Source organism: Muntiacus reevesi, unplaced genomic scaffold (assembly GCF_963930625.1).
Source record: "Muntiacus reevesi unplaced genomic scaffold, mMunRee1.1 SCAFFOLD_33, whole genome shotgun sequence".
NCBI lineage: Eukaryota > Metazoa > Chordata > Mammalia > Artiodactyla > Cervidae > Muntiacus > Muntiacus reevesi.
The window spans coordinates 408,934-481,022 of NW_027078014.1; positions in this window are offsets into that span (position 1 = coordinate 408,934).

Below are 72,089 nucleotides of genomic sequence, written 5' to 3' on the forward strand. Positions count from 1 at the left end.
TCATGTGGGAATCACGTGTCAATCCGGTGGGAATCACGTGCGAATCAAGTGTCAATCACGAGGAATCACGTGGGAATCCCGTGGGAATCACGTGTCAATCACGTGGGAATCACCTGGGAATGTGTCAATCACGTGGGAATCACGTGTCAATCACATGGGAATTAGGTGGGAATACTTGTCAATCACGTGGGAATCACGTGGGAATCACGTGTCAATCACGTGGGAATCCCGTGGGAATCACGTGTCAATCTCGTGGGAATCACGTGGGAATGTGTCAATCACGTGGGAATCACGTGGGAATCACGTGTCAATCACGTGGGAATCACGTGGGAATGTGTCAATCACGTGGGAATCACGTGGCAATCACGTGTCAATCACGAGGGAATCACGAGGAAGTCACGTGGGTATCCGGTGGGAATCACGTGTCAATCACGTGGGAATCACGTGGGTATGTGTCAATTACGTGGGTATCACGTGGGAATCACGTGTCAATCACGTGGGGATAAGGTGGGAATCACTTGTCAATCACGTGGGAATCACGAGGGAGTCACGTGGGAATCCCGTGGGAATCACGTGTCAATTACGGGGGAATCACGTGGGAATGTGTCAATCACGTGGGAATCCCGTGGGAATCACGTGTCAATCACGTGGTAATCACGTGGGAATGTGTCAATCACGTGGGAATCACGTGGCAATCACGTGTCAATCACGTGGGAATCACGAGGGAGTCACGTGGGAATCCCGTGGGAATCACATGTCAATCACGTGGTAATCACGGGGGAATGTGTCAATCACGTGGGAATCACGTGGGAATCACGTGACAATCACGTGGGAATTAGGTGGAAATCACGTGTCAATCACGTGGGAATCACGTGAGAATCACGTGGGAATCACGAGCGAATCACGTGTCAATCACGTGGGAATTAGGTTGGAATCACGTGTCAATCACGTGGCAATCACGAGGGAGTCACATGTCAGTCACGTGGGAATTAGGTTGGAATCAAGTGTCAATCACGTGGGAATCACGAGGATGTCACGTGGGAATCCCGTGGGAATCACGTGTAAATCACGTGGGAATCATGTGTCAGTCACATGGGACTCACGTGGGAATCACGTGTCAATCACGTGGGAATTAGGTTGGAATCACGTGTTAATCACGTGGGAATCACGAGGGAGTCACGTGGGAATCCCGTGGGAATCACGTGTCAATCACGTGCGAATCACGTGGGAATGTGTCAATCACGTGGGAATCATGTGGGAATCACTTGTCATTTACGTGGGAATCACGTGGGTATGAGATGGGAATCACGTGTCAATCACGTGGGAATTAGGTTGGAATCACGTGACAATAACGTGGGAATCACGAGGGAGTCACGTGGGAATCCCATGGAAATCACCTGTCAATCACGTGGGAATCACGTGTCAATCACATGGGAGTCACGTGAGAATCACGTGGGAATCACGTGTAAATCACGTGGGAATCATGTGTCAATCACATGGGACTCACGTGGGAATCACGTGTCAATCACGTGGGAATCACGTGGGAATCACGTGTCAATCACGTGGCAATCACATGGGAATCACATGGGAATCACGTGGGAATCACGTGGGAATCACGTGGGAATCACGTGTCAATCAAGTGGGAATCACGTGTCAATCACGTGGGTATCACGTGGGAATCACGTGTCAATCACATGGCAATCACATGGAAATCACATGGGAATCACGTGGGAATCACGTGGGAATCACTTGGGAATCACGTGTCAATCAAGTGGGAATCACGTGTCAATCACGTGGGTATCACGTGGGAATGTGTCAATCACGTGGGAATCATGTGGGAATCACTTGTCATTTACGTGGGAATCACGTGGGTATGAGATGGGAATCACGTGTCAATCACGGGGGATTAGGTTGGAATCACGTGTCAATCACGTGGGAATCACGAGGGAGTCACGTGGGAATCCCGTGGGATTCACGTGTCAATCATGTGGGAATCACGTGGGAATAACGTGTCAATCACGTGGGAATTAGGTGGGAATCACGTGTCAATCACGTGGGAATCACGAGGGAGTCTCGTTGAAATCCCGTGGGAATCACGTGTCAATCACGTGGGAATCACGTGGGAAGGTGTCAATCACGTGGGAATCACGTGGGAATCACGTGTTAATCACGTGGGAATCACGAGGGAGTCACGTGGGAATCCCGTGGGAATCACGTGTCAATCACGTGGGAATCACGTGGGAATGTGTCAATCACGTGGGAATCACGTGGGAATCACGTGGCAATCACGTGGGAATCACGGGTTAATCACATGGCAATCACGTGAGAATCACATGGGAATCACGTGGGAATCACTTGTAAATCACGTGGGAATCATGTGTCAATCACATGGGACTCACGTGGGAATCACGTTGGAATCATGTGTCAATCACATGGGACTCACGTGGGAATCATGTGTCAATCACGTGGCAATCACGAGGGAATCACGTGTCAATCACGTGGGAATCACGTGGGAATCACGTGTCAATCACGTGGAAATTAGGTGGGAACCACGTGTCAATCACGTGGGAATCACGAGGGAGTCATGTGGGAATCCCTTGGGAATCACGTGTCAATCAAGGGGGAATCACGTGGGAATGTGTCAATCACGTGGGAATCACGTGGGAATCACGTGTCAATCACGTGGGAATTAGGTGGGAATCACGTGTCAATCACGTGGGACTCACGAGGGAGTCACATGGGAATCCCGTGGGAATCACCTGTCAATCACGTGGGAATCACGTGTCAATCACATTGGAATCACGTGAGAATCACGTGGGAATCACGTGGGAATCACGTGTAAATCACGTGGGAATCATGTGTCCATCACATGGGTCTCACGTGGGATCACGTGTCAATCACGTGGGAATCACGTGGGAATGTATCAGTCACGTGGGAATCATGTGGGAATCACTTGTCATTTACGTGGGAATCACGTGGGAATGACGTGGGAATCACGTGTGAATCACGTGGAAATCACGAGGGAGTCACGTGGGAATCCCATGTGAATCACGTGTCAATCACGTGGGAATCACGTGGGAATGTGTCAATCACGTGGGAATCATGTGGGAATCACTTGTCATTTACGTGGGTATCACGTGGGAATGACGTGGGAATCACGTGTCAATCACGTGGAAATCACGTGTCAATCACGTGGGAATCACGAGGGAATCACGTGTCAATCACGTGGGAATCACGAGGGAATCACGTGTAAATCACGTGGGAATCACGTGGGAATCACATGTCAATCACGTGGGAATTAGTTGGAAATCACGTGTTAATCACGTTGGAATCACGTGTCAATCACATGGGACTCACGTGGGAATGTGTCAATTATGTGGGAATCACGTGGGAATCACCTGTCAATCACGTGGGAATCACGTGTCAATCACATGGGAATCACGTGAGAATCACGTGGGAATCACGTGGGAATCCCGTGGGAATCACGTGTCAATCACGTGGGAATCACGTGGGAATGTGTCAATTATGTGGGAATCACGTGGGAATCACGTGTCAATCACGTGGGAATCACGTAGGAATCACGTGTCAATCACGTGGGTATCACGAGGGAGCCACGTGGGAATCCCGTGGGAATCACGTGTCAATCACGTGGTAATCACGTGGGAATGTGTCAATCACATGGGACTCACGTGGGAATCACGTGTCAAACACGTGGGAATTAGGTGGGAATCACGTGTCAATCACGTGGGAATCACGTGGGAATCACGTGTCGATATCGTGAGAATCACGTGGGAATCACATGGGAATCACGTGTCAATCACGTGGTAATCACGAGGGAATCACGTGTCAATTACGTGGGAATGACATGGGAATCACGTGTCAATCACGTGGGAATCACGAGGGAATCACGTGTCAATCACGTGGGAATCACGGGAGTGTCAAGTTCGAATCACGTGGTAATTACGTTGGAATCATGTGGGAATCACGTGTCAATCCGGTGGGAATCACGTGCGAATCAAGTGTCAATCACGAGGAATCACGTGGGAATCCCGTGGGAATCACGTGTCAATCACGTGGGAATCACCTGGGAATGTGTCAATCACGTGGGAATCACGTGTCAATCACATGGGAATTAGGTGGGAATACTTGTCAATCACGTGGGAATCACGTGTCAATCACATGGGAATCACGTGAGAATCACGTGGGAATCACGTGGGAATCACGTGGGAATCACGTGGGAATCATGTGTCAATCACACGGGACTCACGTGGGAGTCACGTGAGAATCATGTGTCAATCACATGGGACTCACGTGGGAATCATGTGTCAATCACGTGGCAATCACGAGGGAATCACGTGTCAATCACGTGGGAATCACGTGGGAATCACGTGTCAATCACGTGGGAATCACGTGGGAATCACGTGTCAATCACGTGGGAATTAGGTGGGAATCACGTGTCAATCACGTGGGAGTCACGAGGGAGTCACGTGGGAATCCCTTGGGAATCACGTGTCAATCAAGGGGGAAAAACGTGGGAATGTGTCAATCACGTGGGAATCACGTGGGAATCACGTGTCAATCATGTGGGAATTAGGTGGGAATCACGTGTCAATCACGTGGGAATCACGAGGGAGTCACGTGGGAATCCCGTGGGAATCACCTGTCAATCATGTGGGAATCACGTGTCCATCACATGGGAATCACGTGAGAATCACGTGGGAATCACGTGGGAATCACGTGTAAATCACGTGGGAATCATGTGTCAATCACATGGGACTCACATGGGAATCACGTGTCAATCACGTGGGAATCATGTGGGAATGTGTCAATCACGTGGGAATCATGTGGGAATCACTTGTCATTTACGGGGGAATCACGTGGGAATGACGTGGGAATCACGTGTCAATCACGTGGAAATCATGAGGGAGTCACGTGGGAATCCCGTGTGAATCACGTGTCAATCACGTGGGAATCACGTGGGAATGTGTCAATCACGTGGGAATCATGTGGGAATCACCTGAGAATCATGTGTCAACCACATGGGACTCACGTGGGAATCATGTGTCAATCACGTGGCAATCACGAGGGAATCACGTGTCAATCACGTGGGAATCACGTGGGAATCACGTGTCAATCCCGTGGGAATCACGTGCGAATGAAGTGTCAATCACGAGGAACCATGTGGGAATCACGTGGGAATCACGTGTCAATCACGTGGGAATCAAGTGTCAAACACGTGGGAATTAGGTGGGATCACGTGTCAATCACGTGGGAATCACGAGGGAATCACGAGGGAGTCACGTGGGAATCCCGTGGGAATCACGTGTCAATCTCGTGGGAATCACGTGGGAATGTGTCAATCACGTGGGAATCACGTGGGAATCACGTGTCAATCACGTGGGAATCACGTGGGAATGTGTCAATCACGTGGGAAACACGTGGCAATCACGTGTCAATCACGAGGGAATCACGAGGAAGTCACGTGGGTATCCGGTGGGAATCACGTGTCAATATCGTGGGAATCACGTGGGAATGTGTCAATTACGTGGGAATCACGTGGGAATCACGTGTCAATCACGTGGGAATTATGTGGAAATCACTTGTCAATCACGTGGGAATCACGAGGGAGTCACGTGGGAATCCCGTGGATATCACGTGTCAATCACGGGGGAATCACGTGGGAATGTGTCAATCACGTGGGAATCCCGTGGGAATCACGTGTCAATCACGTGGTAATCACGTGGGAATGTGTCAATCACGTGGGAATCACGTGGCAATCACGTGTCAATCACGTGGGAATCACGAGGGAGTTACGTGGGAATCCCGTGGGAATCACATGTCAATCACGTGGTAATCACGGGGGAATGTGTCAATCACGTGGGAATCACGTGGGAATAACGTGTCAATCACGTGGGAATTAGGTGGAAATCACGTGTCAATCACGTGGGAATCACGTGAGAATCACGTGGGAATCACGAGGGAATCACGTGTCAATCACGTGGGAATTAGGTTGGAATCACGTGTCAATCACGTGGCAATCACGAGGGAGTCACATGTCAATCACGTGGGAATTAGGTTGGAATCAAGTGTCAATCACGTGGGAATCACGAGGATGTCACGTGGGAATCCCGTGGGAATCACGTGTAAATCACGTGGGAATCATGTGTCAGTCACATGGGACTCACGTGGGAATCACATGTCAATCACGTGGGAATTAGGTTGGAATCACGTGTTAATCACGTGGGAATCACGAGGGAGTCACGTGGGAATCCCGTGGGAATCACGTGTCAATCACGTGGGAATCACGTAGGAATCACGTGTCAATCACTTGGGTATCACGAGGGAGTCACGTGGGAATCCCGTGGGAATCACGTGGTAATCACGTGGGAATGTGTCAATCACATGGGACTCACGTGGGAATCACGTGTCAAACACGTGGGAATTAGGTGGGAATCACGTGTCAATCACGTGGGAATCACGTGGGAATCACGTGTCGATATCGTGAGAATCACGTGGGAATCACATGGGAATCACGTGTCAATCACGTGGGAATCACGAGGGAATCACGTGTCAATCACGTGGGAATCACGGGAGAGTCAAGTTCGAATCACGTGGTAATTACGTTGGAATCATGTGGGAATCACGTGTCAATCACGTGGGAATTAGGTTGGAATCACGTGTTAATCACGTGGGAATCACGAGGGAGTCACGTGGGAATCCCGTGGGAATCACGTGTCAATCACGTGGGAATCACGTGGGAATCACGTGCGAATCAAGTGTCAATCACGAGGAATCACGTGGGAATCCCGTGGGAATCACGTGTCAATCACGTGGGAATCACGTGGGAATGTGTCAATCACATGGGAATCACGTGTCAATCACATGGGAATTAGGTGGGAATACTTGTCAATCACGTGGGAATCACGTGTCAATCACATGGGAATCACGTGAGAATCACGTGGGAATCACGTGGGAATCACGTGGGAATCACGTGGGTATCATGTGTCAATCACACGGGACTCACGTGGGAGTCACGTGAGAATCATGTGTCAATCACATGGGACTCACGTGGGAATCATGTGTCAATCACGTGGCAATCACGAGGGAATCACGTGTCAATCACGTGGGAATCACGTGGGAATCACGTGTCAATCACGTGGGAATCACGTGGGAATCACGTGTCAATCACGTGGTAATTAGGTCGGAATCACGTGTCAATCACGTGGGAGTCACGAGGGAGTCACGTGGGAATCCCTTGGGAATCACGTGTCAATCAAGGGGGGAAAACGTGGGAATGTGTCAATCACGTGGGAATCACGTGGGAATCACGTGTCAATCACGTGGGAATTAGGTGGGAATCACGTGTCAATCACGTGGGAATCACGAGGGAGTCACGTGTGAATCCCGTGGGAATCACCTGTCAATCACGTGGGAATCACGTGTCCATCACATGGGAATCACGTGAGAATCACGTGGGAATCACGTGGGAATCACGTGTAAATCACGTGGGAATCATGTGTCAATCACATGGGACTCACATGGGAATCACGTGTCAATCACATGGGAATCACGTGGGAATGTGTCAATCACGTGGGAATCATGTGGGAATCACTTGTCATTTACGGGGGAATCACGTGGGAATGACGTTGGAATCACGTGTCAATCACGTGGAAATCATGAGGGAGTCACGTGCGAATCCCGTGTGAATCACGTGTCAATCACGTGGGAATCACGTGGGAATGTGTCAATCACGTGGGAATCATGTGGGAATCATGTGAGAATCATGTGTCAATCACATGGGACTCACGTGGGAATCATGTGTCAATCACGTGGCAATCACGAGTTAATCACGTGTCAATCACGTGGGAATCACGTGGGAATCACGTGTCAATCCCGTGGGAATCACGTGCGAATCAAGTGTCAATCACGAGGAACCATGTGGGAATCACGTGGGAATCACGTGTCAATCACGTGGGAATCACGTGTCAAACACGTGGGAATTAGGTGGGAATCACGTGTCAATCACGTGATAATCACGAGGGAGTCACGTGGAAATCCCGTGGGAATCACGTGTCAATCACGTGGGAATCACGTGGGAATGTGTCAATCACGTGCGAATCACGTGGGAATCACGTGTCAATCACGTGGGAATCATGAGGGAGTCACGTGGGAATCCCGTGGGTATCACGTGTCAATCACGTGGGAATCACGTGGGAATGTGTCAGTCACGTGGGAATCAGGTGTGAATCACGTGTCAAACACGTTGGAATTAGGTGGGAATCACGTGTCAATCACGTGAGAATCACGAGGGAGTCACATGGGAATCCCGTGGGAATCACGTGTCAATCACATGGGAATCATGTGGGAATGTGTCAATTACGTGGGAATCACGTGGGAATCACGTGTCAATCACGTGGGGATAAGGTGGGAATCACTTGTCAATCACGTGGGAATCACGAGGGAGTCACGTGGGAATCCCGTGGGAATCACGTGTCAATCATGTGGTAATCACGTGGGTATGTGTCAATCACATGGGAATCACGTGTCAATCACGTGGGAATTAGGTGGGAATCACGTGTCAATCACGTGGGAATCACGTGTCAATCACATGGGAATCACGTGGGAATCACTTGGGAATGACGTGTAAATCACGTGGGAATCATGTGTCAATCATAAGGGACTCACGTGTGAATCACGTGAGAATCATGTGTCAATCACATGGGACTCACGTGGGAATCATGTGTCAATCACGTGGCAATCACGAGGGAATCACGTGTCAATCACGTGGGAATCATGTGGGAATCACGTGTCAATCACGTGGGAATCACGAGGGAGTCACGTGGGAATCCCTTGGGAATCACGTGTCAATCAAGGGGGAATCACGTGTGAATGTGTCAATCACGTGGGAATCACATGGGAATTACGTGTCAATCACGTGGGAATTAGGTGGGAATCACGTGTCAATCACGTGGGAGTCACGAGGGAGTCACGTGGGAATCCATTGGGAATCACGTGTCAATCAAGGGGGAATCACGTGTGAATGTGTCAATTATGTGGGAATCACGTGGGAATCACGTGTCAATCACGTGGGAATTAGGTGGGAATCACGTGTCAATCACGTGGGAATCACGAGGGACTCACGTGGGAATCCTGTGGGAATCACTTGTCAATCACGTGGGAATCACGTGTCAATCACATGGGACTCACGTGGGAATCCTGTGTCAATCAGGTGGCAATCACGAGGGAATCACGTGTCAATCACGTGGGAAAAACGTGTCAATCACGTGGGAATCACGTGTCAATCACGTGGGAATTAGGTGGAAATCACGTGTCAATCACGTGGGAGTCACGAGGGAGTCACATGGGAATCCCTTGGGAATCACGTGTCAATCAAGGGGGAATCACGTGGCAATGTGTCAATCACGTGGGAATCACGTGGGAATCAAGTGTCAATCACGTGGGAATTAGGTGGGAATCACGTGACAATCACGTGGGAATCACGAGGGAGTCACGTGGGAATCCCGTGGGAATCACCTGTCACTCACGTGGGAATCACGTGTCAATCACATGGGAATCACGTGAGAATCACGTGGGAATCACGTGGGAATCACGTGTAAATCACGTGGGAATCATGTGTCAATCACATGGGACTCACGTGGGAATCACGTGTCAATCACGTGGGAATCACGTGGGAATATTTCAATCACGTGGGTATCATGTGGGAATCACTTGTCATATACGTGGGAATCACGTGGGAATGACGTGGGAATCTCGTGTCAATCACGTGGAAATCACGAGGGAGTCACGTGGGAATCCCGTGTGAATCACGTGTCAATCACGTGGGAATCACGTGGGAATGTGTCAAACACGTGGGAATCATGTGGGAATCACTTGTCATTTACGTGGGTATCACGTGGGAATGACGCGGTAATCACGTGTCAGTCACGTAAAAATCACGTGGGAATAACCTGTCAATCACATGGGAATCACGGGGGAAGCACGTGGGAATCACGTGGAAATCACGTGGGAATCATGTGTCAATCACGTGGGACTCACGTGGGAATCACGTGTCAATCACATGGGAATCACGAGGGAATCACGTGTCAATCACGTGCGAATCAGGTGGGAATCACGTGTCAATCACGTGGGAATCACGTGTCAATCATGTGGGAATCACGAGGGAATCACCTGTAAATCACGTGGGAATCACGGGGGAATCACGTGTCAATCACGTGGGAATCACGAGGGAATCACGTGTCAATCACGTTGGAATCACGTGAGAATCACGTGGGAATCACGAGGGAATCACGTGTCAATCACGTGGGAATCAGGTTGGAGTCACGTGTCAATCACGTGGCAATCACGAGGGAGTCTCATGTCAATCACGTGGGAATTAGGCTGGAATCACGTGTCAATCACGTGGGAATCACGAGGGAGTCACGTGGGAATCCCATGGGAATCACATGTAAATCACGTGGGAATCATGGGTCAATCACATGGGACTCACTTGGGAATCACGTGTCAATCACGTGAAAATAACGTGGGAATCACGTGTCAATCACGTGGGAATTAGGTTGGAATCACGTGTCAATCACGTGGGAATCACGAGGGAGTCACGTGGGAATCCCGTGGGAATCACGTTCAATCACGTGGGAATAACGTGGGAATGTGTCAATCACGTGGGAATCACGTGGGAATCACGTGTCAAACACGTGGGAATTAGGTGGGAATCACGTGTCAATCACGTGGGAATCACGAGGGAATCACGAGGGAGTCACGTGGGAATCCCGTGGGAATCACGTGTCAATCTCGTGGGAATCACGTGGGAATGTGTCAATCACGTGGGAATCACGTGGGAATCACGTGTCAATCACGTGGGAATCACGTGGGAATGTGTCAATCACGTGGGAATCACGTGGCAATCACGTGTCAATCACGAGGGAATCACGAGGAAGTCACGTGGGTATCCGGTGGGAATCACGTGTCAATCACGTGGGAATCACGTGGGAATGTGTCAATCACGTGGGAATTAGGTGGAAATCACGTGTCAATCACGTGGGAATCACGTGAGAATCACGTGGGAATCACGAGGGAATCACGTGTCAATCACGTGGGAATTAGGTTGGAATCACGTGTCAATCACGTGGCAATCACGAGGGAGTCACATGTCAATCACGTGGGAATTAGGTTGGAATCAAGTGTCAATCACGTGGGAATCACAAGGATGTCACGTGGAAATCCCGTGGGAATCACGTGTAAATCACGTGGGAATCATGTGTCAGTCACATGGGACTCACGTGGGAATCACGTGTCAATCACGTGGGAATTAGGTTGGAATCACGTGTTAATCACGTGGAAATCACGAGGGAGTCACGTGGGAATCCCGTGGGAATCACGTGTCAATCACGTGCGAATCACGTGGGAATGTGTCAATCACGTGGGAATCATGTGGGAATCACTTGTCATTTACGTGGGAATCACGTGGGTATGAGATGGGAATCACGTGTCAATCACGTGGGAATTAGGTTGGAATCACGTGACAATCACGTGGGAATCACGAGGGAGTCACGTGGGAATCCCATGGAAATCACCTGTCAATCACGTGGGAATCACGTGTCAATCACATGGGAGTCACGTGAGAATCACGTGGGAATCACGTGTAAATCACGTGGGAATCATGTGTCAATCACATGGGACTCACGTGGGAATCACGTGTCAATCACGTGGGAATCACGTGGGAATCACGTGGCAATCACATGGGAATCGCATGGGAATCACGTGGGAATCACGTGGGAATCACGTGGGAATCACGTGTCAATCAAGTGGGAATCACGTGTCACTCACGTGGGTATCACGTGGGAATCACGTGTCAATCACATGGCAATCACATGGAAATCACATGGGAATCACTTGGGAATCACGTGGGAATCACGTGGGAATCACGTGTCAATCAAGTGGGAATCACGTGTCAATCACGTGGGTATCACGTGGGAATGTGTCAATCACGTGGGAATCATGTGGGAATCACTTGTCATTTACGTGGGAATCACGTGGGTATGAGATGGGAATCACGTGTCAATCACGGGGGATTAGGTTGGAATCACGTGTCAATCACGTGGGAATCACGAGGGAGTCACGTGGGAATCCCGTGGGAATCACGTGTCAATCACGTGGGAATCACGTGGGAATCACGTGTCAATCACGTGGGAATTAGGTGGGAATCACGTGTCAATCACGTGGGAATCACGAGGGAGTCTCGTTGAAATCCCGTGGGAATCACGTGTCAATCACGTGGGAATCACGTGGGAAGGTGTCAATCACGTGGGAATCACGTGGGAATCACGTGTTAATCACGTGGGAATCACGAGGGAGTCACGTGGGAATCCCGTGGGAATCACGTGTCAATCACGTGGGAATCACGTGGGAATGTGTCAATCACGTGGGAATCACGTGGGAATCACGTGGCAATCACGTGGGAATCACGGGTCAATCACATGGCAATCACGTGAGAATCACATGGTAATCACGTGGGAATCACGTGTAAATCACGTGGGAATCATGTGTCAATCACATGGGACTCACGTGGGAATCACGTTGGAATCATGTGTCAATCACATGGGACTCACGTGGGAATCATGTGTCAATCACGTGGCAATCACGAGGGAATCACGTGTCAATCACGTGGGAATCACGTGGGAATCACGTGTCAATCACGTGGAAATTAGGTGGGAACCACGTGTCAATCACGTGGGAATCACGAGGGAGTCATGTGGGAATCCCTTGGGAATCACGTGTCAATCAAGGGGGAATCACGTGGGAATGTGTCAATCACGTGGGAATCACGTGGAAATCACGTGTCAATCACGTGGGAATTAGGTGGGAATCACGTGTCAATCACGTGGGACTCACGAGGGAGTCACATGGGAATCCCGTGGGAATCACCTGTCAATCACGTGGGAATCACGTGTCAATCACATTGGAATCACGTGAGAATCACGTGGGAATCACGTGGGAATCACGTGTAAATCACGTGGGAATCATGTGTCCATCACATGGGACTCACGTGGGATCACGTGTCAATCACGTGGGAATCACGTGGGAATGTATCAATCACGTGGGAATCATGTGGGAATCCCTTGTCATTTACGTGGGAATCACGTGGGAATGACGTGGGAATCACGTGTGAATCACGTGGAAATCACGAGGGAGTCACGTGGGAATCCCATGTGAATCACGTGTCAATCACGTGGGAATCACGTGGGAATGTGTCAATCACGTGGGAATCATGTGGGAATCACTTGTCATTTACGTGGGTATCACGTGGGAATGATGTGGGAATCACGTGTCAATCACGTGGAAATCACGTGGGAATCACCTGTCAATCACATGGGAATCACGTAGGAAGCACGTGGGAATCACGTGTCAATCACGTGCGAATCAGGTGGGAATCACGTGTCAATCCCGTGGGAATCACGTGTCAATCACGTGGGAATCACGAGGGAATCACGTGTCAATCACGTGGGAATCACGAGGGAATCACGTGTAAATCACGTGGGAATCACGTGGGAATCACGTGTCAATCACGTGGGAATTAGTTGGAAATCACGTGTTAATCACGTTGGAATCACGTGTCAATCACATGGGACTCACGTGGGAATCACGTGGGAATCCCGTGGGAATCACCTGTCAATCACGTGGGAATCACGTGTCAATCACATGGGAATCACGTGAGAATCATGTGGGAATCACGTGGGAATCACGTGTAAATCACGGGGGAATCATGTGTCAATCACATGGGACTCACGTGGGAATCACGTGGTAATCACGTGTCGATATCGTGAGAATCACGTGGGAATCACGTGGGAATCACGTGTCAATCACGTGGGAATCACGAGGGAATCACGTGTCAATTACGTGGGAATCATATGGGAATCACGTGTCAATCACGTGGGAATCACGAGGGAATCACGTGTCAATCACGTGGGAATCACGAGGGAGTCACGTGGGAATCCCGTGGGAATCACGTGTCAATCACGTGGGAATCACGTGGGAATGTGTCAATTATGTGGGAATCACGTGGGAATCACGTGTCAATCACGTGGGAATCACGTGGGAATCACGTGTCAATCACGTGGGTATCACGAGGGATTCACGTGGGAATCCCGTGGGAATCACGTGTCAATCACGTGGTAATCACGTGTAAATGTGTCAATCACATGGGACTCACGTGGGAATCACGTGTCAAACACGTGGGAATTAGTTGGGAATCACGTGTCAATCACGTGGGAATCACGTGGGAATCACGTGTCGATATCGTGAGAATCACGTGGGAATCACATGCGAATCACGTGTCAATCACGTGGTAATCACGAGGGAATCACGTGTCAATTACATGGGAATGACATGGGAATCACGTGTCAATCATGTGGGAATCACGAGGGAATCACGTGTCAATCACGTGGGAATCACGGGAGAGTCAAGTTCGAATCACGTGGTAATTACGTTGGAATCATGTGGGAATCACGTGTCAATCCCGTGGGAATCACGTGCGAATCAAGTGTCAATCACGAGGAATCACGTGGGAATCCCGTGGGAATCACGTGTCAATCACGTGGGAATCACGTGGGAATGTGTCAATCACGTGGGAATCACGTGTCAATCACATGGGAATTAGGTGGGAATACTTGTCAATCACGTGGGAATCACGTGTCAATCACATGGGAATCACGTGAGAATCACGTGGGAATCACGTGGGAATCACGTGGGAATCATGTGTCAATCACACGGGACTCACGTGGGAATCACGTGAGAATCATGTGTCAATCACATGGGACTCACGTCGGAATCATGTGTCAATCACGTGGCAATCACGAGGGAATCACGTGTCAATCACGTGGGAATCACGTGTCAATCACGTGGGAATCACGAGGGAATCATGAGGGAATCCCGTGGAAATCATGTGCCAATCACGTGGGAATCACGTGGGAATGTGTCAATCACGTGAGAATCACTTGGGAATCACGTGTCAATCACGTGGGAATTAGGTGGGAATCACGTGTCAATCACTTGGGAATCACGTGGGAATCACGTGTCAATCACTTGGGAATCACGTGGGAATGTGTCAATCACGTGGGAATTAGGTGGGAATACTTGTCAATCACGTGGGAATCACGACGGAGTCACGTGGGAATCCTGTGGGAATCACCTGTCAATCACGTGGGAATCACGTGTCAATCACATGGGAATCACGTGAGAATCACGTGAGAATCACGTGGGAATCACGTGGGAATCACGTGGGAATCATGTGTCAATCACATGGGACTCACGTGGGAATCCTGTGTCAATCACGTGGCAATCACGAGGGAATAACGTGTCAATCACGTGGGAATCACGTGGGAATCACGTGTCAATCACGTGGGAATCACGTGGGAATCACGTGTCAATCACGTGGGAATTAGGTGGGAATCACGTGTCAATCACGTGGGAGTCACGAGGGAGTCACATTGGAATCCCTTGGGAATCACGTGTCAATCAAGGGGGAATCACGTGGCAATGTGTCAATCACGTGGGAATCACGTGTCAATCACGTGGGAATTAGGTGGGAATCACGTATCAATCACGTGGGAATCACGAGGGAGTCACGTGGGAATCCCGTGGGAATCACCTGTCAATCACGTGGGAATCACGTGTCAATCACATGGGAATCACGTGAGAATCACGTGGGAATCACGTGGGAATCACGTGTAAATCACGTGGGAATCATGTGTCAATCACATGGGTGTCACGTGGGAATCACGTGTCAATCACGTGGGAATCACGTGGGAATATGTCAATCACGTGGGAATCATGTGGGAATCACTTGTTATATACGTGGGAATCACGTGGGAATGTGTCAATCACGTGGGAATCACGTGGGAATCACATGTCAAACACGTGGGAATTACGTGGGAATCACGTGTCAATCACGTGGGAATCACGAGGGAATCATGAGGGAATCCCGTGGGAATCATGTGCCAATCACGTGGGAATCACGTGGGAATGTGTCAATCACGTGAGAATCACGTGGGAATCACGTGTCAATCACGTGGGAATTAGGTGGGAATCACGTGTCAATCACGTGGGAATCACGTGGGAATCACGTGTTAATCACGTGGGAATCCCGTGGGAATCACGTGTCAATCACGTGTGAATCACGTGGGAATGTGTCAATCACGTGGGAATCACGTGTCAATCACGTCGGAATTAGGTGGGAATACTTGTCAATCATGTGGGAATCACGACGGAGTCACGTGGGAATCCTGTGGGAATCACCTGTCAATCACGTGGGAATCACGTGTCAATCACATGGGAATCACGTGAGAATCACGTGGGAATCACGTGGGAATCACGTGGGAATCATGTGTCAATCACATGGGACTCACGTGGGAATCCTGTGTCAATCAGGTGGCAATCACGAGGGAATCACGTGTCAATCACGTGGGAATCACGTGGGAATCACGTGTCAATCACGTGGGAATTAGGTGGAAATCACGTGTCAATCACGTGGGAGTCACGAGGGAGTCACATGGGAATCCCTTGGGAATCACGTGTCAATCAAGGGGGAATCACGTGGCAATGTGTCAATCACGTGTGAATCACGTGGGAATCACGTGTCAATCACGTGGGAATTAGGTGGGAATCACGTGTCAATCACGTGGGAATCACGAGGGAGTCACGTGGGAATCCCGTGGGAATCACCTGTCACTCACGTGGGAATCACGTGTCAATCACATGGGAATCACGTGAGAATCATGTGGGAATCACGTGGGAATCACGTGTAAATCACGTGAAAATCATGTGTCAATCACATGGGACTCACGTGGGAATCACGTGTCAATCACGTGGGAATCACGTGGGAATATTTCAATCACGTGGGTATCATGTGGGAATCACTTGTCATATACGTGGGAATCACGTGGGAATGACGTGGGAATCTCGTGTCAATCACGTGGAAATCACGAGGGAGTCACGTGGGAATCCCGTGTGAATCACGTGTCAATCACGTGGGAATCACGTGGGAATGTGTCAAACACGTGGGAATCATGTGGGAATCACTTGTCATTTACGTGGGTATCACGTGGGAATGACGCGGGAATCACGTGTCAGTCACGTGAAAATCACGTGGGAATAACCTGTCAATCACATGGGAATCACGGGGGAAGCACGTGGGAATCACGTGGAAATCACGGGGGAATCACGAGGGAATGTGTCAATCACGTGGGAATCCCGTGGGAATCACGTGTCAATCACGTGGTAATCACGTGGGAATGTGTCAATCACGTGGGAATCACGTGGCAATCCCGTGTCAATCACGTGGGAATCACGAGGGAGTCACGTGGGAATCCCGTAGGAATCACATGTCAATCACGTGGTAATCACGGGGGAATGTGTCAATCACGTGGGAATCACGTGGGAATCACGTGTCAATCACGTGGGAATTAGGTGGAAATCACGTGTCAATCACGTGGGAATCACGTGAGAATCACGTGGGAATCACGAGGGAATCACATGTCAATCACGTGGGAATTAGGTTGGAATCACGTGTCAATCACGTGGCAATCACGAGGGAGTCACATGTCAATCACGTGGGAATTAGGTTGGAATCAAGTGTCAATCACGTGGGAATCACGAGGGCGTCACGTGGGAATCCCGTGGGAATCACGTGTAAATCACGTGGGAATCATGTGTCAGTCACATGGGACTCACGTGGGAATCACGTGTCAATCACGTGGGAATTAGGTTGGAAACACGTGTTAATCACGTGGGAATCACGAGGGAGTCACGTGGGAATCCCGTGGGAATCACGTGTCAATCACGTGCGAATCACGTGGGAATGTGTCAATCACGTGGGAATCATGTGGGAATCACTTGTCATTTACGTGGGAATCACGTGGGTATGAGAAGGGAATCACGTCAATCACGTGGGAATTAGGTTGGAATCACGTGACAATCACGTGGGAATCACGAGGGAGTCACGTGGGAATCCCGTGGAAATCACCTGTCAATCACGTGGGAATCACGTGACAATCACATGGGAGTCACGTGAGAATCACGTGGGAATCACGTGGGAATCACGTGTAAATCACGTGGGAATCATGTGTCAATCACATGGGACTCACGTGGGAATCACGTGTCAATCACGTGGGAATCATGAGGGAGTCACGTGGGAATCCAATGGGAATCACGTGTCAATCACGTGGGAATCACGTGGGAATGTGTCAATCACGTGCGAATCACGTGGGAATCACGTGTCAATCACGTGGGAATTAGGTGGGAATCACGTTTCAATCTCGTGGGAATCACAAGTGAGTCACGTAGAAATCCCGTGGGAATCACGTGTCAATCACGTGGGAATGACGTGGGAATGTATCAATCACGTGCGAATCACGTGGGAATCACGTGTCAATCACGTGGGAATCATGAGGGAGTCACGTGGGAATCCAGTGGGAATCACGTGTCAATCACGTGGGAATCACGTGGGAATGTGTCAATCACGTGAGAATCACGTGGGAATCACGTGTCAATTACGTGGGAATTAGGTGGGAATCACGTGTCAATCACGTGGGAATCACAAGTGAGTCACGTAGAAATCCCGTGGGAATCACGTGTCAATCACGTGGGAATCACGTGGGAATGTGTCAATCACGTGCGAATCACGTGGGAATCACGTGTCAATCACGTGGGAATCATGAGGGAGTCATGTGGGAATACCGTGAGAATCACGTGTCAATCACGTGGGAATCACGTGGGAATGTGTCAATCACGTGGGAATCAGGTGGGAATCACGTGTCAAACACGTGGGAATTAGGTGGGAATCACGTGTCAATCACGTGGGAATCACAAGTGAGTCACGTAGAAATCCCGGGGGAATCACGTGTCAATCACGTGGGAATCACGTGGGAATGTGTCAATCACGTGCGAATCACGTGGGAATCACGTGTCAATCACGTGGGAATCACGTGAGAGTCAAGTTCGAATCACGTGGTAATTACGTTGGAATCATGTGGGAATCACGTGTCAATCCCGTGGGAATCACGTGCGAATCAAGTGTCAATCACGAGGAATCACGTGGGAATCACGTGGGAATCACGTGTCAATCACGTGGGAATCACGTGGAAATCACGTGTTAATCACGTGGGAATCACGAGGGAGTCACGTGGGAATCCCGTGGGAATCACGTGTCAATCACGTGGGAATCACGTGGGAATGTGTCAATCACGTCGGAATCACATGGGAATCACGTGTCAATCACGTGGGAATTAGGTGGGAATCACGTGTCAATCACGTGATAATCACGAGAGAGTCACGAGGGAATCCCGTGGGAATCACCTGTGAATCACGTGGGAATCAGGTGGGAATGTGTCAGTCACGTGGGAAACACGTGGGAATCACGTGTCAATCACGTGGGAATTAGGTGGGAATCACGTGTCAATCACGTGGGAATCACGAGGGTGTCACGGGGGAATCCCTTGGGAATCACGTGTCAATCACGTGGGAATAAAGGGGAAATCACGTTTTAATCACGTGGGAATCACGTGTCAATCACGTGGGAATTATGTGGATATCTCGAGGGAATCACGTGGGAATGACGTGTCAATCAGGTGGGAATCACGTGGAAATCAGGTGTCAATCACTTGGAAATCAAGGGGAATCACGTTTTAATCACGTGGGAATCACGTGTCAAACACGTGGGAATTAGGTGGGAATCACGTGTCAATCACGTGTTAATCACGAGGAAGTCACGTGGGAATCCCGTGGGAATCAGGTGACAATCACGTGGGAATCACATGGGAATGTGTCAATCACGTGGGAATCACGTGGGAATCACGTGTCAATCTCGTGGGAATTAGGTGGGAATCACGTGTCAATCACGTGGGAATCACGAGGGAGTCACGTTGAAATCCCGTGGGAATCACGTGTCAATCACGTGGGAATCACGTGGGAAGGTGTCAAACACGTGGGAATCACGTGGGAATCACGTGTTAACCACGTGGGAATCACGAGGGAGTCACGTGGGAATCCCGTGGGAATCACGTGTCAATCACGTGGAATCACGTGAGAATGTGTCAATCACGTGGGAATTAGGTGGGAATCACGTGTCAAACACGTGGGATTTAGGTGGGAATCACGTTTTAATCTCGTGGGAATCACAAGTGAGTCACGTAGAAATCCCGTGGGAATCACGTGTCAATCACGTGGGAATGACGTGGGAATGTGTCAATCACGTGCGAATCACGTGGGAATCACGTGTCAATCACGTGGGAATCATGAGGGAGTCACGTGGGAATGCCGTGGGAATCACGTGTCAATCACGTGGGAATCACGTGGGAGTCACTTGAGAATCACGTGGGAATCACGCTGTAATCAGGTTGAAATCACGTGGGAATCACGTGTCAATCAGGTGGGAATCCCGTGGGAATCACGTGTCAATCACGTGGGAATCACGTGGGAATGTGTCAATCACGTGGGAATCACGTGGGAATCATGTGTCAATCACATGGGACTCACGTGGGAATCACGTGTCAATCACGTGGGAATCACATGGGAATCACGTGTCAGTCACGTGGGAATTAGGTTGGAATCACGTGTCAATCACGTGGGAAACACGAGGGAGTCACGTGGGAATTCCATGGGAATCAGGTGACAATCACGTGGGAATCACATCGGAATGTGTCAATCACGTGGGAATCACGTGGGAATCACGTGTCAAACACGTGGGAATTAGGTGGGAATCACGTGTCAATCACGGGGGAATCACGAGGGAGTCACGTGGGAATCCCGTGGGAATCACGTGTCAGTCACGTGGGAATCACGTGAGAATGTGTCAATCACGTGAGAATCATGTGGGAATTACGTGTCAATCACGTGGGAATTAGGTGGGAATCACGTGTCAATCACGTGGGAATCACGTGGGAGTCATGTGGCAATCCCGTGGGAATCACCTGTCAATCACGTGGGAATCACGTGTAAACCACATGGGAATCACGTGAGAATCACGAGGGAATCACGTGGGAATCACGTGTAAGTCACGTGGGAATCATGTGTCAATCACATGGGACTCACGTGGGAATCACGAGGGAATCATGTGTCAATCACATGGGACTCACGTGGGAATCACGTGTCAATCACGTGGCAATCACGAGGGAATCACGTGTCAATCACGTGGGAATCACGTGGGAATCACGTGTCAATCACGTGGGAATCACGTGGGAATCATGTGTCAATCACGTGGGAATTAGGTGGGAATCACGTGTCAATCACGTGGGAGTCCCGTGGGAATCACCTGTCAATCACGTGGGAATCACGTGTCAATCACGTGGGAATTAGGTGGGAATCACGTGTCAATCACGTGGGAATCACCAGGGAGTTACGTGGGAATCCCGTGGGAATCACGAGTCAATCACGTGGGAATCACGTGGGAATGTGTCAATCACGTGGGAATTACGTGGGAATCACGAGTCAATCACGGGGGAATCACGAGGGAGTCCCGTGGCAATCCCGTGGGAATCACGTGTCAATCCCGTGGGAATCACGTGGGAATCACGTGGGAATCACGTGTAAATCACGTGGTAATCATGTGTCAATCACATGGGACTCACGTGGGAATCACGTGGGAATCATGTGTCATTCACATGGGACTCACGTGGGATTCACGTTTCAATCACGTGGCAATCACGAGGGAATCACGTATCAATCACGTGGGAATCACGTGGGAATGACGTGTCAATCACGTGGGAATCACGTGGGAATCACGTGTCAATCACGTGGGAATTAGGTGGGAATCACGTGTCAATCACGTGGGAATCACGAGGGTGTCACGTGGGAATCCCGTGGGAATCACGTGTCAATCACGTGGGAATCACGTGGGAATGTGTCAATCATGTGGGAATCCCGTGGGAATCACGTGCCAATCACGTGGGAATCACGTGGGACTCTGCCAATCACGTGTGAAACACGTGGGAATCACGTGTCAATCACGTGGGAATCACGAGGGAGTCATGTGGGAATCCCTTGGGAATCACGTGTCAATCAAGGGGGAATCACGTGGGAATGTGTCAATCACGTGGGAATCACGTGGGAATCACGTGTCAATCACGTGGGAATTAGGTGGGAATCACGTGTCAATCACGTGGGACTCACGAGGGAGTCACATGGGAATCCCGTGGGAATCACCTGTCAATCACGTGGGAATCACGTGTCAATCACATTGGAATCACGTGAGAATCACGTGGGAATCACGTGGGAATCACGTGTAAATCACGTGGGAATCATGTGTCCATCACATGGGACTCACGTGGGATCACGTGTCAATCACGTGGGAATCACGTGGGAATGTATCAATCACGTGGGAATCATGTGGGAATCACTTGTCATTTACGTGGGAATCACGTGGGAATGACGTGGGAATCACGTGTGAATCACGTGGAAATCACGAGGGAGTCACGTGGGAATCCCATGTGAATCACGTGTCAATCACGTGGGAATCACGTGGGAATGTGTCAATCACGTGGGAATCATGTGGGAATCACTTGTCATTTACGTGGGTATCACGTGGGAATGACGTGGGAATCACGTGTCAATCACCTGGAAATCACGTGGGAATCACCTGTCAATCACATGGGAATCACGTGGGAAGCACGTGGGAATCACGTGTCAATCACGTGCGAATCAGGTGGGAATCACGTGTCAATCCCGTGGGAATCACGTGTCAATCACGTGGGAATCACGAGGGAATCACGTGTCAATCACGTGGGAATCACGAGGGAATCACGTGTAAATCACGTGGGAATCACGTGGGAATCACGTGTCAATCACGTGGGAATTAGTTGGAAATCACGTGTTAATCACGTTGGAATCACGTGTCAATCACATGGGACTCACGTGGGAATCACGTGGGAATCCCGTGGGAATCACCTGTCAATCACGTGGGAATCACGTGTCAATCACATGGGAATCACGTGAGAATCACGTGGGAATCACGTGGGAATCACGTGTAAATCACGTGGGAATCATGTGTCAATCACATGGGACTCACGTGGGAATCACGTGGTAATCACGTGTCGATATCGTGAGAATCACGTGGGAATCACGTGGGAATCACGAGTCAATCACGTGGGAATCACGAGGGAATCACGTGTCAATTACGTGGGAATCATATGGGAATCACGTGTCAATCACGTGGGAATCACGAGGGAATCACGTGTCAATCACTTGGGAATCACGAGGGAGTCACGTGGGAATCCCGTGGGAATCACGTGTCAATCACGTGGGAATCACGTGGGAATGTGTCAATTATGTGGGAATCACGTGGGAATCACGTGTCAATCACGTGGGAATCACGTAGGAATCACGTGTCAATCACGTGGGTATCACGAGGGAGCCACGTGGGAATCCCGTGGGAATCACGTGTCAATCACGTGGTAATCACGTGGGAATGTGTCAATCACATGGGACTCACGTGGGAATCACGTGTCAAACACGTGGGAATTAGGTGGGAATCACGTGTCAATCACGTGGGAATCACGTGGGAATCACGTGTCGATATCGTGAGAATCACGTGGGAATCACATGGGAATCACGTGTCAATCACGTGGTAATCACGAGGGAATCACGTGTCAATTACGTGGGAATGACATGGGAATCACGTGTCAATCACGTGGGAATCACGAGGGAATCATGTGTCAATCACGTGGGAATCACGGGAGTGTCAAGTTCGAATCACGTGGTAATTACGTTGGAATCATGTGGGAATCACGTGTCAATCCGGTGGGAATCACGTGCGAATCAAGTGTCAATCACGAGGAATCACGTGGGAATCCCGTGGGAATCACGTGTCAATCACGTGGGAATCACCTGGGAATGTGTCAATCACGTGGGAATCACGTGTCAATCACATGGGAATTAGGTGGGAATACTTGTCAATCACGTGGGAATCACGTGGGAATCACGTGTCAATCACGTGGGAATCCCGTGGGAATCACGTGTCAATCTCGTGGGAATCACGTGGGAATGTGTCAATCACGTGGGAATCACGTGGGAATCACGTGTCAATCACGTGGGAATCACGTGGGAATGTGTCAATCACGTGGGAATCACGTGGCAATCACGTGTCAATCACGAGGGAATCACGAGGAAGTCACGTGGGTATCCGGTGGGAATCACGTGTCAATCACGTGGGAATCACGTGGGTATGTGTCAATTACGTGGGTATCACGTGGGAATCACGTGTCAATCACGTGGGGATAAGGTGGGAATCACTTGTCAATCACGTGGGAATCACGAGGGAGTCACGTGGGAATCCCGTGGGAATCACGTGTCAATTACGGGGGAATCACGTGGGAATGTGTCAATCACGTGGGAATCCCGTGGGAATCACGTGTCAATCACGTGGTAATCACGTGGGAATGTGTCAATCACGTGGGAATCACGTGGCAATCACGTGTCAATCACGTGGGAATCACGAGGGAGTCACGTGGGAATCCCGTGGGAATCACATGTCAATCACGTGGTAATCACGGGGGAATGTGTCAATCACGTGGGAATCACGTGGGAATCACGTGACAATCACGTGGGAATTAGGTGGAAATCACGTGTCAATCACGTGGGAATCACGTGAGAATCACGTGGGAATCACGAGGGAATCACGTGTCAATCACGTGGGAATTAGGTTGGAATCACGTGTCAATCACGTGGCAATCACGAGGGAGTCACATGTCAATCACGTGGGAATTAGGTTGGAATCAAGTGTCAATCACGTGGGAATCACAAGGATGTCACGTGGAAATCCCGTGGGAATCACGTGTAAATCACGTGGGAATCATGTGTCAGTCACATGGGACTCACGTGGGAATCACGTGTCAATCACGTGGGAATTAGGTTGGAATCACGTGTTAATCACGTGGGAATCACGAGGGAGTCACGTGGGAATCCCGTGGGAATCACGTGTCAATCACGTGCGAATCACGTGGGAATGTGTCAATCACGTGGGAATCATGTGGGAATCACTTGTCATTTACGTGGGAATCACGTGGGTATGAGATGGGAATCACGTGTCAATCACGTGGGAATTAGGTTGGAATCACGTGACAATCACGTGGGAATCACGAGGGAGTCACGTGGGAATCCCATGGAAATCACCTGTCAATCACGTGGGAATCACGTGTCAATCACATGGGAGTCACGTGAGAATCACGTGGGAATCACGTGTAAATCACGTGGGAATCATGTGTCAATCACATGGGACTCACGTGGGAATCACGTGTCAATCACGTGGGAATCACGTGGGAATCACGTGGCAATCACATGGGAATCGCATGGGAATCACGTGGGAATCACGTGGGAATCACGTGGGAATCACGTGTCAATCAAGTGGGAATCACGTGTCACTCACGTGGGTATCACGTGGGAATCACGTGTCAATCACATGGCAATCACATGGAAATCACATGGGAATCACTTGGGAATCACGTGGGAATCACGTGGGAATCACGTGTCAATCAAGTGGGAATCACGTGTCAATCACGTGGGTATCACGTGGGAATGTGTCAATCACGTGGGAATCATGTGGGAATCACTTGTCATTTACGTGGGAATCACGTGGGTATGAGATGGGAATCACGTGTCAATCACGGGGGATTAGGTTGGAATCACGTGTCATTCACGTGGGAATCACGAGGGAGTCACGTGGGAATCCCGTGGGAATCACGTGTCAATCACGTGGGAATCACGTGGGAATCACGTGTCAATCACGTGGGAATTAGGTGGGAATCACGTGTCAATCACGTGGGAATCACGAGGGAGTCTCGTTGAAATCCCGTGGGAATCACGTGTCAATCACGTGGGAATCACATGGGAAGGTGTCAATCACGTGGGAATCACGTGGGAATCACGTGTTAATCACGTGGGAATCACGAGGGAGTCACGTGGGAATCCCGTGGGAATCACGTGTCAATCACGTGGGAATCACGTGGGAATGTGTCAATCACGTGGGAATCACGTGGGAATCACGTGGCAATCACGTGGGAATCACGGGTCAATCACATGGCAATCACGTGAGAATCACATGGTAATCACGTGGGAATCACGTGTAAATCACGTGGGAATCATGTGTCAATCACATGGGACTCACGTGGGAATCACGTTGGAATCATGTGTCAATCACATGGGACTCACGTGGGAATCATGTGTCAATCACGTGGCAATCACGAGGGAATCACGTGTCAATCACGTGGGAATCACGAGGGAGTCATGTGGGAATCCCTTGGGAATCACGTGTCAATCAAGGGGGAATCACGTGGGAATGTGTCAATCACGTGGGAATCACGTGGAAATCACGTGTCAATCACGTGGGAATTAGGTGGGAATCACGTGTCAATCACGTGGGACTCACGAGGGAGTCACATGGGAATCCCGTGGGAATCACCTGTCAATCACGTGGGAATCACGTGTCAATCACATTGGAATCACGTGAGAATCACGTGGGAATCACGTGGGAATCACGTGTAAATCACGTGGGAATCATGTGTCCATCACATGGGACTCACGTGGGATCACGTGTCAATCACGTGGGAATCACGTGGGAATCATGTGGGAATCCCTTGTCATTTACGTGGGAATCACGTGGGAATGACGTGGGAATCACGTGTGAATCACGTGGAAATCACGAGGGAGTCACGTGGGAATCCCATGTGAATCACGTGTCAATCACGTGGGAATCACGTGGGAATGTGTCAATCACGTGGGAATCATGTGGGAATCACTTGTCATTTACGTGGGTATCACGTGGGAATGACGTGGGAATCACGTGTCAATCACGTGGAAATCACGTGGGAATCACCTGTCAATCACATGGGAATCACGTAGGAAGCACGTGGGAATCACGTGTCAATCACGTGCGAATCAGGTGGGAATCACGTGTCAATCCCGTGGGAATCACGTGTCAATCACGTGGGAATCACGAGGGAATCACGTGTCAATCACGTGGGAATCACGAGGGAATCACGTGTAAATCACGTGGGAATCACGTGGGAATCACGTGTCAATCACGTGGGAATTAGTTGGAAATCACGTGTTAATCACGTTGGAATCACGTGTCAATCACATGGGACTCACGTGGGAATCACGTGGGAATCCCGTGGGAATCACCTGTCAATCACGTGGGAATCACGTGTCAATCACATGGGAATCACGTGAGAATCATGTGGGAATCACGTGGGAATCACGTGTAAATCACGGGGGAATCATGTGTCAATCACATGGGACTCACGTGGGAATCACGTGGTAATCACGTGTCGATATCGTGAGAATCACGTGGAAATCACGTGGGAATCACGTGTCAATCACGTGGGAATCACGAGGGAATCACGTGTCAATTACGTGGGAATCATATGGGAATCACGTGTCAATCACGTGGGAATCACGAGGGAATCACGTGTCAATCACGTGGGAATCACGAGGGAGTCACGTGGGAATCCCGTGGGAATCACGTGTCAATCACGTGGGAATCACGTGGGAATGTGTCAATTATGTGGGAATCACGTGGGAATCACGTGTCAATCACGTGGGAATCACGTAGGAATCACGTGTCAATCACGTGGGTATCACGAGGGAGTCACGTGGGAATCCCGTGGGAATCACGTGTCAATCACGTGGTAATCACGTGGGAATGTGTCAATCACATGGGACTCACGTGGGAATCACGTGTCAAACACGTGGGAATTAGGTGGGAATCACGTGTCAATCACGTGGGAATCACGTGGGAATCACGTGTCGATATCGTGAGAATCACGTGGGAATCACATGGGAATCACGTGTCAATCACGTGGTAATCACGAGGGAATCACGTGTCAATTACGAGGGAATGACATGGGAATCACGTGTCAATCACGTGGGAATCACGAGGGAATCACGTGTCAATCACGTGGGAATCACGGGAGTGTCAAGTTCGAATCACGTGGTAATTACGTTGGAATCATGTGTCAATCAAGTGGGAATCACGTGGGAATGTGTCAATCACGTGGGAATCACGTGTCAATCACATGGGAATTAGGTGGGAATACTTGTCAATCACGTGGGAATCACGTGTCAATCACGTGGGAATCACGTGAGAATCACGTGGGAATCACGTGGGAATCACGTGGGAATCACGTGGGAATCATGTGTCAATCACACGGGACTCACGTGGGAGTCACGTGAGAATCATGTGTCAATCACATGGGACTCACGTGGGAATCATGTGTCAATCACGTGGCAATCACGAGGGAATCACGTGTCAATCACGTGGGAATCACGTGGGAATCACGTGTCAATCACGTGGGAATCACGTGGGAATCACGTGTCAATCACGTGGGAATTAGGTGGGAATCACGTGTCAATCACGTGGGAGTCACGAGGGAGTCACGTGGGAATCCCTTGGGAATCACGTGTCAATCAAGGGGGAAAAACGTGGGAATGTGTCAATCACGTGGGAATCACGTGGGAATCACGTGTCAATCACGTGGGAATTAGGTGGGAATCACGTGTCAATCACGTGGGAATCACGAGGGAGTCACGTGGGAATCCCGTGGGAATCACCTGTCAATCACGTGGGAATCACGTGTCCATCACATGGGATTCACGTGAGAATCACGTGGGAATCACGTGGGAATCACGTGTAAATCACGTTGGTATCATGTGTCAATCACATGGGACTCACATGGGAATCACGTGTCAATCACATGGGAATCATGTGGGAATGTGTCAATCACGTGGGAATCATGTGGGAATCACTTGTCATTTACGGGGGAATCACGTGGGAATGACGTGGGAATCACGTGTCAATCACGTGGAAATCATGAGGGAGTCACGTGGGAATCCCGTGTGAATCACGTGTCAATAACGTGGGAATCACGTGGGAATGTGTCAATCACGTGGGAATCATGTGGTAATCACGTGAGAATCATGTGTCAATCACATGGGACTCACGTGGGTATCATGTGTCAATCACGTGGCAATCACGAGGGAATCACGTGTCAATCACGTGGGAATCACGTGGGAATCACGTGTCAACCCCGTGGGAATCACGTGTCAAACACGTGGGAATTAGGTGGGATCACGTGTCAATCACGTGGGAATCACGAGGGAATCACGAGGGAGTCACGTGTCAATCACGTGGGAATCACGTGTCAAACACGTGGGAATTAGGTGGGATCACGTGTCAATCACGTGGGAATCACGAGGGAATCACGAGGGAGTCACGTGGGAATCCCGTGGGAATCACGTGTCAATCTCGTGGGAATCACGTGGGAATGTGTCAATCACGTGGGAATCACGTGGGAATCACGTGTCAATCACGTGGGAATCACGTGGGAATGTGTCAATCACGTGGGAAACACGTGGCAATCACGTGTCTATCACGAGGGAATCACGAGGAAGTCACGTGGGTATCCGGTGGGAATCACGTGTCAATCACGTGGGAATCACGTGGGAATGTGTCAATTACCTGGGAATCACGTGGGAATCACGTGTCAATCACGTGGGGATAAGGTGGGAATCACTTGTCAATCACGTGGGAATCACGAGGCAGTCACGTGGGAATACCGTGGGAATCACGTGTCAATCACGGGGGAATCACGTGGGAATGTGTCAATCACGTGGGAATCCCGTGGGAATCACGTGTCAATCACGTGGAAATCACGTGGGAATGTGTCAATCACGTGGGAATCACGTGGCAATCACGTGTCAATCACGTGGGAATCACGAGGGAGTCACGTGGGAATCCCGTGGGAATCACATGTCAATCACGTGGTAATCACGGGGGAATGTGTCAATCACGTGGGAATCACGTGGGAATCACGTGTCAATCACGTGGGAATTAGGTGGAAATCACGTGTCAATCACGTGGGAATCACGTGAGAATCACGTGGGAATCATGTGTCAATCACATGGGACTCACGTGGGAATCCCGTGTCAATCACGTGGGAATCACGTGGGAATCACGTGTCAATCACGTGGCAATCACATGGGAATCACATGGGAATCACGTGGGAATCACGTGGGAATCACGTGGGAATCACGTTTCAATCAAGTGGGAATCACGTGTCAATCACGTGAGTATCACGTGGGAATCACGTGTCAATCACATGGCAATCACATGGAAATCACATGGGAATCACGTGGGAATCACGTGGGAATCACGTGGGAATCACGTGTCAATCACGTGGGTATTAGGTTGGAATCATGTGTCAATCACGTGGCAATCACGAGGGAGTCACATGTCAATCACGTGGGAATTAGGTTGGAATCAAGTGTCAATCACGTGGGAATCACGAGGATGTCACGTGGGAATCCCGTGGGAATCACGTGTAAATTACGTGGGAATCATGTGTCAGTCACATGGGACTCACGTGGGAATCACGTGTCAATCACGTGAGAATTAGGTTGGAATCACGTGTTAATCACGTGGGAATCACGAGGGAGTCACGTGGGAATCCCGTGGGAATCACGTGTCAATCACGTGCGAATCACGTGGGAATGTGTCAATCACGTGGGAATCATGTGGGAATCACTTGTCATTTACGTGGGAATCACGTGGGTATGAGATGGGAATCACGTGTCAATCACGTGGGAATTAGGTTGGAATCACGTGACAATCACGTGGGAATCACGAGGGAGTCACGTGGGAATCCCGTGGAAATCACCTGTCAATCATGTGGGAATCACGTGTCAATCACATGGGAGTCACGTGAGAATCACGTGGGAATAACGTGGGAATCACGTGTAAATCACGTGGGAATCATGTGTCAATCACATGGGACTCACGTGGGAATCACGTGTCAATCACGTGGGAATCACGTGGGAATCACGTGTCAATCACGTGGCAATCACATGGGAATCACATGGGAATCACGTGGGAATCACGTGGGAATCACGTGGGAATCACGTTTCAATCAAGTGGGAATCACGTGTCAATCACGTGAGTATCACGTGGGAATCACGTGTCAATCACATGGCAATCACATGGAAATCACATGGGAATCACGTGGGAATCACGTGGGAATCACGTGGGAATCACGTGTCAATCACGTGGGTATCACGTGGGAATGTGTCAATCACGTGGGAATCATGTGGGAATCACTTGTCATTTACGTGGGAATCACCTGGGTATGACATGGGAATCACGTGTCAATCACGGGGGAATTAGGTTGGAATCACGTGTCAATCACGTTGGAATCACGAGGGAGTCACGTGGGAATCCCGTGGGAATCACGTGTCAATCACGTGGGAATCACGTGGGAATCACTTGTCAATCACGTGGGAATTAGGTGGGAATCACGTGTCAATCACGTGGGAATCACGAGGGAGTCACGTTGAAATCCCGTGGGAATCACGTGTCAATCACGTGGGAATCACGTGGGAAGGTGTCAATCACGTGGGAATCACGTGGGAATCACGTGTTAATCACGTGGGAATCACGAGGGAGTCACGTGGGAATCCCGTGGGAATCACGTGTCAATCACGTGGGAATCACGTGGGAATGTGTCAATCACGTGGGAATCACGTGGGAATCACGTGTTAATCACGTGGGAATCACGAGGGAGTCACGTGGGAATCCCGTGGGAATCACGTGTCAATCACGAGGGAGTCACGTGGGAATCCCGTGGGAATCACGTGGCAATCACGTGGGAATCACGGGTCAATCACATGGCAATCACGTGAGAATCACATGGGAATCACGTGGGAATCACGTGTAAATCACGTGGGAATCATGTGTCAATCACATGGGACTCACGTGGGAATCACGTTGGAATCATGTGTCAATCACATGGGACTCACGTGGGAATCATGTGTCAATCACGTGGCAATCACGAGGGAATCACGTGTCAATCACGTGGGAATCACGTGGGAATCACGTGTCAATCACGTGGAAATTAGGTGGGAACCACGTGTCAATCACGTGGGAATCACGAGGGAGTCATGTGGGAATCCCTTGGGAATCACGTGTCAATCAAGGGGGAATCACGTGGGAATGTGTCAATCACGTGGGAATCACGTGGGAATCACGTGTCAATCACGTGGGAATTAGGTGGGAATCACGTGTCAATCACGTGGGACTCACGAGGGAGTCACATGGGAATCCCGTGGGAATCACCTGTCAATCACGTGGGAATCACGTGTCAATCACATTGGAATCACGTGAGAATCACGTGGGAATCACGTGGGAATCACGTGTAAATCACGTGGGAATCATGTGTCAATCACATGGGACTCACGTGGGATCACGTCTCAATCACGTGGGAATCACGTGGGAATGTATCAATCACGTGGGAATCATGTGGGAATCACTTGTCATTTACGTGGTAATCACGTGGGAATGACGTGGGAATCACGTGTGAATCACGTGGAAATCACGAGGGAGTCACGTGGGAATCCCATGTGAATCACGTGTCAATCACGTGGGAATCACGTGGGAATGTGTCAATCACGTGGGAATCATGTGGGAATCACTTGTCATTTACGTGGGTATCACGTGGGAATGACGTGGGAATCACGTGTCAATCACGTGGAAATCACGTGGGAATCACCTGTCAATCACATGGGAATCACGTGGGAAGCACGTGGGAATCACGTGTCAATCACGTGCGAATCAGGTGGGAATCACGTGTCAATCCCGTGGAAATCACGTGTCAATCACGTGGGAATCACGAGGGAATCACGTGTCAATCACGTGGGAATCACGAGGGAATCACGTGTAAATCACGTGGGAATCACGTGGGAATCACGTGTCAATCACGTGGGAATTAGTTGGAAATCACGTGTTAATCACGTTGGAATCACGTGTCAATCACATGGGACTCACGTGGGAATCACGTGGGAATCCCGTGGGAATCACCTGTCAATCACGTGGGAATCACGTGTCAATCACATGGGAATCACGTGAGAGTCACGTGGGAATCACGTGGGAATCACGTGTAAATCACGTGGGAATCATGTGTCAATCACATGGGACTCACGTGGGAATCACGTGGTAATCACGTGTCGATATCGTGAGAATCACGTGGGAATCACGTGGGAATCACGTGTCAATCACGTGGGAATCACGAGGGAATCACGTGTCAATTACGTGGGAATCACATGGGAATCACGTGTCAATCACGTGGGAATCACGAGGGAATCACGTGTCAATAACGTGGGAATCACGAGGGAGTCACGTGGGAATCCCGTGGGAATCACGTGTCAATCACGTGGGAATCACGTGGGAATGTGTCAATTATGTGGGAATCATGTGGGAATCACGTGTCAATCACGTGGGAATCACGTAGGAATCACGTGTCAATCACGTGGGTATCACGAGGGAGTCACGTGGGAATCCCGTGGGAATCACGTGGTAATCACGTGGGAATGTGTCAATCACATGGGACTCACGTGGGAATCACGTGTCAAACACGTGGGAATTAGGTGGGAATCACGTGTCAATCACGTGGGAATCACGTGGGAATCACGTGTCGATATTGTGAGAATCACGTGGGAATAACATGGGAATCACGTGTCAATCACGTGGGAATCACGAGGGAATCACGTGTCAATCACGTGGGAATCACGGGTGAGTCAAGTTCGAATCACGTGGTAATTACGTTGGAATCATGTGGGAATCACGTGTCAATCCCGTGGGAATCACGTGCGAATCAAGTGTCAATCACGAGGAATCCCGTGGGAATCCCGTGGGAATAACGTGTCAATCACGTGGGAATCACGTGGGAATGTGTCAATCACGTGGGAATCACGTGTCAATCACATGGGAATTAGGTGGGAATACTTGTCAATCACGTGGGAATCACGTGTCAATCACATGGGAATCACGTGAGAATCACGTGGGAATCACGTGGGAATCACGTGGGAATCACGTGGGAATCATGTGTCAATCACACGGGACTCACGTGGGAGTCACGTGAGAATCATGTGTCAATCACATGGGACTCACGTGGGAATCATGTGTCAATCACGTGGCAATCACGAGGGAATCACGTGTCAATCACGTGGGAATCACGTGGGAATCACGTGTCGATATCGTGAGAATCACGTGGGAATCACATGGGAATCACGTGTCAATCACGTGGGAATCACGAGGGAATCACGTGTCAATCACGTGTGAATCACGGGAGAGTCAAGTTCGAATCACGTGGTAATTACGTTGGAATCATGTGGGAATCACGTGTCAATCCCGTGGGAATCACGTGGGAATGTGTCAATCACGTGGGAGTCACGTGTCAATCACATGGGAATTAGGTGGGAATACTTGTCAATCACGTGGGAATCACGTGTCAATCACATGGGAATCACGTGAGAATCACGTGGGAATCACGTGGGAATCACGTGGGAATCACGTGGGAATCATGTGTCAATCACACGGGACTCACGTGGGAGTCACGTGAGAATCATGTGTCAATCACATGGGACTCACGTGGGAATCATGTGTCAATCACGTGGCAATAACGAGGGAATCACGTGTCAATCACGTGGGAATCACGTGGGAATCACGTGTCAATCACGTGGGAATCACGTGGGAATCACGTGTCAATCACGTGGGAATTAGGTGGGAATCACGTGTCAATCACGTGGGAGTCACGAGGGAGTCACGTGGGAATCCCTTGGGAATCACGTGTCAATCAAGGGGGAAAAACGTGGGAATGTGTCAATCACGTGGGAATCACGTGGGAATCACGTGTCAATCACGTGGGAATTAGGTGGGAATCACGTGTCAATCACGTGGGAATCACGAGGGAGTCACGTGGGAATCCCGTGGGAATCACCTGTCAATCACGTGGGAATCACGTGTCCATCACATGGGAATCACGTGAGAATCACGTGGGAATCACGTGGGAATCACGTGTAAATCACGTGGGAATCATGTGTCAATCACATGGGACTCACATGGGAATCACGTGTCAATCACGTGGGAATCACGTGGGAATGTGTCAATCACGTGGGAATCATGTGAGAATCACTTGTCATTTACGGGGGAATCACGTGGGAATGACGTGGGAATCACGTGTCAATCACGTGGAAATCATGAGGGAGTCACGTGGGAATCCCGTGTGAATCACGTGTCAATCACGTGGGAATCACGTGGGAATGTGTCAATCACGTGGGAATCATGTGGGAATCACGTGAGTATCATGTGTCAATCACATGGGACTCACGTGGGAATCATGTGTCAATCACGTGGCAATCACGAGGGAATCACGTGTCAATCACGTGGGAATCACGTGGGAATCACGTGTCAATCCCGTGGGAATCACGTGCGAATCAAGTGTCAATCACGAGGAACCATGTGGGAATCACGTGGGAATCACGTGTCAATCACGTGGGAATCACGTGTCAAACACGTGGGAATTAGGTTGGAATCACGTGTCAATCACGTGATAATCACGAGGGAGTCACGTGGAAATCCCGTGGGAATCACGTGTCAATCACGTGGGAATCATGAGGGAGTCACGTGGGAATCCCGTGGGTATCACGTGTCAATCACGTGGGAATCACGTGGGAATATGTCAATCACGTGGGAATCAGGTGTGAATCACGTGTCAAACACGTTGGAGTTAGGTGGGAATCACGTGTCAATCACGTGAGAATCACGAGGGAGTCACATGGGAATCCCGTGGGAATCACGTGTCAATCACATGGGAATCATGTGGGAATGTGTCAATTACGTGGGAATCACGTGGGAATCACGTGTCAATCACGTGGGGATAAGGTGGGAATCACTTGTCAATCACGTCGGAATCACGAGGGAGTCACGTGGGAATCCCGTGGGAATCACGTGTCAATCATGTGGTAATCAAGTGGGTATGTGTCAATCACATGGGAATCACGTGTCAATCACGTGGGAATTAGGTGGGAATCACGTGTCAATCACGTGGGAATCACGTGTCAATCACATGGGAATCACGTGGGAATCACATGGGAATGACGTGTAAATCACGTGGGAATCATGTGTCAATCACATGGGACTCACGTGTGAATCACGTGAGAATCATGTGTCAATCACATTGGACTCACGTGGGAATCATGTGTCAATCACGTGGCAATCACGAGGGAATCACGTGTCAATCACGTGGGAATCATGTGGGAATCACGTGTCAATCAAGGGGGAATCACGTGTGAATGTGTCAATCACGTGGGAATCACATGGGAATTACGTGTCAATCACGTGGGAATTAGGTGGGAATCACGTGTCAGTCACGTGGGAGTCACGAGGGAGTCACGTGGGAATCCATTGGGAATCACGTGTCAATCAAGGGGGAATCACGTGTGAATGTGTCAATCACGTGGGAATCACGTGGGAATCACGTGTCAATCACGTGGGAATTAGGTGGGAATCACGTGTCAATCACGTGGGAATCACGAGGGACTCACGTGGGAATCCCGTGGGAATCACTTGTCAATCACGTGGGAATCACGTGTCAATCACATGGGAATCACGTGGGAATCACGTGGGAATCACGTGTCAATCACGTGGGAATCACGTGGGAATCACCTGTCAATCACATGGGAATCACGTGGGAAGCACATGGGAATCACGTGTAAATCACGTGGAAATCACGTGAGAATCATGTGTCAATCACGTGGGACTCAAGTGGGAATCACGTGTCAATCACGTGGGAATGATGAGGGAATCACGTGTCAATCACGTGCGAATCAGGTGGGAATCACGTGTCAATCACGTGGGAATCACGTGTCAATCACGTGGGAATCACGTGGGAATCACCTGTCAATCACATGGGAATCACGTGGGAAGCACGTGGGAATCACGTGTCAATCACGTGGGAATTAGTTGGGAATCACGTGTCAATCACGTTGGAATCACTTGAGAATCACGTGGGAATCACGAGGGAATCACGTGTCAATCACGTGGGAATTAGGTTGGAATCACGTGTCAATCACGTGTCAATCACGAGGAAGTCACATGTCAATCACGGGGGAACTAGGTTGGAATCACGTGTCAATCACGTGGGAATCACGAGGGAGTCACATGGGAATCCCGTGGGAATCACGTGTCAATCACGTGGGAATCACGTGGGAATGTGTCAATCACGTGGGAACCACATGGGAATCACGTGTCAAACACGTGGGAATTAGGTGGGTGTCACGTGGGAATCCCGTGGGTATCACGTGTCAATCACGTGGGGATCACGAGGGAGTCACGTGGGAATCCCGTGGGAATCACGTGTCAATCACGTGGGAATCACGTGGGAATGTGTCAATCACGTGGGAATCACGTGGCAATCACGTGTCAATCACGTGGGAATCACAAGGGAGTCACGTGGGAATCCCGAGGGAATCACTTGTCAATCACGTGGTAATCACGTGGGAATGTGTCAATCACGTTGGAATCACGTGGGAATCACGTGTCAATCACGTGGGAATCACAAGGGAGTCACGTGGGAATCCCGTGGGAATCACGTGTCAATCACGTGGTAATCACGTGGGAATGTGTCAATCACATGGGACTCACGTGGCAATCACGTGTCAAACACGTGGGAATTAGGTGGGAATCACGTGTCAATCACGTGGGAATCACGAGGGAGTCACGTGGGAATCCCGTGGGAATCACGTGTAAATCACGTGGGAATCATGTGTCAATCACATGGGACTCACGTGGGAATCACGTGGTAATCACGTGTCGATATCGTGAGAATCACGTGGGAATCACGAGGGAATCACGTGTCAATCACGTGGGAATCACGAGGGAATCACGTGTCAATTACGTGGGAATCACATGGGAATCAAGTGTCAATCACGTGGGAATCACGAGGGAATCACGTGTCAATCACGTGGGAATCACGAGGGAGTCACGTGGGAATCCCGTGGGAATCACGTGTCAATCACGTGGGAATCACGTGGGAATGTGTCAATTATGTGGGAATCACGTGGGAATCACGTGTCAATCACGTGGGAATCACGTGGGAATCACGTGTCAATCACGTGGGTATCACGAGGGATTCACGTGGGAATCCCGTGGGAATCACGTGTCAATCACGTGGTAATCACGTGTAAATGTGTCAATCACATGGGACTCACGTGGGAATCACGTGTCAAACACGTGGGAATTAGTTGGGAATCACGTGTCAATCACGTGGGAATCACGTGGGAATCACGTGTCGATATCGTGAGAATCACGTGGGAATCACATGCGAATCACGTGTCAATCACGTGTTAATCACGAGGGAATCACGTGTCAATTACATGGGAATGACATGGGAATCACGTGTCAATCATGTGGGAATCACGAGGGAATCACGTGTCAATCACGTGGGAATCACGGGAGAGTCAAGTTCGAATCACGTGGTAATTACGTTGGAATCATGTGGGAATCACGTGTCAATCCCGTGGGAATCACGTGCGAATCAAGTGTCAATCACGAGGAATCACGTGGGAATCCCGTGGGAATCACGTGTCAATCACGTGGGAATCACGTGGGAATGTGTCAATCACGTGGGAATCACGTGTCAATCACATGGGAATTAGGTGGGAATACTTGTCAATCACGTGGGAATCACGTGTCAATCACATGGGAATCACGTGAGAATCACGTGGGAATCACGTGGGAATCACGTGGGAATCATGTGTCAATCACACGGGACTCACGTGGGAATCACGTGAGAATCATGTGTCAATCACATGGGACTCACGTCGGAATCATGTGTCAATCACGTGGCAATCACGAGGGAATCACGTGTCAATCACGTGGGAATCACGTGTCAATCACGTGGGAATCACGAGGGAATCATGAGGGAATCCCGTGGAAATCATGTGCCAATCACGTGGGAATCACGTGGGAATGTGTCAATCACGTGAGAATCACTTGGGAATCACGTGTCAATCACGTGGGAATTAGGTGGGAATCACGTGTCAATCACTTGGGAATCACGTGGGAATCACGTGTCAATCACTTGGGAATCACGTGGGAATGTGTCAATCACGTGGGAATTAGGTGGGAATACTTGTCAATCACGTGGGAATCACGACGGAGTCACGTGGGAATCCTGTGGGAATCACCTGTCAATCACGTGGGAATCACGTGTCAATCACATGGGAATCACGTGAGAATCACGTGAGAATCACGTGGGAATCACGTGGGAATCACGTGGGAATCATGTGTCAATCACATGGGACTCACGTGGGAATCCTGTGTCAATCACGTGGCAATCACGAGGGAATAACGTGTCAATCACGTGGGAATCACGTGGGAATCACGTGTCAATCACGTGGGAATCACGTGGGAATCACGTGTCAATCACGTGGGAATTAGGTGGGAATCACGTGTCAATCACGTGGGAGTCACGAGGGAGTCACATTGGAATCCCTTGGGAATCACGTGTCAATCAAGGGGGAATCACGTGGCAATGTGTCAATCACGTGGGAATCACGTGTCAATCACGTGGGAATTAGGTGGGAATCACGTATCAATCACGTGGGAATCACGAGGGAGTCACGTGGGAATCCCGTGGGAATCACCTGTCAATCACGTGGGAATCACGTGTCAATCACATGGGAATCACGTGAGAATCACGTGGGAATCACGTGGGAATCACGTGTAAATCACGTGGGAATCATGTGTCAATCACATGGGTGTCACGTGGGAATCACGTGTCAATCACGTGGGAATCACGTGGGAATATGTCAATCACGTGGGAATCACGTGGGAATCACTTGTTATATACGTGGGAATCACGTGGGAATGTGTCAATCACGTGGGAATCACGTGGGAATCACATGTCAAACACGTGGGAATTACGTGGGAATCACGTGTCAATCACGTGGGAATCACGAGGGAATCATGAGGGAATCCCGTGGGAATCATGTGCCAATCACGTGGGAATCACGTGGGAATGTGTCAATCACGTGAGAATCACGTGGGAATCACGTGTCAATCACGTGGGAATTAGGTGGGAATCACGTGTCAATCACGTGGGAATCACGTGGGAATCACGTGTTAATCACGTGGGAATCCCGTGGGAATCACGTGTCAATCACGTGTGAATCACGTGGGAATGTGTCAATCACGTGGGAATCACGTGTCAATCACGTCGGAATTAGGTGGGAATACTTGTCAATCATGTGGGAATCACGACGGAGTCACGTGGGAATCCTGTGGGAATCACCTGTCAATCACGTGGGAATCACGTGTCAATCACATGGGAATCACGTGAGAATCACGTGGGAATCACGTGGGAATCACGTGGGAATCATGTGTCAATCACATGGGACTCACGTGGGAATCCTGTGTCAATCAGGTGGCAATCACGAGGGAATCACGTGTCAATCACGTGGGAATCACGTGGGAATCACGTGTGAATCACGTGGGAATTAGGTGGAAATCACGTGTCAATCACGTGGGAGTCACGAGGGAGTCACATGGGAATCCCTTGGGAATCACGTGTCAATCAAGGGGGAATCACGTGGCAATGTGTCAATCACGTGTGAATCACGTGGGAATCACGTGTCAATCACGTGGGAATTAGGTGGGAATCACGTGTCAATCACGTGGGAATCACGAGGGAGTCACGTGGGAATCCCGTGGGAATCACCTGTCACTCACGTGGGAATCACGTGTCAATCACATGGGAATCACGTGAGAATCACGTGGGAATCACGTGGGAATCACGTGTAAATCACGTGAAAATCATGTGTCAATCACATGGGACTCACGTGGGAATCACGTGTCAATCACGTGGGAATCACGTGGGAATATTTCAATCACGTGGGTATCATGTGGGAATCACTTGTCATATACGTGGGAATCACGTGGGAATGACGTGGGAATCTCGTGTCAATCACGTGGAAATCACGAGGGAGTCACGTGGGAATCCCGTGTGAATCACGTGTCAATCACGTGGGAATCACGTGGGAATGTGTCAAACACGTGGGAATCATGTGGGAATCACTTGTCATTTACGTGGGTATCACGTGGGAATGACGCGGGAATCACGTGTCAGTCACGTGAAAATCACGTGGGAATAACCTGTCAATCACATGGGAATCACGGGGGAAGCACGTGGGAATCACGTGGAAATCACGGGGGAATCACGAGGGAATGTGTCAATCACGTGGGAATCCCGTGGGAATCACGTGTCAATCACGTGGTAATCACGTGGGAATGTGTCAATCACGTGGGAATCACGTGGCAATCCCGTGTCAATCACGTGGGAATCACGAGGGAGTCACGTGGGAATCCCGTAGGAATCACATGTCAATCACGTGGTAATCACGGGGGAATGTGTCAATCACGTGGGAATCACGTGGGAATCACGTGTCAATCACGTGGGAATTAGGTGGAAATCACGTGTCAATCACGTGGGAATCACGTGAGAATCACGTGGGAATCACGAGGGAATCACATGTCAATCACGTGGGAATTAGGTTGGAATCACGTGTCAATCACGTGGCAATCACGAGGGAGTCACATGTCAATCACGTGGGAATTAGGTTGGAATCAAGTGTCAATCACGTGGGAATCACGAGGGCGTCACGTGGGAATCCCGTGGGAATCACATGTAAATCACGTGGGAATCATGTGTCAGTCACATGGGACTCACGTGGGAATCACGTGTCAATCACGTGGGAATTAGGTTGGAAACACGTGTTAATCACGTGGGAATCACGAGGGAGTCACGTGGGAATCCCGTGGGAATCACGTGTCAATCACGTGCGAATCACGTGGGAATGTGTCAATCACGTGGGAATCATGTGGGAATCACTTGTCATTTACGTGGGAATCACGTGGGTATGAGAAGGGAATCACGTCAATCACGTGGGAATTAGGTTGGAATCACGTGACAATCACGTGGGAATCACGAGGGAGTCACGTGGGAATCCCGTGGAAATCACCTGTCAATCACGTGGGAATCACGTGACAATCACATGGGAGTCACGTGAGAATCACGTGGGAATCACGTGGGAATCACGTGTAAATCACGTGGGAATCATGTGTCAATCACATGGGACTCACGTGGGAATCACGTGTCAATCACGTGGGAATCACGTGGGAATCACGTGACAATCACGTGGCAATCACATGGGAATCACATGGGAATCACGTGGGAATCATGTGGGAATCACGTGGGAATCACGTGTCAATCAAGTGGGAATCACGTGTCAATCACGTGGGTATCACGTGGGAATGTGTCAATCACGTGGGAATCATGTGGGAACCACTTGTCATTTACGTGGGAATCACGTGGGTATGACATGGGAATCACGTGTCAATCACGGGGGAATTAGGTTGGAATCACGTGTCAATCACGTGGGAATCACGAGGGAGTCACGTGGGAATCCCGTGGGAATCACGTGTCAATCACGTGGGAATCACGTGGGAATCACGTGTCAATCACGTGGGAATTAGGTGGGAATCACGTGTCAATCACGTGGGAGTCACGAGGGAGTCACATTGGAATCCCTTGGGAATCACGTGTCAATCAAGGGGGAATCACGTGGCAATGTGTCAATCACGTGGGAATCACGTGGGAATCACGTGTCAATCACGTGGGAATTAGGTGGGAATCACGTATCAATCACGTGGGAATCACGAGGGAGTCACGTGGGAATCACGTGGGAATCACCTGTCAATCACGTGGGAATCACGTGTCAATCACATGGGAATCACGTGAGAATCACGTGTCAATCACGTGGGAATTAGGTGGGAATCACGTATCAATCACGTGGGAATCACGAGGGAGTCACGTGGGAATCACGTGGGAATCACCTGTCAATCACGTGGGAATCACGTGTCAATCACATGGGAATCACGTGGGTATCATGTGGGAATCACTTGTCATATACGTGGGAATCACGTGGGAATGACGTGGGAATCTCGTGTCAATCACGTGGAAATCACGAGGGAGTCACGTGGGAATCCCGTGTGAATCACGTGTCAATCACGTGGGAATCACGTGGGAATGTGTCAAACACGTGGGAATCATGTGGGAATCACTTGTCATTTACGTGGGTATCACGTGGGAATGACGCGGGAATCACGTGTCAGTCACGTGAAAATCACGTGGGAATAACCTGTCAATCACATGGGAATCACGGGGGAAGCACGTGGGAATCACGTGGAAATCACGTGGGAATCATGTGTCAATCACGTGGGACTCACGTGGGAATCACGTGTCAATCACATGGGAATCACGAGGGAATCACGAGTCAATCACGTGCGAATCAGGTGGGAATCACGTGTCAATCACGTGGGAATCACGTGTCAATCATGTGGGAATCACGAGGGAATCACCTGTAAATCACGTGGGAATCACGGGGGAATCACGTGTCAATCACGTGGGAATCACGAGGGAATCACGTGTCAATCACGTTGGAATCACGTGAGAATCACGTGGGAATCACGAGGGAATCACGTGTCAATCACGTGGGAATCAGGTTGGAGTCACGTGTCAATCACGTGGCAATCACGAGGGAGTCTCATGTCAATCACGTGGGAATTAGGTTGGAATCACGTGTCAATCACGTGGGAATCACGAGGGAGTCACGTGGGAATCCCATGGGAATCACATGTAAATCACGTGGGAATCATGTGTCAATCACATGGTACTCACTTGGGAATCACGTGTCAATCACGTGAAAATAACGTGGGAATCACGTGTCAATCACGTGGGAATTAGGTTGGAATCACGTGTCAATCACGTGGGAATCACGAGGGAGTCACTTGGGAATCCCGTGGGAATCACGTTCAATCACGTGGGAATAACGTGGGAATGTGTCAATCACGTGGGAATCACGTGGGAATCACGTGTCAAACACGTGGGAATTAGGTGGGAATCACGTGTCAATCACGTGGGAATCACGAGGGAATCACGAGGGAGTCACGTGGGAATCCCGTGGGAATCACGTGTCAATCTCGTGGGAATCACGTGGGAATGTGTCAATCACGTGGGAATCACGTGGGAATCACGTGTCAATCAAGTGGGAATCACGTGGGAATGTGTCAATCACGTGGGAATCACGTGGCAATCACGTGTCAATCACGAGGGAATCACGAGGAAGTCACGTGGGTATCCGGTGGGAATCACGTGTCAATCACGTGGGAATCACGTTGGAATGTGTCAATTACGTGGGAATCACGTGGGAATCACGTGTCAATCACGTGGGGATAAGGTGGGAATCACGTGTCAATCACGTGGTAATCACGTGGGAATGTGTCAATCACGTGGGAATCACGTGGCAATCCCGTGTCAATCACGTGGGAATCACGAGGGAGTCACGTGGGAATCCCGTAGGAATCACATGTCAATCACGTGGTAATCACGGGGGAATGTGTCAATCACGTGGGAATCACGTGGGAATCACGTGTCAATCACGTGGGAATTAGGTGGAAATCACGTGTCAATCACGTGGCAATCACGAGGGAGTCACATGTCAATCACGTGGGAATTAGGTTGGAATCAAGTGTCAATCACGTGGGAATCACGAGGGCGTCACGTGGGAATCCCGTGGGAATCACGTGTAAATCACGTGGGAATCATGTGTCAGTCACATGGGACTCACGTGGGAATCACGTGTCAATCACGTGGGAATTAGGTTGGAATCACGTGTTAATCACGTGGGAATCACGAGGGAGTCACGTGGGAATCCCGTGGGAATCACGTGTCAATCACGTGCGAATCACGTGGGAATGTGTCAATCACGTGGGAATCATGTGGGAATCACTTGTCATTTACGTGGGAATCACGTGGGTATGAGAAGGGAATCACGTGTCAATCATGTGGGAATTAGGTTGGAATCACGTGACAATCACGTGGGAATCACGAGGGAGTCACGTGGGAATCCCGTGGAAATCACCTGTCAATCACGTGGGAATCACGTGTCAATCACATGGGAGTCACGTGAGAATCACGTGGGAATCACGTGGGAATCACGTGTAAATCACGTGGGAATCATGTGTCAATCACATGGGACTCACGTGGGAATCACGTGTCAATCACGTGGGAATCACGTGGGAATCACGTGTCAATCACGTGGCAATCACATGGGAATCACATGGGAATCACGTGGGAATCACGTGGGAATCACGTGGGAATCACGTGTCAATCAAGTGGGAATCACGTGTCAATCACGTGGGTATCACGTGGGAATGTGTCAATCACGTGGGAATCATGTGGGAATCACTTGTCATTTACGTGGGAATCACGTGGGTATGACATGGGAATCACGTGTCAATCACGGGGGAATTAGGTTGGAATCACGTGTCAATCACGTGGGAATCACGAGGGAGTCACGTGGGAATCCCGTGGGAATCACGTGTCAATCACGTGGGAATCACGTGGGAATCACGTGTCAATCACGTGGGAATTAGGTGGGAATCACGTGTCAATCACGTGGGAATCACGAGGAAGTCACGTTGAAATCCCGTGGGAATCACGTGTCAATCACGTGGGAATCACGTGGGAATGTGTCAATCACGTGGGAATCACATGGGAATCACGTGGCAATCACGTGGGAATCACGGGTCAATCACATGGCAATCACGTGAGAATCACATGGGAATCACGTGGGAATCACGTGTACATCACGTGGGAATCATGTGTCAATCACATGGGACTCACTTGGGAATCACGTTGGAATCATGTGTCAATCACATGGGACTCACGTGGGAATCATGTGTCAATCACGTGGCAATCACGAGGGAATCAAGTGTCAATCACGTGGGAATCACGTGGGAATCACGTGTCAATCACGTGGAAATTATGTGGGAACCACGTGTCAATCACGTGGGAATCACGAGGGAGTCATGTGGGAATCCCGTGGGAATCACGTGTCAATCACGGGGGAATCACGTGGGAATGTGTCAATCACGTGGGAATCCCGTGGGAATCACGTGTCAATCACGTGGTAATCACGTGGGAATGTGTCAATCACGTGGGAATCACGTGGCAATCACGTGTCAATCACGTGGGAATCACGAGGGAGTCACGTGGGAATCCCGTGGGAATCACATGTCAATCACGTGGTAATCACGGGGGAATGTGTCAATCACGTGGGAATCACGTGGGAATCACGTGTCAATCACGTATGAATTAGGTGGAAATCACGTGTCAATCACGTGGGAATCACGTGAGAATCACGTGGGAATCACGAGGGAATCACGTGTCAATCACGTGGGAATTAGGTTGGAATCACGTGTCAATCACGTGGCAATCACGAGGGAGTCACATGTCAATCACGTGGGAATTAGGTTGGAATCAAGTGTCAATCACGTGGGAATCACGAGGATGTCACGTGGGAATCCCGTGGGAATCACGTGTAAATCACGTGGGAATCATGTGTCAGTCACATGGGACTCACGTGGGAATCACATGTCAATCACGTGGGAATTAGGTTGGAATCACGTGTTAATCACGTGGGAATCACGAGGGAGTCACGTGGGAATCCCGTGGGAATCACGTGACAATCACGTGCGAATCACGTGGGAATGTGTCAATCACGTGGGAATCATGTGGGAATCACTTGTCATTTACGTGGGAATCACGTGGGTATGAGATGGGAATCACGTGTCAATCACGTGGGAATTAGGTTGGAATCACGTGACAATCACGTGGGAATCACGAGGGAGTCACGTGGGAATCCCGTGGAAATCACCTGTCAATCACGTGGGAATCACGTGTCAATCACATGGGAGTCACGTGAGAATCACGTGGGAATCACGTGTAAATCACGTGGGAATCATGTGTCAATCACATGGGACTCACGTGGGAATCACGTGTCAATCACGTGGCAATCACATGGGAATCACATGGGAATCACGTGGGAATCACGTGGGAATCACGTGTAAATCACGTGGGAATCATGTGTCAATCACATGGGAATCACGTGGGAATCACGTGTCAATCACGTGGCAATCACATGGGAATCACATGGGAATCACGTGGGAATCACGTGGGAATCACGTGGGAATCACGTGTCAATCAAGTGGGAATCACGTGTCAATCACGTGGGTATCACGTGGGAATCACGTGTCAATCACATGGCAATCACATGGAAATCACATGGGAATCACGTGGGAATCACGTGGGAATCACGTGGGAATCACGTGTCAATCACGTGGGTATCACGTGGGAATGTGTCAATCACGTGGGAATCATGTGGGAATCACTTGTCATTTACGTGGGAATCACCTGGGTATGACATGGGAATCACGTGTCAATCACGGGGGAATTAGGTTGGAATCACGTGTCAATCACGTTGGAATCACGAGGGAGTCACGTGGGAATCCCGTGGGAATCACGTGTCAATCACGTGGGAATCACGTGGGAATCACTTGTCAATCACGTGGGAATTAGGTGGGAATCACGTGTCAATCACGTGGGAATCACGAGGGAGTCACGTTGAAATCCCGTGGGAATCACGTGTCAATCACGTGGGAATCACGTGGGAAGGTGTCAATCACGTGGGAATCACGGGGGAATCACGTGTTAATCACGTGGGAATCACGAGGGAGTCACGTGGGAATCCCGTGGGAATCACGTGTCAATCACGTGGGAATCACGTGGGAATGTGTCAATCACGTGGGAATCACGTGGGAATCACGTGTTAATCACGTGGGAATCACGAGGGAGTCACGTGGGAATCCCGTGGGAATCACGTGTCAATCACGAGGGAGTCACGTGGGAATCCCGTGGGAATCACGTGGCAATCACGTGGGAATCACGGGTCAATCACATGGCAATCAAGTGAGAATCACATGGGAATCACGTGGGAATCACGTGTAAATCACGTGGGAATCATGTGTCAATCACATGGGACTCACGTGGGAATCACGTTGGAATCATGTGTCAATCACATGGGACTCACGTGGGAATCATGTGTCAATCACGTGGCAATCACGAGGGAATCACGTGTCAATCACGTGGGAATCACGTGGGAATCACGTGTCAATCACGTGGAAATTAGGTGGGAACCACGTGTCAATCACGTGGGAATCACGAGGGAGTCATGTGGGAATCCCTTGGGAATCACGTGTCAATCAAGGGGGAACCACGTGGGAATGTGTCAATCACGTGGGAATCACGTGGGAATCACGTGTCAATCACGTGGGAATTAGGTGGGAATCACGTGTCAATCACGTGGGACTCACGAGGGAGTCACATGGGAATCCCGTGGGAATCACCTGTCAATCACGTGGGAATCACGTGTCAATAACATTGGAATCACGTGAGAATCACGTGGGAATCACGTGTAAATCACGTGGGAATCATGTGTCAATCACATGGGACTCACGTGGGATCACGTCTCAATCACGTGGGAATCACTTGGGAATGTATCAATCACGTGGGAATCATGTGGGAATCACTTGTCATTTACGTGGTAATCACGTGGGAATGACTTGGGAATCACGTGTGAATCACGTGGAAATCACGAGGGAGTCACGTGGGAATCCCATGTGAATCACGTGTCAATCACGTGGGAATCACGTGGGAATGTGTCAATCACGTGGGAATCATGTGGGAGTCACTTGGGAATCCCGTGGGAATCACGTTCAATCACGTGGGAATAACGTGGGAATGTGTCAATCACGTGGGAATCACGTGGGAATCACGTGTCAAACACGTGGTAATCACGTGGGAATCACGTGGGAATAACATGTCAATCACGTGGGAATCACGTGGGAATCACGTGTCAATCATGTGGGAATCAAGTGTGTATCACGTGTCATTCACGTGAGAATCACGTGGGAATCAAGTGGGAATAACGTGGTAATCACGTGGCAATCACGTGTCAATCACATGGGAATAATGTGCCAATCACGTGGGAATCACGTGTAAATCACGTGGGAATCGCGTGGGAATCACGTGAAAATCACATGGGAATCACGTGTCAATCACGTGAGTATCACGTGGGAATCATGTGGAAATCGCGTGTCAATCACGTGGGAATCATGTGGGAATCAGGTGGGAATCACTTGTCAATCACGTGGAAATCACATGTCAATCACGTGGGAATCACGAGGGAATCACTTGGGAATCACGTGGGAATCACGTGGGAATCACGTGGGAATCACGTATCAGTCACGTGGGAATCACGAGGGAATCACGTGTCAATCACGTGGGAATCACGAGGGAATCACGTGTCAATCACGTGGGAATCACGAGGGAATCACGTGTAAATCACGTGGGAATCACGTGGGAATCACGTGTCAATCACGTGGGAATTAGTTGGAAATCACGTGTTAATCACGTTGGAATCACGTGTCAATCACATGGGACTCACGTGGGAATCACGTGGGAATCCCGTGGGAATCACCTGTCAATCACGTGGGAATCACGTGTCAATCACATGGGAATCACGTGAGAATCACGTGGGAATCACGTGGGAATCACGTGTAAATCACGTGGGAATCATGTGTCAATCACATGGGACTCACGTGGGAATCACGTGGTAATCACGTGTCGATATCGTGAGAATCACGTGGGAATCACGTGGGAATCACGTGTCAATCACGTGGGAATCACGAGGGAATCACGTGTCAATTACGTGGGAATCACATGGGAATCACGTGTCAATCACGTGGGAATCACGAGGGAATCACGTGTCAATCACGTGGGAATCACGAGGGAGTCACGTGGGAATCCCGTGGGAATCACGTGTCAATCACGTGGGAGTCACGTGGGAATGTGTCAGTTATGTGGGAATCACGTGGGAATCACGTGTCAATCACGTGGGAATCACGTAGGAATCATGTGTCAATCACGTGGGTATCACGAGGGAGTCACGTGGGAATCCCGTGGGAATCACGTGGTAATCACGTGGGAATGTGTCAATCACATGGGACTCACGTGGGAATCACGTGTCAAACACGTGGGAATTAGGTGGGAATCACGTGTCAATCACGTGGGAATCACGTGGGAATCACGTGTCGATATTGTGAGAATCACGTGGGAATCACATGGGAATCACGTGTCAATCACGTGGGAATCACGAGGGAATCACGTGTCAATCACGTGGGAATCACGGGAGAGTCAAGTTCGAATCACGTGGTAATTACGTTGGAATCATGTGGGAATCACGTGTCAATCCCGTGGGAATCACGTGCGAATCAAGTGTCAATCACGAGGAATCACGTGGGAATCCCGTGGGAATAACGTGTCAATCACGTGGGAATCACGTGGGAATGTGTCAATCACGTGGGAATCACGTGTCAATCACATGGGAATTAGGTGGGAATACTTGTCAATCACGTGGGAATCACGAGTCAATCACATGGGAATCACGTGAGAATCACGTGGGAATCACGTGGGAATCACGTGGGAATCACGTGGGAATCATGTGTCAATCACACGGGACTCACGTGGGAGTCACGTGAGAATCATGTGTCAATCACATGGGACTCACGTGGGAATCATGTGTCAATCACGTGGCAATCACGAGGGAATCACGTGTCAATCACCTGGGAATCACGTGTCGATATCGTGAGAATCACGTGGGAATCACATGGGAATCACGTGTCAATCATGTGGGAATCACGAGGGAATCACGTGTCAATCACGTGTGAATCACGGGAGAGTCAAGTTCGAATCACGTGGTAATTACGTTGGAATCATGTGGGAATCACGTGTCAATCCCGTGGGAATCACGTGGGAATGTGTCAATCACGTGGGAATCACGTGTCAATCACATGGGAATTAGGTGGGAATACTTGTCAATCACGTGGGAATCACGTGTCAATCACATGGGAATCACGTGAGAATCACGTGGGAATCACGTGGGAATCACGTGGGAATCACGTGGGAATCATGTGTCAATCACACGGGACTCACGTGGGAGTCACGTGAGAATCATGTGTCAATCACATGGGACTCACGTGGGAATCATGTGTCAATCACATGGCAATCACGAGGGAATTACGTGTCAATCACGTGGGAATCACGTGGGAATCACGTGTCAATCACGTGGGAATCACGTGTCAATCACGTGGGAATTAGGTGGGAATCACGTGTCAATCACGTGGGAGTCACGAGGGAGTCACGTGGGAATCCCTTGGGAATCACGTGTCAATCAAGGGGGAAAAACGTGGGAATGTGTCAATCACGTGGGAATCACGTGGGAATCACGTGTCAATCACGTGGGAATTAGGTGGGAATCACGTGTCAATCACGTGGGAATCACGAGGGAGTCACGTGGGAATCCCGTGGGAATCACCTGTCAATCTCGTGGGAATCACGTGTCCATCACATGGGAATCACGTGAGAATCACGTGGGAATTACGTGGGAATCACGTGTAAATCACGTGGGAATCATGTGTCAATCACATGGGACTCACATGGGAATCACGTGTCAATCACGTGGGAATCACGTGGGAATGTGTCAATCACGTGGGAATCATGTGGGAATCACTTGTCATTTACGGGGGAATCACGTGGGAATGACGTGGGAATCACCTGTCAATCACGTGGGAATCACGTGTCAATCACATGGGAATCACGTGAGAATCACGTGAGAATCACGTGGGAATCACGTGGGAATCACGTGGGAATCATGTGTCAATCACATGGGACTCACGTGGGAATCCTGTGTCAATCACGTGGCAATCACGAGGGAATAACGTGTCAATCACGTGGGAATCACGTGGGAATCACGTGTCAATCACGTGGGAATCACGTGGGAATCACGTGTCAATCACGTGGGAATTAGGTGGGAATCACGTGTCAATCACGTGGGAGTCACGAGGGAGTCACATTGGAATCCCTTGGGAATCACGTGTCAATCAAGGGGGAATCACGTGGCAATGTGTCAATCACGTGGGAATCACGTGTCAATCACGTGGGAATTAGGTGGGAATCACGTATCAATCACGTGGGAATCACGAGGGAGTCACGTGGGAATCCCGTGGGAATCACCTGTCAATCACGTGGGAATCACGTGTCAATCACATGGGAATCACGTGAGAATCACGTGGGAATCACGTGGGAATCACGTGTAAATCACGTGGGAATCATGTGTCAATCACATGGGTGTCACGTGGGAATCACGTGTCAATCACGTGGGAATCACGTGGGAATATGTCAATCACGTGGGAATCACGTGGGAATCACTTGTTATATACGTGGGAATCACGTGGGAATGTGTCAATCACGTGGGAATCACGTGGGAATCACATGTCAAACACGTGGGAATTACGTGGGAATCACGTGTCAATCACGTGGGAATCACGAGGGAATCATGAGGGAATCCCGTGGGAATCATGTGCCAATCACGTGGGAATCACGTGGGAATGTGTCAATCACGTGAGAATCACGTGGGAATCACGTGTCAATCACGTGGGAATTAGGTGGGAATCACGTGTCAATCACGTGGGAATCACGTGGGAATCACGTGTTAATCACGTGGGAATCCCGTGGGAATCACGTGTCAATCACGTGTGAATCACGTGGGAATGTGTCAATCACGTGTGAATCACGTGTCAATCACGTCGGAATTAGGTGGGAATACTTGTCAATCATGTGGGAATCACGACGGAGTCGCGTGGGAATCCTGTGGGAATCACCTGTCAATCACGTGGGAATCACGTGTCAATCACATGGGAATCACGTGAGAATCACGTGGGAATCACGTGGGAATCACGTGGGAATCATGTGTCAATCACATGGGACTCACGTGGGAATCCTGTGTCAATCAGGTGGCAATCACGAGGGAATCACGTGTCAATCACGTGGGAATCACGTGGGAATCACGTGTCAATCACGTGGGAATTAGGTGGAAATCACGTGTCAATCACGTGGGAGTCACGAGGGAGTCACATGGGAATCCCTTGGGAATCACGTGTCAATCAAGGGGGAATCACGTGGCAATGTGTCAATCACGTGTGAATCACGTGGGAATCACGTGTCAATCACGTGGGAATTAGGTGGGAATCACGTGTCAATCACGTGGGAATCACGAGGGAGTCACGTGGGAATCCCGTGGGAATCACCTGTCACTCACGTGGGAATCACGTGTCAATCACATGGGAATCACGTGAGAATCACGTGGGAATCACGTGTAAATCACGTGAAAATCATGTGTCAATCACATGGGACTCACGTGGGAATCACGTGTCAATCACGTGGGAATCACGTGGGAATATTTCAATCACGTGGGTATCATGTGGGAATCACTTGTCATATACGTGGGAATCACGTGGGAATGACGTGGGAATCTCGTGTCAATCACGTGGAAATCACGAGGGAGTCACGTGGGAATCCCGTGTGAATCACGTGTCAATCACGTGGGAATCACGTGGGAATGTGTCAAACACGTGGGAATCATGTGGGAATCACTTGTCATTTACGTGGGTATCACGTGGGAATGACGCGGGAATCACGTGTCAGTCACGTGAAAATCACGTGGGAATAACCTGTCAATCACATGGGAATCACGGGGGAAGCACGTGGGAATCACGTGGAAATCACGTGGGAATCATGTGTCAATCACGTGGGACTCACGTGGGAATCACGTGTCAATCACATGGGAATCACGAGGGAATCACGTGTCAATCACGTGCGAATCAGGTGGGAATCACGTGTCAATCACGTGGGAATCACGTGTCAATCATGTGGGAATCACGAGGGTATCACCTGTAAATCACGTGGGAATCACGGGGGAATCACGTGTCAATCACGTGGGAATCACGAGGGAATCACGTGTCAATCACGTTGGAATCACGTGAGAATCACGTGGGAATCACGAGGGAATCACGTGTCAATCACGTGGGAATCAGGTTGGAGTCACGTGTCAATCACGTGGCAATCACGAGGGAGTCTCATGTCAATCACGTGGGAATTAGGTTGGAATCACGTGTCAATCACGTGGGAATCACGAGGGAGTCACGTGGGAATCCCATGGGAATCACATGTAAATCACGTGGGAATCATGTGTCAATCACATGGGACTCACTTGGGAATCACGTGTCAATCACGTGAAAATAACGTGGGAATCACGTGTCAATCACGTGGGAATTAGGTTGGAATCACGTGTCAATCACGTGGGAATCACGAGGGAGTCACTTGGGAATCCCGTGGGAATCACGTTCAATCACGTGGGAATAACGTGGGAATGTGTCAATCACGTGGGAATCACGTGGGAATCACGTGTCAAACACGTGGGAATTAGGTGGCAATCTCGTGTCAATCACGTGGGAATCACGAGGGAATCACGAGGGAGTCACGTGGGAATCCCGTGGGAATCACGTGTCAATCTCGTGGGAATCACGTGGGAATGTGTCAATCACGTGGGAATCACGTGGCAATCACGTGTCAATCACGAGGGAATCACGAGGAACTCACGTGGGTATCCGGTGGGAATCACGTGTCAATCACGTGGGAATCACGTGGGAATGTGTCAATTACGTGGGAATCACGTGGGAATCACGTGTCAATCACGTGGGGATAAGGTGGGAATCATTTGTCAATCACGTGGGAATCACGAGGGAATCACGTGGGAATCCCGTGGGAATCACGTGTCAATCACGGGGGAATCACGAGGGAATGTGTCAATCACGTGGGAATCCCGTGGGAATCACGTGTCAATCACGTGGTAATCACGTGGGAATGTGTCAATCACGTGGGAATCACGTGGCAATCCCGTGTCAATCACGTGGGAATCACGAGGGAGTCACGTGGGAATCCCGTAGGAATCACATGTCAATCACGTGGTAATCACGGGGGAATGTGTCAATCACGTGGGAATCACGTGGGAATCACGTGTCAATCACGTGGGAATTAGGTGGAAATCACGTGTCAATCACGTGGGAATCACGTGAGAATCACGTGGGAATCACGAGGGAATCACATGTCAATCACGTGGGAATTAGGTTGGAATCACGTGTCAATCACGTGGCAATCACGAGGGAGTCACATGTCAATCACGTGGGAATTAGGTTGGAATCAAGTGTCAATCACGTGGGAATCACGAGGGCGTCACGTGGGAATCCCGTGGGAATCACGTGTAAATCACGTGGGAATCATGTGTCAGTCACATGGGACTCACGTGGGAATCACGTGTCAATCACGTGGGAATTAGGTTGGAAACACGTGTTAATCACGTGGGAATCACGAGGGAGTCACGTGGGAATCCCGTGGGAATCACGTGTCAATCACGTGCGAATCACGTGGGAATGTGTCAATCACGTGGGAATCATGTGGGAATCACTTGTCATTTACGTGGGAGTCACGTGGGTATGAGAAGGGAATCACGTCAATCACGTGGGAATTAGGTTGGAATCACGTGACAATCACGTGGGAATCACGAGGGAGTCACGTGGGAATCCCGTGGAAATCACCTGTCAATCACGTGGGAATCACGTGACAATCACATGGGAGTCACGTGAGAATCACGTGGGAATCACGTGGGAATCACGTGTAAATCACGTGGGAATCATGTGTCAATCACATGGGACTCACGTGGGAATCACGTGTCAATCACGTGGGAATCACGTGGGAATCACGTGACAATCACGTGGCAATCACATGGGAATCACATGGGAATCACGTGGGAATCACGTGGGAATCACGTGGGAATCACGTGTCAATCAAGTGGGAATCACGTGTCAATCACGTGGGTATCACGTGGGAATGTGTCAATCACGTGGGAATCATGTGGGAACCACTTGTCATTTACGTGGGAATCACGTGGGTATGACATGGGAATCACGTGTCAATCACGGGGGAATTAGGTTGGAATCACGTGTCAATCACGTGGGAATCACGAGGGAGTCACGTGGGAATCCCGTGGGAATCACGTGTCAATCACGTGGGAATCACGTGGGAATCACGTGTCAATCACGTGGGAATTAGGTGGGAATCACGTGTCAATCACGTGGGAGTCACGAGGGAGTCACATTGGAATCCCTTGGGAATCACGTGTCAATCAAGGGGGAATCACGTGGCAATGTGTCAATCACGTGGGAATCATGTGGGAATCACGTGTCAATCACGTGGGAATCACGAGGGAGTCACGTGGGAATCACGTGGGAATCACCTGTCAATCACGTGGGAATCACGTGTCAATCACATGGGAATCACGTGAGAATCACGTGGGAATCACGTGGGAATCACGTGTAAATCACGTGGGAATCATGTGTCAATCACATGGGACTCACGTGGGAATCACGTGTCAATCACGTGGGAATCACGTGGGAATATGTCAATCACGTGGGAATCATGTGGGAATCACTTGTTATATACGTGGGAATCACGTGGGAATGTGTCAATCACGTGGGAATCACGTGGGAATCACATGTCAAACACGTGGGAATTAGGTGGGAATCACGTGTCAATCACGTGGGAATCACGAGGGAATCATGAGGGAATCCCGTGGGAATCATGTGCCAATCACGTGGGAATCACGTGGGAATGTGTCAATCACGTGAGAATCACGTGGGAATCACGTGTCAATCACGTGGGAATTAGGTGGGAATCACGTGTCAATCACGTGGGAATCACGTGGGAATCACATGTTAATCACGTGGGAATCCGGTGGGAATCACGTGTCAATCACGTGTGAATCACGTGGGAATGTGTCAATCACGTGGGAATCACGTGTCAATCACGTCGGAATTAGGTGGGAATACTTGTCAGTCACGTGGGAATCACGACGGAGTCACGTGGGAATCCTGTGGGAATCACCTGTCAATCACGTGGGAATCACGTGTCAATCACATGGGAATCACGTGAGAATCACGTGGGAATCACGTGGGAATCACGTGGGAATCACGTGGGAATCATGTGTCAATCACATGGGACTCACGTGGGAATCCTGTGTCAATCAGGTGGCAATCACGAGGGAATCACGTGTCAATCACGTGGGAATCACGTGGGAATCACGTGTCAATCACGTGGGAATCACGTGGGAATCACGTGTCAATCACGTGCGAATTAGGTGGAAATCACGTGTCAATCACGTGGGAGTCACGAGGGAGTCACATGGGAATCCCTTGGGAATCACGTGTCAATCAAGGGGGAATCACGTGGCAATGTGTCAATCACGTGGGAATCACGTGGGAATCACGTGTCAATCACGTGGGAATTAGGTGGGAATCAAGTGTCAATCACGTGGGAATCACGAGGGAGTCACGTGGGAATCCCGTGGGAATCACCTGTCAATCACGTGGGAATCACGTGTCAATCACATGGGAATCACGTGAGAATCACGTGGGAATCACGTGGGAATCTCGTGTAAATCACGTGGGAATCATGTGTCAATCACATGGGACTCACGTGGGAATCACGTGTCAATCACGTGGGAATCACGTGGGAATATTTCAATCACGTGGGTATCATGTGGGAATCACTTGTCATATACGTGGGAATCACGTGGGAATGACGTGGGAATCTCGTGTCAATCACGTGGAAATCACGAGGGAGTCACGTGGGAATCCCGTGTGAATCACGTGTCAATCACGTGGGAATCACGTGGGAATGTGTCAAACACGTGGGAATCATGTGGGAATCACTTGTCATTTACGTGGGTATCACGTGGGAATGACGCGGGAATCACGTGTCAGTCACGTGAAAATCACGTGGGAATAACCTGTCAATCACATGGGAATCACGGGGGAAGCACGTGGGAATCACGTGGAAATCACGTGGGAATCATGTGTCAATCACGTGGGACTCACGTGGGAATCACGTGTCAATCACATGGGAATCACGAGGGAATCACGTGTCAATCACGTGCGAATCAGGTGGGAATCACGTGTCAATCACGTGGGAATCACGAGGGAATCACCTGTAAATCACGTGGGAATCACGGGGGAATCACGTGTCAATCACGTGGGAATCACGAGGGAATCACGTGTCAATCACGTTGGAATCACGTGAGAATCACGTGGGAATCACGAGGGAATCACGTGTCAATCACGTGGGAATCAGGTTGGAGTCACGTGTCAATCACGTGGCAATCACGAGGGAGTCTCATGTCAATCACGTGGGAATTAGGTTGGAATCACGTGTCAATCACGTGGGAATCACGAGGGAGTCACGTGGGAATCCCATGGGAATCACATGTAAATCACGTGGGAATCATGTGTCAATCACATGGTACTCACTTGGGAATCACGTGTCAATCACGTGAAAATAACGTGGGAATCACGTGTCAATCACGTGGGAATTAGGTTGGAATCACGTGTCAATCACGTGGGAATCACGAGGGAGTCACTTGGGAATCCCGTGGGAATCACGTTCAATCACGTGGGAATAACGTGGGAATGTGTCAATCACGTGGGAATCACGTGGGAATCACGTGTCAAACACGTGGGAATTAGGTGGGAATCACGTGTCAATCACGTGGGAATCACGAGGGAATCACGAGGGAGTCACGTGGGAATCCCGTGGGAATCACGTGTCAATCTCGTGGGAATCACGTGGGAATGTGTCAATCACGTGGGAATCACGTGGGAATCACGTGTCAATCAAGTGGGAATCACGTGGGAATGTGTCAATCACGTGGGAATCACGTGGCAATCACGTGTCAATCACGAGGGAAACACGAGGAAGTCACGTGGGTATCCGGTGGGAATCACGTGTCAATCACGTGGGAATCACGTTGGAATGTGTCAATTACGTGGGAATCACGTGGGAATCACGTGTCAATCACGTGGGGATAAGGTGGGAATCACGTGTCAATCACGTGGTAATCACGTGGGAATGTGTCAATCACGTGGGAATCACGTGGCAATCCCGTGTCAATCACGTGGGAATCACGAGGGAGTCACGTGGGAATCCCGTAGGAATCACATGTCAATCACGTGGTAATCACGGGGGAATGTGTCAATCACGTGGGAATCACGTGGGAATCACGTGTCAATCACGTGGGAATTAGGTGGAAATCACGTGTCAATCACGTGGCAATCACGAGGGAGTCACATGTCAATCACGTGGGAATTAGGTTGGAATCAAGTGTCAATCACGTGGGAATCACGAGGGCGTCACGTGGGAATCCCGTGGGAATCACGTGTAAATCACGTGGGAATCATGTGTCAGTCACATGGGACTCACGTGGGAATCACGTGTCAATCACGTGGGAATTAGGTTGGAATCACGTGTTAATCACGTGGGAATCACGAGGGAGTCACGTGGGAATCCCGTGGGAATCACGTGTCAATCACGTGCGAATCACGTGGGAATGTGTCAATCACGTGGGAATCATGTGGGAATCACTTGTCATTTACGTGGGAATCACGTGGGTATGAGAAGGGAATCACGTGTCAATCACGTGGGAATTAGGTTGGAATCACGTGACAATCACGTGGGAATCACGAGGGAGTCACGTGGGAATCCCGTGGAAATCACCTGTCAATCACGTGGGAATCACGTGTCAATCACATGGGAGTCACCTGAGAATCACGTGGGAATCACGTGGGAATCACGTGTAAATCACGTGGGAATCATGTGTCAATCACATGGGACTCACGTGGGAATCACGTGTCAATCACGTGGGAATCACGTGGGAATCACGTGTCAATCACGTGGCAATCACATGGGAATCACATGGGAATCACGTGGGAATCACGTGGGAATCACGTGGGAATCACGTGTCAATCAAGTGGGAATCACGTGTCAATCACGTGGGTATCACGTGGGAATGTGTCAATCACGTGGGAATCATGTGGGAATCACTTGTCATTTACGTGGGAATCACGTGGGTATGACATGGGAATCACGTGTCAATCACGGGGGAATTAGGTTGGAATCACGTGTCAATCACGTGGGAATCACGAGGGAGTCACGTGGGAATCCCGTGGGAATCATGTGTCAATCACGTGGGAATCACGTGGGAATCACGTGTCAATCACGTGGGAATTAGGTGGGAATCACGTGTCAATCACGTGGGAATCACGAGGGAGTCACGTTGAAATCCCGTGGGAATCACGTGTCAATCACGTGGGAATCACGTGGGAATGTGTCAATCACGTGGGAATCACGTGGGAATCACGTGGCAATCACGTGGGAATCACGGGTCAATCACATGGCAATCACGTGAGAATCACATGGGAATCACGTGGGAATCACGTGTACATCACGTGGGAATCATGTGTCAATCACATGGGACTCACTTGGGAATCACGTTGGAATCATGTGTCAATCACATGGGACTCACGTGGGAATCATGTGTCAATCACGTGGCAATCACGAGGGAATCAAGTGTCAATCACGTGGGAATCACGTGGGAATCACGTGTCAATCACGTGGAAATTATGTGGGAACCACGTGTCAATCACGTGGGAATCACGAGGGAGTCATGTGGGAATCCCGTGGGAATCACGTGTCAATCACGGGGGAATCACGTGGGAATGTGTCAATCACGTGGGAATCCCGTGGGAATCACGTGTCAATCACGTGGTAATCACGTGGGAATGTGTCAATCACGTGGGAATCACGTGGCAATCACGTGTCAATCACGTGGGAATCACGAGGGAGTCACGTGGGAATCCCGTGGGAATCACATGTCAATCACGTGGTAATCACGGGGGAATGTGTCAATCACGTGGGAATCACGTGGGAATCACGTGTCAATCACGTGGGAATTAGGTGGAAATCACGTGTCAATCACGTGGGAATCACGTGAGAATCACGTGGGAATCACGAGGGAATCACGTGTCAATCACGTGGGAATTAGGTTGGAATCACGTGTCAATCACGTGGCAATCACGAGGGAGTCACATGTCAATCACGTGGGAATTAGGTTGGAATCAAGTGTCAATCACGTGGGAATCACGAGGATGTCACGTGGGAATCCCGTGGGAATCACGTGTAAATCACGTGGGAATCATGTGTCAGTCACATGGGACTCACGTGGGAATCACATGTCAATCACGTGGGAATTAGGTTGGAATCACGTGTTAATCACGTGGGAATCACGAGGGAGTCACGTGGGAATCCCGTGGGAATCACGTGACAATCACGTGCGAATCACGTGGGAATGTGTCAATCACGTGGGAATCATGTGGGAATCACTTGTCATTTACGTGGGAATCACGTGGGTATGAGATGGGAATCACGTGTCAATCACGTGGGAATTAGGTTGGAATCACGTGACAATCACGTGGGAATCACGAGGGAGTCACGTGGGAATCCCGTGGAAATCACCTGTCAATCACGTGGGAATCACGTGTCAATCACATGGGAGTCACGTGAGAATCACGTGGGAATCACGTGTAAATCACGTGGGAATCATGTGTCAATCACATGGGACTCACGTGGGAATCACGTGTCAATCACGTGGCAATCACATGGGAATCACATGGGAATCACGTGGGAATCACGTGGGAATCACGTGTAAATCACGTGGGAATCATGTGTCAATCACATGGGAATCACGTGGGAATCACGTGTCAATCACGTGGCAATCACATGGGAATCACATGGGAATCACGTGGGAATCACGTGGGAATCACGTGGGAATCACGTGTCAATCAAGTGGGAATCACGTGTCAATCACGTGGGTATCACGTGGGAATCACGTGTCAATCACATGGCAATCACATGGAAATCACATGGGAATCACGTGGGAATCACGTGGGAATCACGTGGGAATCACGTGTCAATCACGTGGGTATCACGTGGGAATGTGTCAATCACGTGGGAATCATGTGGGAATCACTTGTCATTTACGTGGGAATCACCTGGGTATGACATGGGAATCACGTGTCAATCACGGGGGAATTAGGTTGGAATCACGTGTCAATCACGTTGGAATCACGAGGGAGTCACGTGGGAATCCCGTGGGAATCACGTGTCAATCACGTGGGAATCACGTGGGAATCACTTGTCAATCACGTGGGAATTAGGTGGGAATCACGTGTCAATCACGTGGGAATCACGAGGGAGTCACGTTGAAATCCCGTGGGAATCACGTGTCAATCACGTGGGAATCACGTGGGAAGGTGTCAATCACGTGGGAATCACGGGGGAATCACGTGTTAATACGTGGGAATCACGAGGGAGTCACGTGGGAATCCCGTGGGAATCACGTGTCAATCACGTGGGAATCACGTGGGAATGTGTCAATCACGTGGGAATCACGTGGGAATCACGTGTTAATCACGTGGGAATCACGAGGGAGTCACGTGGGAATCCCGTGGGAATCACGTGTCAATCACGAGGGAGTCACGTGGGAATCCCGTGGGAATCACGTGGCAATCACGTGGGAATCACGGGTCAATCACATGGCAATCACGTGAGAATCACATGGGAATCACGTGGGAATCACGTGTAAATCACGTGGGAATCATGTGTCAATCACATGGGACTCACGTGGGAATCACGTTGGAATCATGTGTCAATCACATGGGACTCACGTGGGAATCATGTGTCAATCACGTGGCAATCACGAGGGAATCACGTGTCAATCACGTGGGAATCACGTGGGAATCACGTGTCAATCACGTGGAAATTAGGTGGGAACCACGTGTCAATCACGTGGGAATCACGAGGGAGTCATGTGGGAATCCCTTGGGAATCACGTGTCAATCAAGGGGGAACCACGTGGGAATGTGTCAATCACGTGGGAATCACGTGGGAATCACGTGTCAATCACGTGGGAATTAGGTGGGAATCACGTGTCAATCACGTGGGACTCACGAGGGAGTCACATGGGAATCCCGTGGGAATCACCTGTCAATCACGTGGGAATCACGTGTCAATAACATTGGAATCACGTGAGAATCACGTGGGAATCACGTGTAAATCACGTGGGAATCATGTGTCAATCACATGGGACTCACGTGGGATCACGTCTCAATCACGTGGGAATCACGTGGGAATGTATCAATCACGTGGGAATCATGTGGGAATCACTTGTCATTTACGTGGTAATCACGTGGGAATGACGTGGGAATCACGTGTGAATCACGTGGAAATCACGAGGGAGTCACGTGGGAATCCCATGTGAATCACGTGTCAATCACGTGGGAATCACGTGGGAATGTGTCAATCACGTGGGAATCATGTGGGAATCACTTGTCATTTACGTGGGTATCACGTGGGAATGACGTGGGAATCACGTGTCAATCACGTGGAAATCACGTGGGAATCACCTGTCAATCACATTGGAATCACGTGGGAAGCACGTGGGAATCACGTGTCAATCACGTGCGAATCAGGTGGGAATCACGTGTCAATCCCGTGGAAATCACGTGTCAATCACGTGGGAATCACGAGGGAATCACGTGTCAATCACGTGGGAATCACGAGGGAATCACGTGTAAATCACGTGGGAATCACGTGGGAATCACGTGTCAATCACGTGGTAATCACGTGGGAATGTGTCAATCACGTGGGAATCACGTGGCAATCCCGTGTCAATCACGTGGGAATCACGAGGGAGTCACGTGGGAATCCCGTAGGAATCACATGTCAATCACGTGGTAATCACGGGGGAATGTGTCAATCACGTGGGAATCACGTGGGAATCATGTGTCAGTCACATGGGACTCACGTGGGAGTCACGTGTCAATCACGTGGGAATTAGGTTGGAATCACGTGTTAATCACGTGGGAATCACGAGGGAGTCACGTGTGATCCCGTGGGAATCACGTGTCAATCACGTGCGAATCACGTGGGAATGTGTCAATCACGTGGGAATCATGTGGGAATCACTTGTCATTTACGTGGGAATCACGTGGGTATGAGAAGGGAATCACGTGTCAATCACGTGGGAATTAGGTTGGAATCACGTGACAATCACGTGGGAATCACGAGGGAGTCACGTGGGAATCCCGTGGAAATCACCTGTCAATCACGTGGGAATCACGTGTCAATCACATGGGAGTCACGTGAGAATCACGTGGGAATCACGTGGGAATCACGTGTAAATCACGTGGGAATCATGTGTCAATCACATGGGACTCACGTGGGAATCACGTGTCAATCACGTGGGAATCACGTGGGAATCACGTGACAATCACGTGGCAATCACATGGGAATCACATGGGAATCACGTGGGAATCACGTGGGAATCACGTGGGAATCACGTGTCAATCAAGTGGGAATCACGTGTCAATCACGTGGGTATCACGTGGGAATGTGTCAATCACGTGGGAATCATGTGGGAATCACTTGTCATTTACGTGGGAATCACGTGGGTATGACATGGGAATCACGTGTCAATCACGGGGGAATTAGGTTGGAATCACGTGTCAATCACGTGGGAATCACGAGGGAGTCACGTGGGAATCCCGTGGGAATCACGTGTCAATCACGTGGGAATCACGTGGGAATCACGTGGGAATCACGTGGGAATCACCTGTCAATCACGTGGGAATCACGTGGCAATCACATGGGAATCACGTGAGAATCACGTGGGAATCACGTGGGAATCACGTGTAAATCACGTGGGAATCATGTGTCAATCACATGGGACTCACGTGGGAATCACGTGTCAATCACGTGGGAATCACGTGGGAATATGTCAATCACGTGGGAATCATGTGGGAATCACTTGTTATATACGTGGGAATCACGTGGGAATGTGTCAATCACGTTGGAATCACGTGGGAATCACATGTCAAACACGTGGGAATTAGGTGGGAATCACGTCTCAATCACGTGGGAATCACGAGGGAATCATGAGGGAATCCCGTGGGAATCATGTGCCAATCACGTGGGAATCACGTGGGAATGTGTCAATCACGTGAGAATCACGTGGGAATCACGTGTCAATCACGTGGGAATTAGGTGGGAATCACGTGTCAATCACGTGGGAATCACGTGGGAATCACATGTTAATCACGTGGGAATCCCGTGGGAATCACGTGGCAATCACGTGGGAATCACGTGGGAATGTGTCAATCACGTGGTAATCACGTGTCAATCACGTCGGAATTAGGTGGGAATACTTGTCAGTCACGTGGGAATCACGACGGAGTCACGTGGGAATCCTGTGGGAATCACCTGTCAATCACGTGGGAATCACGTGTCAATCACATGGGAATCACGTGAGAATCACGTGGGAATCACGTGGGAATCACGTGGGAATCATGTGTCAATCACATGGGACTCACGTGGGAATCGTGTGTCAATCAGGTGGCAATCACGAGGGAATCACGTGTCAATCACGTGGGAATCACGTGGGAATCACGTGTCAATCACGTGGGAATCACGTGGGAATCACGTGTCAATCACGTGGGAATTAGGTGGAAATCACGTGTCAATCACGTGGGAGTCACGAGGGAGTCACATGGGAATCCCTTGGGAATCACGTGTCAATCAAGGGGGAATCACGTGGCAATGTGTCAATCACGTGGGAATCACGTGGGAATCACGTGTCAATCACGTGGGAATTAGGTGGGAATCAAGTGTCAATCACGTGGGAATCACGAGTGAGTCACGTGGGAATCCCGTGGGAATCACCTGTCAATCACGTGGGAATCACGTGTCAATCACATGGGAATCACGTGAGAATCACGTGGGAATCACGTGGGAATCACGTGTAAATCACGTGGGAATCATGTGTCAATCACATGGGACTCACGTGGGAATCACGTGTCAATCACGTGGGAATCACGTGGGAATATTTCAATCACGTGGGTATCATGTGGGAATCACTTGTCATATACGTGGGAATCACGTGGGAATGACGTGGGAATCTCGTGTCAATCACGTGGAAATCACGAGGGAGTCACGTGGGAATCCCGTGTGAATCACGTGTCAATCACGTGGGAATCACGTGGGAATGTGTCAAACACGTGGGAATCATGTGGGAATCACTTGTCATTTACGTGGGTATCACGTGGGAATGACGCGGGAATCACGTGTCAGTCACGTGAAAATCACGTGGGAATAACCTGTCAATCACATGGGAATCACGGGGGAAGCACGTGGGAATCACGTGGAAATCACGTGGGAATCATGTGTCAATCACATGGGACTCACGTGGGAATCACGTGTCAATCACATGGGAATCACGAGGGAATCACGTGTCAATCACGTGCGAATCAGGTGGGAATCACGTGTCAATCACGTGGGAATCACGTGTCAATCATGTGGGAATCACGAGGGAATCACCTGTAAATCACGTGGGAATCACGGGGGAATCACGTGTCAATCACGTGGGAATCACGAGGGAATCACGTGTCAATCACGTTGGAATCACGTGAGAATCACGTTGGAATCACGAGGGAATCACGTGTCAATCACGTGGGAATCAGGTTGGAGTCACGTGTCAATCACGTGGCAATCACGAGGGAGTCTCATGTCAATCACGTGGGAATTAGGTTGGAATCACGTGTCAATCACGTGGGAATCACGAGGGAGTCACGTGGGAATCCCATGGGAATCACATGTAAATCACGTGGGAATCATGTGTCAATCACATGGTACTCACTTGGGAATCACGTGTCAATCACGTGAAAATAACGTGGGTATCACGTGTCAATCACGTGGGAATTAGGTTGGAATCACGTGTCAATCACGTGGGAATCACGAGGGAGTCACTTGGGAATCCCGTGGGAATCACGTTCAATCACGTGGGAATAACGTGGGAATGTGTCAATCACGTGGGAATCACGTGGGAATCACGTGTCAAACACGGGGGAATTAGGTGGGAATCACGTGTCAATCACGTGGGAATCACGAGGGAATCACGAGGGAGTCACGTGGGAATCCCGTGGGAATCACGTGTCAATCTCGTGGGAATCACGTGGGAATGTGTCAATCACGTGGGAATCACGTGGGAATCACGTGTCAATCAAGTGGGAATCACGTGGGAATGTGTCAATCACGTGGGAATCACGTGGCAATCACGTGTCAATCACGAGGGAATCACGAGGAAGTCACGTGGGTATCCGGTGGGAATCACGTGTCAATCACGTGGGAATCACGTGGGAATGTGTCAATTATGTGGGAATCACGTGGGAATCACGTGTCAATCACGTGGGGATAAGGTGGGAATCACGTGTCAATCACGTGGTAATCACGTGGGAATGTGTCAATCACGTGGGAATCACGTGGCAATCCCGTGTCAATCACGTGGGAATCACGAGGGAGTCACGTGGGAATCCCGTAGGAATCACATGTCAATCACGTGGTAATCACGGGGGAATGTGTCAATCACGTGGGAATCACGTGGGAATCACGTGTCTATCACGTGGGAATTAGGTGGAAATCACGTGTCAATCACGTGGCAATCACGAGGGAGTCACATGTCAATCACGTGGGAATTAGGTTGGAATCAAGTGTCAATCACGTGGGAATCACGAGGGCGTCACGTGGGAATCCCGTGGGAATCACGTGTAAATCACGTGGGAATCATGTGTCAGTCACATGGGACTCACGTGGGAATCACGTGTCAATCACGTGGGAATTAGGTTGGAATCACGTGTTAATCACGTGGGAATCACGAGGGAGTCACGTGGGAATCCCGTTGGAATCACGTGTCAATCACGTGCGAATCACGTGGGAATGTGTCAATCACGTGGGAATCATGTGGGAATCACTTGTCATTTACGTGGGAATCACGTGGGTATGAGAAGGGAATCACGTGTCAATCATGTGGGAATTAGGTTGGAATGACGTGACAATCACGTGGGAATCACGAGGGAGTCACGTGGGAATCCCGTGGAAATCACCTGTCAATCACGTGGGAATCACGTGTCAATCACATGGGAGTCACGTGAGAATCACGTGGGAATCACGTGGGAATCACGAGGGAATCACGTGTCAATCACGTCGGAATTAGGTTGGAATCACGTGTCAATCACGTGGCAATCACGAGGGAGTCACATGTCAATCACGTGGGAATTAGGTTGGAATCAAGTGTCAATCACGTGAGAATCACGAGGGAGTCAAGTGGGAATCCCCTGGGAATCACGTGTAAATCACGTGGGAATCATGTCTCAATCACATGGGACTCACGTGGGAATCACGTGTAAATCACGTGGGAATCATGTCTCAATCACATGGGACTCACGTGGGAATCACCTGTCAATCACATGGGACTCACGTGGGAATCACGTGTCAATCACGTGGGAATCACGTGGGAATCACGTGTCAATCACGTGGCAATCACATGGGAATCACATGGGAATCACGTGGGAATCACGTGGGAATCACGTGGGAATCACGTGTCAATCAAGTGGGAATCACGTGTCAATCACGTGGGTATCACGTGGGAATGTGTCAATCACGTGGGAATCATGTGGGAATCACTTGTCATTTACGTGGGAATCACGTGGGTATGACATGGGAATCACGTGTCAATCACGGGGGAATTAGGTTGGAATCACGTGTCAATCACGTGGGAATCACGAGGGAGTCACGTGGGAATCCCGTGGGAATCACGTGTCAATCACGTGGGAATCACGTGGGAATCACGTGTCAATCACGTGGGAATTATGTGGGAATCACGTGTCAATCACGTGGGAATCACGAGGGAGTCACGTTGAAATCCCGTGGGAATCACGTGTCAATCACGTGGGAATCACGTGGGAATGTGTCAATCACGTGGGAATCACGTGGGAATCACGTGGCAATCACGTGGGAATCACGGGTCAATCACATGGCAATCACGTGAGAATCACATGGGAATCACGTGGGAATCACGTGTACATCACGTGGGAATCATGTGTCAATCACATGGGACTCACTTGGGAATCACGTTGGAATCATGTGTCAATCACATTGGAATCACGTGAGAATCACGTGGGAATCACGTGTCAATCACATTGGAATCACGTGAGAATCACGTGGGAATCACGTGGGAATCACGTGTAAATCACGTGGGAATCCTGTGTTAATCACATGGGACTCACGTGGGATCACGTGTCAATCACATGGGAATCACGTGGGAATGTATCAATCACGTGGGAATCATGTGGGAATCACTTGTCATTTACGTGGGAATCACGTGGGAATGACGTGGGAATCACGTGTGAATCACGTGGAAATCACGAGGGAGTCACGTGGGAATCCCATGTGAATCACGTGTCAATCACGTGGGAATCACGTGGGAATGTGTCAATCACATGGGAATCATGTGGGAATCACTTGTCATTTACGTGGGTATCACGTGGGAATGACGTGGGAATCACGTGTCAATCACGTGGAAATCACGTGGGAATAACCTGTCAATCACATGGGAATCACGTGGGAAGTGCGTGGGAATCACGTGTCAATCACGTGCGAATCAGGTGGGAATCACGTGTCAATCCCGTGGGAATCACGTGTCAATCACGTGGGAATCACGAGGGAATCACGTGTCAATCACGTGGGAATCACGAGGGAATCACGTGTAAATCACGTGGGAATCACGTGTCAATCACGTGGGAATTAGTTGGAAATCACGTGTTAATCACGTTGGAATCACGTGAGAATCACCTGGGAATCACGAGGGAATCACGTGTCAATCACGTGGGAATTAGGTTGGAATCACGTGTCAATCACGTGGCAATCACGAGGGAGTCACATGTCAATCACGTGGGAATTAGGTTGGAATCACGTGTCAAACACGTGGGAATCACGAGGGATTCACGTGGGAATCCCGTGGGAATCACGTGTAAATCACGTGGGAATCATGTGTCAATCACATGGGACTCACGTGGGAATCACGTGTCAATCACGTGTAAATCACGTGGGAATCACGTGTCAATCACGTGGGAATTAGGTTGGAATCACGTGTCAATCACGTGGGAATCACGAGGGAGTCACGTGGGAATCCCGTGGGAATCACGTGTCAATCACGTGGGAATCACGTGGGAACGTGTCAATCACGTGGTAATCACGTGGGAATCACGTGTCAAACACGTGGGAATTAGGTGGGAATCACGTGTCAATCACGTGGGAATCACGAGGGAATCACGTGGGAATCCCGTGGGAATCACGTGCCAATCACGTGGGAATCACGTGGGAATGTGTCAATCACGTGAGAATCACGTGGGAATCACGTGTCAGTTACGTGGGAATTAGGTGGGAATCACGTGTCAATCACGTGGTAATCACAAGTGAGTCATATAGAAATCCCGTGGGAATCACGTGTCAATCACGTGGGAATCACGTGGGAATGTGTCAATCACGTGCGAATCACGTGGGAATCACGGGTCAATCACGTGGGAATCATGAGGGAGTCACGTGGGAATCCCGTGGGATTTATGTGTCAATCACGTGGAAATCACGTGGGAATGTGTCAATCACGTGGGAATCAGGTGGTAATCACGTGTTAAACATGTGGGAATTAGGTGGGAATCACGTGTCAATTACGTGGGAATCACGAGGGAGTCACATGGGAATCCCGTGGGAATAACGTGTCAATCACGTGGGAATCACGTGGGAATGTGTCAATTACGTGGGAATCACGTGAGAATCACGTGTCAATCACGTGGGGAAAAGGTGGGAATCACTTGTCAATCACGTGGGAATCACGAGGGAGTAACGTGGGAATCCCGTGGGAATCACGTGTCAATCACGTGGGAATCACGTGGGAATGTGTCAATGACGTGGGAATCACGTGGGAATCACGTGTCAATCACGTGGGAATCACGAGGGAATGTATCAATCACGTTGGAATCATGTGGGAATCATTTGTCATTTACGTGGGAATCACGTGGGAATGACGTGGGAATCACGTGTGAATCACGTGGAAATCACGAGGGAGTCACGTGGGAATCCCATGTGAATCACGTTTCAATCACGTGGGAATCACGTGGGAATGTGTCAATCACGTGGGAATCATGTGGGAATCACTTGTCATTTACGTGGGTATCACGTGGGAATGACGTGGGAATCACGTGTCAATCACGTGGAAATCACGTGGGAATCACCTGTCAATCACATGGGAATCACGTGGGAAGCACGTGGGAATCACGTGGAAATCACGTGCGAATCAGGTGGGAATCACGTGTCAATCCCGTGGGAATCACGTGTCAATCACGTGGGAATCACGAGGGAATCACGTGTCAATCACGTGGGAATCACGAGGGAATCACGTGTAAATCACGGGGTAATCACGTGTAAATCACGTGGGAATCACGAGGGAGTCACGTGGGAATCTCGTTGGAGTCACGTGTAAATCACGTGGGAATCACGTGGGAATGTGTCAATCACGTGGGTATCACGTGGGATCACGTGGCAATCACGTGGGAATTAGGTGGAAATCACGTATCAATCACGTGGGAATCACGAGGGAGTCACGTTGGAATCCCGTGGGAGTCACCTGTCAATCACGTGGGAATCACGTGTCAATCACAGGGGAATCACGTGAGAATCACGTGGGAATCACGTGGGAATCACGTGTAAATCACGTGGGAATCATGTGTCAATCACATGGGACTCACGTGGGAATCACGTGTCAGTCACGTGGCAATCACGAGGGAATCACGTGTCAATCACGTGGGAATCACGTGGGAATCACGTGTCAATCTCATGGGAATCACGTGGGAATCACGTGTCAATCACGTGGTAATTAGGTTGGAATTACGAGGGAATCACATGTCAATCACGTGGGAATTAGGTTGGAATCACGTGTAAATCACGTGGCAATCACGAGGGAGTCACATGTCAGTCACGTGGGAATTAGGTTGGAATCACGTGTCAATCACGTGGGAATCACGAGGGAGTCACATGGGAATACCGTGGGAATCACGTGTAAATCACGTGGGAATCATGTGTCAATCACATGGGACTCACGTGGGAATCACGTGTCAATCACGTGGGAATCACTTGGGATTCACGTGTCAATCACGTGGGAATTAGGTTGGAATCACGTGTCAATCACGTGGGAATCACGAGGGAGTCACGTGGGAATCCCTTGGGAATCACGTGTCAATCACGTCGAATCACGTGGGAATGTGTCAATCACGTGGGAATCACGTGGGAATCACGTGTGAAACACGTGGGAATTAGGTGGGAATCACGTGTCAATCACGTGGGAATCACGAGGGAATCACGTGGGAATCCCGTGGGAATCACGTGCCAATCACGTGGGAGTCACGTGAGAATCAGGTTGGAATCACGTGTCAAACACGTGGGAATTAGGTGGGAATCACGTGTCAATCACGTGGGAATCACGAGGGAGTCACGTGTGAATCCCGTGGGAATCAC